Raw genomic sequence first — 72,089 nt, 5'->3', positions numbered from 1 at the left:
ATTTGTTCCCTTGTCTTACGCACTTTATTCACCTTCTTCCAAAACATCTTTTTATTGTCTTTAAATTTAATGACACTCTCTCACCCTAACTCTAACTTGCCCTCTTTTTCGCCTCTTGCAACTTTCTCTTGACCTCCTGCCTCTTTCGTTTATACATCTCCCAGCCATTTGCATTATTTCCCTGCAAAAATCGTCCAAATGCCTCTCTCTTCTCTTTCACTAACAATTCTACTTCTTCGTCCCACCGCTCACTACCCTTCTCACTACCCTTCTCACTACCTCACACGCTTCTCATGCCGCAAGCATCTTTTGCGAAAGCCATCACTTCTTCCCTAAATACATCCCATTCCTTCCCCACTCTCCTTACAGTATTTGTTCTCACCTTTTTCCATTCTGTACTCAGTCTCTCCTGGTACTTCCTCGCACAAGTCTCCTTCCCAAGCTTACTTACTCTCACCACTCTTTGCACCCCAACATTCGCTCTTCTTTACTGAAAACTTCTACAAATCTTCATCTTCGCCTCCACAAGATAATGATCAGACATCCCTCCAGTTGCACCTCCCAGCACATTACCATCCAAAATTCTCTTTCGCGCGCCTATCAATTAATACGTAATCCAATAACGCTCTCTGGCCATCTCTCCTACTTACATACGTATACATATGTATATCTCTCTTTTTAAACCAATTATTCCCAATCACCAGTCCTTTTTGAGCACATAAATCTACATGCTCTTTACCATTTCCATTTACAACACTGAACACCCCACGTACACAAATTATTCCCTCAACTGCCACATTACTCACCTTTGCATTCAAATCACCCATCACTATAACCCTGTCTCGTGCATCAAAACTACTAACACACTCACTCAGCTCCTCCCAAAACACTTGCCTCTCATGACCTTCTCATGCCCAAGTGCATATGCACCAATAATCACCCATCTCTCTCCATGCACTTTCAGTTTTACCCATATCAATCATGAGTTTACTTTTTACACTCTGTCACATACTCCCACCAATCCTGTTTCAGGAGTAGTGCTACTCCTTCCCTTGCTTTTGTCCTCTCATTAACCCCTGACTTTACTCCCAAGACATTTCCAAACCACTCTTTCCCTTTACCCATGAGCTTCGTTTCACTCAGTGCCAAAACATCCAGGTTCCTCTCCTCAAACATACTACATATCTCTCCTTTTTTCTCATCATGTTTACATCCACACACATTTAGACACCCCTGTCTGAATTTCGAGTAGGATCAGCACTCCCCGCGTGACTCCTTCTTCTGTTTCCCCTTTTAGAAAGTTAAAATACATATATATATATATATATATATATATATATATATATATATATATATATATATATATATATATATATATATATATATATATATATATATATATATATATATATATATATATATGTATATATATATATATATATATATGTATATATATATATATATATATATATATATTTTCTTTTATTTTTATTTCAAACTATTCGCCATTTCCCGCGTTTGCAAGGTAGCGTTAAGAACAGAGGACTGGGCCTCTGAGGGAATATCCTCACCTGGCCCCCTTCTCTGTTCCTTCTTTTGGAAAATTAAAAAACAAAAAAGAGGGGAGGATTTCCAGCCCCCTGCACCCTCCCCTTTTAGTCGCCTTCGACGACACGCAGGGAATACGTGGGAAGTATACTTTCTCCCCTATCCCAAGGGATAATATATACATATATATATATATATATATATATATATATATATATATATATATATATATATATATATATATATATATATATATATATATATATATATATATATATATATATTTTGCTTTGCCGCTGTCTCCCGCGTTTGCGAGGAAATGGCCCAACCCACCCCCATACACATGTATATACATACGTCCACACACGCAAATATACATACCTACACAGCTTTCCATGGTTTACCCCAGACGCTTCACATGCCTTGATTCAATCCACTGACAGCACGTCAACCCCGGTATACCACATCGCTCCAATTCACTCTATTCCTTGCCCTCCTTTCACCCTCCTGCATGTTCAGGCCCCGATCACACAAAATCTTTTTCACTCCATCTTTCCACCTCCAATTTGGTCTCCCTCTTCTCCTCGTTCCCTCCACCTCCGACACATATATCCTCTTGGTCAATCTTTCCTCACTCATTCTCTCCATGTGCCCAAACCACTTCAAAACACCCTCTTCTGCTCTCTCAACCACGCTCTTTTTATTTCCACACATCTCTCTTACCCTTACGTTACTTACTCGATCAAACCATCTCACACCACACATTGTCCTCAAACATCTCATTTCCAGCACATCCATCCTCCTGCGCACAACTCTATCCATAGCCCACGCCTCGCAACCATACAACATTGTTGGAACCACTATTCCTTCAAACATACCCATTTTTGCTTTCCGAGATAATGTTCTCGACTTCCACACATTCTTCAAGGCTCCCAGAATTTTCGCCTCCTCCACCACCCTATGATCCACTTCCGCTTCCATGGTTCCATCCGCTGCCAGATCCACTCCAAGATATCTAAAACACTTCACTTCCTCCAGTTTTTCTCCATTCAAACTCACCTCCCAATTGACTTGACCCTCACCCCTACTGTACCTAATAACCTTGCTCTTATTCACATTTACTCTTAACTTTCTTCTTTCACACACTTTACCAAACTCAGTCACCAGCTGCTGCAGTTTCTCACATGAATCAGCAACCAGCTGTATATATATATATATATATATATATATATATATATATATATATATATATATATATATATATATTTTTTTTTTTTTTTTTTAATACTTTGTCGCTGTCTCCCGCGTTTGCGAGGTAGCGCAAGGAAACAGACGAAAGAAATGGCCCAACCCCCCCATACACATGTATATACATACGTCCACACACGCAAATATACATACCTACACAGCTTTCCATGGTTTACCCCAGACGCTTCACATGCCTTGATTGAATCCACTGACAGCACGTCAGCCCCGGTATACCACATCGCTCCAATTCACTCTATTCCTTGCCCTCCTTTCACCCTCCTGCATGTTCAGGCCCCGATCACACAAAATATATATATATATATATATATATATATATATATATATATATATATATATATATATATATATATATATATATATATATATATATATATATATATATATATATATATATATATATATATATATATATATATGTATATATATATATATATATATATATATATATATATATATATATATATATATATATATATATATATATATATATATATATATATATATATATATATATATATATATATATATATATATATATATATATATATATATATATATATATATATATATTTATATATATATACGTATATATATATATATATATATATATATATATATATATATATATATATATATATATATATATATATATATATATATATATATATATATATATATATATATATATATTTATATATATATACGTATATATATATATATATATATATATATATATATATATATATATATTTTTTTTTTTTTTTTTTTTATACTTTGTCGCTGTCTCCCGCGTTTGCGAGGTAGCGCAAGGAAACAGACGAAAGATATGGCCCAACCCCCCCCCCCATACACATGTATATACATACGTCCACACACGCAAATATACATACCTACACAGCTTTCCATGGTTTACCCCAGACGCTTCACATGCCTTGATTCAATCCACTGACAGCACGTCAACCCCGGTATACCACATCGCTCCAAATCACTCTATTCCTTGCCCTCCTTTCACCCTCCTGCATGTTCAGGCCCCGATCACACAAAATCTTTTTCACTCCATCTTTCCACCTCCAATTTGGTCTCCCTCTTCTCCTCGTTCCCTCCACCTCCGACACATATATCCTCTTGGTCAATCTTTCCTCACTCATTCTCTCCATGTGCCCAAACCACTTCAAAACACCCTCTTCTGCTCTCTCAACCACGCTCTTTTTATTTCCACACATCTCTCTTACCCTTACGTTACTCACTCGATCAAACCACCTCACACCACACATTGTCCTCAAACATCTCATTTCCAGCACATCCATCCTCCTGCGCACAACTCTATCCATAGCCCACGCCTCGCAACCATACAACATTGTTGGAACCACTATTCCTTCAAACATACCCATTTTTGCTTTCCGAGATATATATATATATATATATATATATATATATATATATATATATATATATATTTATACATGGCACCTAGAGACAGTGTGAACGAATGTGGCCTTTGTTGTCTTTTACTCGCGCTACCTCGCGCACATACGGGGGGAGAGGGTTGTCAATTCATGTGTGGCGGGGTGGCGACGGGAATGAATAAGCTCAGACAGTATGAATTATGTACATGTTTATATTTGTATATGTCTGTGCATGTATATATATGTATTAGTTGAGATGAATAGGTATGTATATGTAGGTGTGTGGACGTGGTTGTATATACCTGTGTCTGTGGGTGGGTTGGGTCATTCTTTCGTCTGTTTTCTTGCACTAACTCGCTAACGCCGGAGACAGCGACTAAGTATAATAGAATAAGTATACTTATATATATATATATATATATATATATATATATATATATATATATATATATATATATATATATATATATATATATATATATATATATATATATATATATATATATGTAGTGTATATGAACGCGCACTTTCACAGAACACTTGATGCCCTCCAACTGCAAGGATTCAAAGTCAGGACCTTTTACATGGTAGACGGGAGCGCTAACGGATAGGTTATGATCGTATCTAACAGGGAAATTACTATTGTATTACTAGTACTCTAATGCCGTTCGTCTTACATCCCTGTGCAACTTGGTCTAGACCGATCAAATCCCATCTGGCTCACATTACCAGTAGCCAGTAATTTTACAGAACTTACTGTCAAATCATGAAGGTATGTAAGCACAATTTTAGTGCATATGAATGCTCAGTAATCATGGAACACATAATGCCCTGTAACAGCAAGGATTCGAACCCGTGTCTTTTGCATGTTAGATGGGAACGCTAACTACTCAGCTATGATCGGCTGTAATAGGAAAATGACTACTCGATTACTAGTAATGGAATACCCTTCATCTTACATCAGTTAGCAACGGGGTCTAGACCGGTCAAAACTCATAAGGTTCACATTACCAGTAATCAGCAATTTTACTGAACTTACTCTCAAACTCGGAGGTATACCAACACATATGTAGAGCATATGAACGCGCAGTCTCATAGACCACATAATGTCCTCCAACCGCAAGGCTTCGAACCCAGGACCTTTTGCATGTTAGACAGGAAAGCTAGCGGCTAGTCTATGATCGACCCTAATAGAGAATTTACTCTTTAATTACAAGTAATCGAATCACCCTTGTGTCACATCCATGAGTAACGGAGTCTAGACTGGTCTAATCCCCTTAGGGTTACATAACCAGTACTCAGCAATTTTACAAAACTTACTCTCGAACGTGGAGGTATATGAACACAAATATAATGCATATAAACGTGCATTATTCATATAACACATAATACTCTCCAACAGCGAGGTCTGAACCCGACTTTTAGCATAGTAGCAGGAAAAGCGAACTGCGAGGCTTTGGTAGCGTTCCCATCTTATCTTTCGATGTAACAATTGATCAAGGAAAGATGATGATAAGAGCAAATACAACCTGACGTGATAGAAAAATCAGTGTGCACGTCTAGTCACCTAACAAGCAACGAGAGGAGAGAGCGAATCTACGTTTATTTTATCAACATAACAAGCGCTTCTTTATACAGAAAAGTAATAGCTATAATTTTTACAATACTTCAATGATAATCTACATGACAAAAATGATATTAACATAATAAAAGAATGGAAGATTTACATAATTCTCTGAATCTGAGAAAACCTAATAGTACATTAAGGGATGCTACCCAAAACAGAAAAACATTTCTTTTGAAGGTATGAAAAAAAGGAAATACATAACATCCCCCACCTCAAAAAGGCTGACTCATGACTAGCGGGTATGCGGGACAATGCATCAGCTGCAACATCATCTTTCCCTCTTACATGACGAAAAACTGCTAAGCATCCATCATATTGTACAAATACATTAGAGGATTATGATACGTAAAAACAAAAATGGATTTTCCTAACCCTCTCAAATAAACATCAAATTCTTTGAACTCAAAATCAAAGCTAAAGTTTCCTTCTCATATGTTCTAAAATTTCTTTGATACGGAAGAAACATTTTAGAAAAGAAGCATTATGGATGATCAATGCCTTGCTTCTTCTGCCTTAACACTCCGCCAGCACCGGCACCACTAGCCTCCACATACAATTTAAATGGTTTTTCATGATCTGGAGTATATAAAATTGGAGTACTAATTAATATTTGTTTAATCATAGCAAAAGCATCATTTCAGTTGTCATCCCACACATATTTTACCTTATTTGACAACAGCCTCGTTAATGGTAATGCAACAGTGGTAAAATGTTTACAAAACCTTCTGTAATAACCACTCATATTAAGGAATCTCAATAACTCGTTTCTGTTTGAGGGAGCAGGATGTGCTACTATGCATTCAACTTTTGCATTAACCGGTCGTATTTCTCCTTGTCCCACAACATGACCTAAGTCCACAACATGGGCTTTCACAAAATCACTCTTACCTAAGTTTACAGTAAGACTTGCCTTGTTTAACCTTCCAAACACCTTCCTAAGCAAGGGCACGTCTTCATCCCACTCCCTAGAATACAACAGAATATCATCAATATATACAGAACAATTCTCAAGGCCAAGCAACACTTCAAGTACTGCAGTATATCTGAAAACAGCTTCCACTGTTCATCATGCCAAATGGCAACACTTTATATTGGTATATCCCAACCATGGTTACAAATGCTGAGATGGCTTTTGCCATCTGCCAATATCCTTTCAACAAATCGAACTTAAAGCCTCTCATCTCCCACTTGATCAATACATTCATCGACTCTAGGAACAGGATATGAATTTGTTTTGGTCACATTGATGATCTTCCTATAGTCTGTACAAAATCTGTAAGAACCGTCTGGTTTAGGAACTAACACGCATGGTGAGCTCCAAGGGCTGTTACCTGGTTCTTTCAAATCATGCTCGAGCATATATTCTGCCTCTCTTTTGATTATCTCCCTTTCCTTCAGACTCACTCGGCAAGGATGTGATTTAACTGGAGAAGCATTTTCTACTTTTACATCATGAATTATAACGCTCGTTCTTCTGGAGGCATTAGGAAATAATGACTTGTACTCATTTATGATTTCCACAATTTCACGTCTTTCTGCAGTGTCCAAATGTCCAAGCTTACTCTCTAACTTGCTCGATATCTTAAAGTTTTTCAACGTTTCATCTTCACATCTACTCTGCATAACATCATCTGGACCATCAAATTTTTCATCGACAACATTTACACATCCAAAACTCGCTTCTTCCCTTACTGTTCTACCTTTCCTTACACATACCACTCTTCTCTCAATATAAGACTTCATTAAATCAACGGGACATGACTGGTTCTTCTTGTGCCTATCTGGTATATAAACGACGTAATTCAAATCTCCTGCTTTCTGACAAATCAGACAGCTCTTACAAAGTTCGGCAACATATTTCTTAATACCAAGCCAATAGAAATGCGTCAGTAGCCTACTTACAGTCTTCTTTATTCATAAATCTCCAGATACACTACAATCACGGGATAAAGCAACGATATTATTCATATACACCCGAGGAACTCAATCTGCTTTTTCATCTCCCAGTGACTTGAAGTTTGGAACACTTAGAGGTCTCCAATTTCTTATTCACACCCAACCACCGTCCAACAGGCCATTTCTCTTTGCTTCATTCCAACTTTCAAGTTATCATCTTCCACTGGAAACTTTATCAACTCATCTTTATCAACTTTAGAATCTGGAAAATAGTCCACTTTTAACTCCACTTTGTCACCTAACTTGATATCACACTTCTCTTCAAACAGATCACCTAACCTTATATCATTTACATCTCTAACCTGAGCCATCGAACTAGTAACAACACAAGCAAAATGTACGTCAGTGTTCTTCACATTACAATAATCATCACATACAGAATGTAAACCTGACAGGTACGTATTATTTCTCCCGTCAGGAACTCCAATTTCCATCATCAGAACTTTGTTTTATCAGTTTTAGGAACAGCGACATCAACATTCATTTCAGGAACAAACAAATCAACAGAATTAGAGTCAACAAGGTCAAAGGGATTATCAATCATTTTTGTCTCTGGAACTCCTCTGTCTCCAGCCACATCGTTTCCTAACACATCCACTACGTAGATAAGCTCATCACTCACACCAGCTTTAACTTTACCATAAACAGATCCACTTTCAAGGACTGCAGTAGAATGGTCAGTCCTGCTCCTAACCCTCTAACACTAGCCTCCTCACCAGAGTACGACTTTGCCGTCCACTCTAGCAATTCTATGAGGGCTAGGCTTTGGTTAGCTTCGGTGTCCATAAGGATCATTATATATCTCTTAGGATCCCCTTCCAGGGATATCTCCTCCTCAGTCATAATCTTTTCAAAACTAACCACACACAGTTTTAACTTCACTGTCCCTGGTACCTCTTATTTCACTATGGATATTCCGAGGCTTCCTCCAAGTCACATTTAATGCAACTGATCTTGAGGTGTTTTTACACTGAAATTTGACAAGAGCCGTTTCTCCACCTACATAACATCTCACTGACGGCCTTTCCTGTCGACCCTCAAGAAAGGATCACAATTTTGGCGTGATCAAGTATATTGCTATGAGTCTACGGAAAAAATGAAGCACGATAAGTTCCCAAATGCACTTTCGTGTAATAATCACATCACCAGGGAAGATACAAGAAGAAATCGGTTGATATACAACGAAGCGACGTAGCTAGATGCCATTTGGTAAACAAGTGACTGTCCAAGACGACAAACAGCTTATCATAAGCTAATTATGTGGACCAGAACACGATATAGTTAATATGAACGCATGCTTTCAAACAACACATAATACCCTCCAACAGCCAGGACTCGATCCAAGGATGAGACGAAGGGTATTCGATTACTTGTAATCGAATAGCCGTTTCCTTATTATGGGTGATCATAGCTGAGCGGTTAGCTTTCTCGACTATCACGCAAAATGTCTGGGCTCGATTCCTCGCCGCTGGAGGGTATTATGTCTTCTGTGAAAGTGCGCGGTTATATGCACTATATTCGTATTCATATATACCTCCACGTTTGTACATTATGGTTCTGTAAAATGGTAGCTGCTGGTAATGTGAGCCTGATGGGATATGACCGGTCTAGACCCCGTTGCTTACGGATGTGAGACGAAAGGTATTCGATTACTTGTAATCGAATCGTCATTTCCCTATTACGGGCTATCATAGCAGAGTGCGTAGCGTTCCCAGCTATCATGCAAAGGGTCCTGGGTTCAAGTCCTGGCTCTTGAAGGGAGCAGTGCGGTTTCAGAAGTGGTAGAGGATGTGTGGATCAGGTGTTTGCTTTGAAGAATGTATGTGAGAAATACTTAGAAAAGCAAATGGATTTGTATGTAGCATTTATGGATCTGGAGAAGGCATATGATAGAGTTGATAGAGATGCTCTGTGGAAGGTATTAAGAATATATGGTGTGGGAGGCAAGTTGTTAGAAGCAGTGAAAAGTTTTTATCGAGGATGTAAGGCATGTGTACGTGTAGGAAGAGAGGAAAGTGATTGGTTCTCAGTGAATGTAGGTTTGCGGCAGGGGTGTGTGATGTCTCCATGGTTGTTTAATTTGTTTATGGATGGGGTTGTAAGGGAGGTAAATGCAAGAGTCCTGGAAAGAGGGGCAAGTATGAAGTCTGTTGGGGATGAGAGAGCTTGGGAAGTGAGTCAGTTGTTGTTCGCTGATGATACAGCGCTGGTGGCTGATTCATGTGAGAAACTGCAGAAGCTGGTGACTGAGTTTGGTAAAGTGTGTGGAAGAAGAAAGTTGAGAGTAAATGTGAATAAGAGCAAGGTTATTAGGTACAGTAGGGGTGAGGGTCAAGTCAATTGGGAGGTGAGTTTGAATGGAGAAAAACTGGAGGAAGTGAAGTGTTTTAGATATCTGGGAGTGGATCTGTCAGCGGATGGAACCATGGAAGCGGAAGTGGATCATAGGGTGGGGGAGGGGGCGAAAATTTTGGGAGCCTTGAAAAATGTGTGGAAGTCGAGAACACTATCTCGGAAAGCAAAAATGGGTATGTTTGAGGGAATAGTGGTTCCAACAATGTTGTATGGTTGCGAGGCGTGGGCTATGGATAGAGATGTGCGCAGGAGGATGGATGTGCTGGAAATGAGATGTTTGAGGACAATGTGTGGTGTGAGGTGGTTTGATCGAGTAAGTAACGTAAGGGTAAGAGAGATGTGTGGAAATAAAAAGAGCGTGGTTGAGAGAGCAGAAGAGGGTGTTTTGAAATGGTTTGGGCACATGGAGAGAATGAGTGAGGAGAGATTGACCAAGAGGATATATGTGTCGGAGGTGGAGGGAACAAGGAGAAGAGGGAGACCAAATTGGAGGTGGAAAGATGGAGTGAAAAAGATTTTGTGTGATCGGGGCCTGAACATGCAGGAGGGTGAAAGGAGGGCAAGAAATAGAGTGAATTGGAGTCATGTGGTATACAGGGGTTGACGTGCTGTCAGTGGATTGAAGCAAGGCATGTGAAGCGTCTGGGGTAAACCATGGAAAGCTGTGTAGGTATGTATATTTGCGTGTGTGGACGTGTGTATGTACATGTGTATGGGGGGGGGGGTTGGGCCATTTCTTTCGTCTGTTTCCTTGCGCTACCTCGCAAACGCGGGAGACGGCGACAAAGTATAAAAAAAAAAAAAAAAAAAAAAAAAAAAAAAATATATATATATATATATATATATATATATATATATATATCCTCAATTTACAGATCATGCAAGTTTGCACTCAAAACTTTTTTTCTTTTTTAGCGCACAACACAATAACTAACCTGACCTGGCCACACAATAAGTACAATGGCACACATATAATAGCACAATCAAACTCCCGGACAGGCCACCATATCAAAATCCCAACCGCCTACAGTGGGTCTCGAATCCTTAACACGTTAGCCCAAGTTTATGTCCTGAGATAACTGTTTCGATTGATGAACAAAGCTATGCGAACACCGCTACCTCTAAATAGAAGTAAAAAATGACATCTGTCAACACCGGAACCAACTTTATACTTATCATATTTCAATAAGTAAATAGGTCAGGATCACTAATACCTTAAAAAGCAATCAACAAGACAATAACTTTCAAGTAACAGCAAAATACAAATTATGATCCGAACACAAGATGGACGCCTGCCGTAGCGGACTGACCACTCAGTGAAACATTTATGCTCATTAAATCTGAAATTTACATCTACTCATAAATACTGCTCTATTTCCTTCTGAAAATAATGCTTATACCCTTATCCCTCGCTGTAACTACTAATCGAGAACAGATGACAATAATAAGGGCTAATACTACCAGATTATATAGAAAAACCAGTGCAGAGAGAGCGAATCTGCGTTTCGGCAATTTACCTCCAGCCCCCAAAACTATTAACATAATAAGCGCTTCTTTATACAGAAAAGTAATAACTATAATTCTTACAATACTTTGATGATAATCCACACAACAAAAATGATGTCAATAACCTAGTATAGGAACAGAAGATGGACATCATTCTCCGAATCTATAAAAAAACGTAGTACATTAAGGAATACTACCCAAAATAATAACATAAAATAAAGATAAGATGGATACAAGAGAGAATACAAGTATATTGTCGTTGCGTTATCATTGCTAGTAGTACTTGCTAGAGATTAGTGTCTGAGAGTTGATGGTTTAAGCCATGGTTTAAGTAAAACCCCTTAATCCAGACATTAATGACCCAACTAGGCCAATGGACTGCCAAGCATACTCGGCCTACTCACTTTTTCCTGTGGGTTAAGGAAAAGCCAATAACCTTCTTACATTTGATATCTAAATGGGATGACATGGGTACACATAACCTGACATGTAAGAGTGCGTAAGCACGCAGTGATTGGAATCTTAATATCTAACTGGTTGCAACACTGCTAACATAATCATTATGCATGGGTCCTCGGACGCTTACTCGTTATTAAATATCTAAGGCTACTCACAGTATCAGGTATAATGTAGTATGCATCCTAACGCAAATGCTAATAGCAAATAAACATCCTAATTCTCAATTGCACGGGGCTCCTTGTTCTCTTAGGCTGAAAGTTCAATTGTATAACACATGGTCGTAGCTGGATTTTTAGTGGTTAGACGGCAGCCGGTCTATGGGCGCGAGTGTGTCTGGACAAGCAATGGCCCGAAGTCCTCCACGTCAGGTCAGTCCGTCCGTGCTCGCGTTTCCTACAACAGCGTTGAGTCAATCACGCCAGAAGCACGTCGTCAATATTCACACATGCTACACGGGACACACAAGCTCCTTTCTACGCCTCACGTTCTGCCCTGTTGCAATCGAATTTGTCATTGCATCTTGTAGACACATTCTTGGTTCCTTACTCTAATGCCTCGCAAGCGTATAACATTGTTGGAACTACTATTCCTTCAAACATACTCATTTTTACTCTCCGAGATAACGTTCTCTCCTTCCACACATTCTTCATGGCTTTCAGAAGCTTCACCCACTCCCTAACCCTGTGACTTACTTCCGCTTCCATGGTTCCATATGCTGCTAATTCCACTCCCAGATATCTAAACACTTAACTTTCAATTTTTTTCCATTCAAACCTACACCCCAATATGCTTGTCCCTTAACCCTACCGAACACAATAACCTTTCTCTTATTCACATTCATCCACAACTTTCTCCTTTCACACCCTTTTTCCAAAGTCAGTCACCAACTTCTGCAGTTTCTCACACGAATCAGCCACCAGAGCTGTATCATCGGCGAACAACAACTGACTCACTTCCCATGCCTTCTCATCCCCAACAGACTGCATACTCGCCCCTCTCTCCAAAACTCTTGCATTTACCTCCATCCATGAACAAATTAAACAACCATGGGGACTTCACACATCCTTGTCACAAACCACCATTCACTGGAAACCAATCACTCTCTTCTCTCCTACTCGTACACATGCCTTACATCCTAGGTAAAAGCTTTTCACTGCTTCTTGCAGCCTACCTCCCACACCATATACTCTTAATACCTTCCACAGAGCATCTCTATCAACTCTATCATATGCCTTTTCCAGATCCATAAATGCTACTTGCAAATCCATCTGTTTTTCTAAGAATTTCTTACATACATTCTTCAAAGCAAACGCCTGATCCACACATCCTCTACCACATCTGAAATCGCACTGCTCTTCCCCAGTCTGATGCTCTGTATATGCTTTCACCCTCTCAATCAATACCCTCCCATATAATTTCCCGGGAACACTCAACAGACTATTGCCTCTGTAGTTTGAGCTTTCACCTTTATCCCCTTTGCCTTTGTACTATGGTACTATGGATGCATTCTGCAATTGTTTCGGTGGTATCTGAGAACCTTATTTACGGAGCTTTTAGTGAGGTTTGATAGGTTTCATGACGCCAAAAATCTCTTTTTTCGCCGGCAGACGAAAGAGTCGTATTTGAACCACCACTGATTACCGCCAGTGATCACTGTTTGTACGTTATAGGGGTAAAGGTTTACACTAGTGTTATCCATTCTTTTAACCATATGTGTAAACCACTTTTTGATACTATACATACACTCATGTATACAGTCCCTACAGCTTACGCCAGGTACCTATTGATCCACCAGCCGTAGAGATGATAATGATGTTATCTGGATATGCTATAAACCACCTGCCTGCTTTTTCCTCCACTCGGACCCATGCGGTCGCAATACCAACCACAGCGCGATGGATGCTCTTTGATTGTTTTATCAACTCGTCAAGAAGGTCACCCTGTTATCATTCATGATTTACACCTCTAACACCCGATGTAATCGTCCGGACGGAGAGAAAGATGAAGTATAGAAATATAAGCCAGGGAACAACGTTTTGGCATAACCAGATTGCACTAGACACGGAGACACTTCCACGGAAGCAGCCCTCATGACAGAGGTCCTGTACTGAGATACTCTTATAGCTATGGACTCTGTACTCTTCCTGTCGCTCCGGACTCAAGAATGACCCAGCGACCGTGGTGATCACAAATCTAATAATCCTTAGTAGTATTTACCAAAATAACATTCAGTGCACTTTTCTGGCAGCAAGAAAGTAAGAATGGGAGTTTCAACGGCTGGAGCTCCTCACTATTGCCCAGGTAAGGATATTGGCAAGCACTCCAGTCGATTGAGTCCAGGACGACACCTTTGGTTTGCTGTGACGAACTCTCCACTGGTGCGGGTGACTTGCGAGGGAATCCGTGGAAATCTTCACTGCTGGGATTACTTTTGCGGGACTCGTCACTACTGCAGACAACCTGTGACGGCCTTGTCACGGCTGTGGACTGCCATGGATGAGCTCATGACTGCTGCAGACCACCTTTGAGAGATTCGTCTCTGAGTGCAGGCAAAGTGGCCAGCCTCACTTAGCAAGTTTTCAATATTAGGGCTCATCTTTGAGTCCAAGTGCTTTAATCTAGGAGCTTCACCTCTTCAACAAGCTCTTGAGCACGACTGCATGACCCTTGAGCTCGATGGCATGACCCTTGAGCATGACAGCACGACCATTAATCTTTATGCTTTATCTTGATGGTGCAACCCTTGAGCACGATGATACGACCCTTAAACACGACAGCACAATTATTAAGCTAGATGGTAAGACACTTTATAATGATGGTAATACCCTTAAGCACCACTGCACGACCTTAGGTACGATGGCCGTAATCCTTCATCTGACCGTGAAGGTTCAGGTCAAAGCCCTGGTCATGATAAAGAGTCAAGCCGTCGATATCAAGGGTTTAAAGACCTCAAACATTTGTACCAGTAACCTTGACCTCCTCACTAAAAGACCCCCCACAGGACCTCCATGGACTGAACAAGAAGCACTGCACCTTCCTCAAAGTCCAGGAAGGAAAGTAGGAGGACACTTTTGGGGATACGGGTGAAGCACGTTCCATCACCTGAGGCTACAATACGAGTCCAGACATACAATAACGAGTGTTAGAGCAGACACAAACCTGACTCTCGTTCCACATAAGGGCATGGACGTAGTCAGATATAGAAGGCACTGGCTGCTAATATTAGAGGCCTCATTGTATATCAGGTATCATATCCTTGTAAGGACTCCAATGGGGTCTAAGGATTCCCAAGTGACCTTGCGCTGCCTTGGGTTTAACATTCTCTCGGTTCGAGAAGCAACACAAACAGCTTTCGCTGGCAATCACGACAGCACTGAGCAAGGACAGTAAGCGGAAGGATCAAGATAGTAATCGTCTCGACTACGTTGGTTATTGTGCCTAAAGCCGATGGTCTCAAACTCCTGCCAACAACAGGAGAACGAGGACGGTGCTTGGTGACACTGGTGATGTTGTGTTCCTCCTTCACTCCCGTCTATCACTCCTCCCAGCCTAACCTAAGGAGGAGGTGTTCCTTCACTCCTTTCTACCACTCCTCCAAGCCCTGTAAGGTTGAGGCATCTAACTCTTCCAATGAGTCAGGTAAGGTGGACGCTCGTGCGTCCAGCAGCAATGTAGTGTAGCGTCAACATCTCACTAGGGTCGCCTCCTAACCTCCTGAGCACAATGTTGCGACTTTTGGATATGACTGCAAAGCCTTTGGCTTGAGCAAAGATGAGGTCAAGAGTCAGAGCCATCACATCCAAGGGTCGCGCCGTCGTGCTCAGCGGTTTTAACGTCGTATTCAGCAGTGGTATTGTCTTGTTATTGGGTCCCAACCTGGCAATGAAGGGCTTAAGTCCCATAGCTGGGCCACCACACACACACAGTCTCTCCCTCGATAGGTATACAAGAGGTTCATATAACTGTGAGTCAAGAACAAAGGACGCAATTCCCCACTGGTCTTTTGAGGCAGTTAGGCTAGCCAATGGTGGGTGGTGGATCCAGCATGAAATCCCGCCCGAGATATCCGCAAAAATCCCTATAAAAAAGATAGTCCCTTTTGTGAATCACCTCCACGAAAAAAAAGATCTATATACACCGATCTATAATCTGGCGCTATCATCGATAGTATGGGGACTGAAAACTAACAAACAGACAAGCAATAGGGATTAGATACGCTTTCCATGCTTCTCTCTCTCTCTCTCTCTCTCTCTCTCTCTCTCTCTCTCTCTCTCTCTCTCTCTCTCTCTCTCTCTCTCTCTCTCTCTCTCTCTCTCTCTCTCTCTCGTGAGAACCAAATACCTTGTTACTCTGGCTCGCTGTATTATCGCAAACCGTTGAAGAATTTTCAATGATTTTTCTATATTGGCTGAGAACACATGTACAACAAAATGCCCTAATGAAGGCCATTTCATTAACGACAGAGTCTTTTTTCAATGTTCAACCTAAAGAATCATTTGTGAACAAAAACTTGCCAGTATTACGCTATTCTAACAACTACTTAATGTTTCCGTTTTGTTGAAAAAAATTTTAGTATTAATGTAATCTTATCAAAAATCCTATAACTTCCCATAAGGGTTGTGTGTACAATATCCCCTATAAAGGGTGTGATCAGTTTTGCATTGAACAGGATAGGTTCTTGATATCAAGGTTAAGGTGAAACAGCACAAGAACTAAGTTAGGTATAGTCAAGAATTTAATTTATTATCTCTCCACCTCAAAGACTTTGATAATCAAACTGACTGGAGCAGCGTAAAGGTTATCACATACAAAAACTCTGTAACTGATAGAAATATTGTTGAATTGTCTCTTATCAAATACAGCAGAAATATCAGTATGAATCAAAATGTTGATATATATATATATACATATATATATATATATATATATATATATATATATATATATATATATATATATATATATATATATATATATATATATATATATATATATATATATATTATCCCTGGGGATAGGGGAGAAAGAATACTTCCCACGTATTCCCTGCGTGTCGTAGAAGGCGACTAAAAGGGAAGGGAGCGGGGGGCTGGAAATCCTCCCCTCTCGATTTTTTTTTTTTCTTTTTTTTAATTTTCCAAAAGAAGGAACAGAGAAGAGGGCCAGGTGAGGATATTTCCTCAAAGGCCCAGTCCTCTGTTCTTAACGCTACCTCGCTGTCGCGGGAAATGGCGGATAGTATGAAAAAAAAAAAAAAAAAAAAAAAAAAATATATATATATATATATATATATATATATATATATATATATATATATATATATATATATATATATATATTAGGTTGCTGTATAAGTGAAAAAAATATGAATATGTCACCCAAAACATAAGTTCACCGAAGTTTATAACGTGAGAGAGTTTAGGTCCTTAAGGGTGACCTGTGCCTTGATCCACTCACCTGTTTCTTCATTCATTTGCCTGCTCCACTCAGTGGCGGCTGGTATATTATATTCTCACCCTGTCTATCTGTATTCAGGCCAGACGATGTAATTATACGAAAGCGCTTGAAACTTCGTAGTTTCCGTTTCTTTGTGGTTTTATCTGCCTTGGGAAGTATTTAGGGAAGCAGTGATGGCTTACGCAATAGATGCCTATGGCATGAGAAAGGTGGGAGGTGGGCAGATTAGAAAGGGTAGTGAGTGGTGAGATGAAGAAGTAAGATAGTTAGTGAAACAGAAGAGAGAGGCGTTTGGACGATTTTTGCAGGGAGGTAGTGCAAATGACTTGGACATGTATAAAAGAAGATGCAGGAGGTCAAGAGAAAGGTACAAGGGGTGAAAAAGAGGCCAAATGAGGTTGGGGTGTGAGAGTATCATTAGATTTTTGGGATAATAAAAAGATGTTTTGGAAGGAGGTAAATAAAGTGCGTAAGACGAGAACAAATGGGAAAGTGAAGGCGGCTAATGGGGAGGTAAAACAAGTAGTGGTAAAGTGAGGGGATGGAGTAAGTATTTTCGAAGTTTGTTGAATGTGTTTGATGATACATTGGCAGATATAAGGTGTTTTGGTCGAGGTGGTGTGCGAAGTGAAAGGGTCAGGGAGATTGGGAGATAGTGAGAGCTTTGTGGAAGATGAAAGCCGGCAAGGCAGCGGGTTTGGATGGTATTGCAGTGGGATTGATTTAAAAGGGAGGTGACTGTCTTGTTGGCTTGTTGGTAAAGATATTCAATATATGTATGGTACATTCTGAAGTACCTGAGGATTAGCGAAATGCATGCTTTGTGCCATTGTACAAAGGCAAAAGGGATGAAGGTGAGTGTTTAAATTACAGAGGTATAAGTTTGTTGAGTATTTTTGGGAAATTATTTGAGAGGGTATTGATTGAGTGGGCAACTGCATGTACAGAGTATAAGATTTGGGAGAGCAGTGTGGTTTCAGAAGTAGAAGAGGATGTGTGGATCAGGTGTTTTCTTTGAAGAATGTATGTGAGAAATACGTGCAAAAATTACGTACAAACAGATGGATTTGTACGTAGCATTTATGGATGAGGAGAAGGCATATGCTAGAGTTGATAGAGATATTCTGTGGAAGGTATCAAGAGCATATGGTGTGAGACGTAAGTTGCTAGAATCAGTGAATAGTTTTTATCAAGGATGTACGGCATGTGTACGAGTATGAAGAGAGGAAAATGACTGGTTGCCAGTGAATGTCGGTTTACGGCAGGGGTGCGTGATGTTCATGATTGTTTGATTTGTTTATGGATGGGGTTGTTAGGGAGGTGAATGCAAGAGTTTTGGAGAGAGAGGTAAGTATGCAGTCTGTTCTGGATGGAAGGGCTTAGGAAGTGTCAGCTGTTGTTCGCTGATGATACAGAACTGGTGGCTGGTTCAGGTGAGAAACTGCAGAAGTTGGTGTCTGAGTTTGGTAAAGTATGTGAAAGAAGAAAGCTGAGAGTAAATGTGAATAAGAGCAAGGTTATTAGGTTCAGTAGGGGTGAGGGATAAGTTAATTAGCAGGTATTTTTGAATGGAGAAAAACTGGAGGCAGTAAAGTTTTTAGATATCTGGGAGTGGATTTAGCTGCGGATGGAACCAAGGAAAGAGGAAGTGAGTCACAGGGTTGGGGAAGGAGCTAAGTATCTGAGAGCGTTGAAGAATGTATGGAAGGCGAGAACGTTATCTTGGAGAGTAAAAATGGGTATGTTTGAAGGAATAGTGGTTTCAACAATGTTATATGGCTGTGCGGAGGAGTGTGGATGTGTTGGAAATGAAATGTTTGAGGACAATATGTGGTGTGAGGTGGTTAGATCGAGTAAGTAAAGAAAGGGGTAAGAGAGATGTGTGGTAAAAGAAAGGGTGTGGTTGAGAGAGCAGAAGAGGGTGTATTGAAATGGCTTGATCATATGGGGAGAATGAATGAGAGAAGATTGACAAAGAGGATATATGTGTCAGAGGTGGAGGGGACGAAGAGAAATGGAAGACCAAATTGGTGGTGGAAAGAAGGAGTGAAAAAGATTTTGAGCAATCGGGGCCTGAACACACAGGAGGATGAAAGGCGAGCAAGAAATTGAGTGTATTTAAGCGATATGGTATATCGGGGTCGACGTGCTGTCAATAGATTGAACCGGGGCATGTGAAGCGTCTGTGGTAAACCATGGATAGTTTTGTGTGGCCTGGTGTGGAAGGAGAGCTGTGGTTTCGGTGCATTACACGTGACAGCTAGAGACTGAGTGTGAACGAATGTGTCCTTTGTTGTCTTTTCTTAGCACTACTTCGCGCGCGCATAGGGGGAGGGTTTACCATTTCGTTACTTACTTAATTTCAACCACCTCACATCACATATCGTCCTCAAACATTTCATTTCCAAAACATTCACCCTCCTCCGCACAACCCTATTTATAGCGCATGCCTCGCAACCATTTCTGCTCTCCGAGATAACGTTCTCGCCTTCAACACATTCTTCAACGCTTCCAGAACCTTTGCCCCCTACCGCACCCTGTGACTCACTTCCGCTTCCATGGTTCCATCCACTACTAAATTCACTCTCAGATATCTAAAACACTTCACTTCCTCTAGTTTTTCTCCATTCAAATATTCCTTCCAATTAACTTGTCCCTCAACCCTACTGAACCTAATTACCTTGCTCTTATTCACATTTATTCTCACCTTTCTTCTTTCATTCACTTTACCAAACTCAGTCACCAACTTCTGCAGTTTCTTACCCGAATCAACCACCAGTGCTGTATCATCAATGAACAACAACTGACTCACTTCCCAAGCCCTCTCATCCACAACAGGCTACATACTTGCCCCTCTATTCAAAGTACTTGCATCCATAAACAAATTAAACAACCATGGAGACATCACCCACCCCTGCAGCAAACCGACATTCACTGAGAACCAATCACTATCCTCTCTTCCCACTCGTGCACATGCCTTACATCCTCGATGAAAACTTTTCACTGCTTCTGGCAACTTACTTTCCACACAATATACTCTTCATACCTTCCACAAAGCAACCCTATCAACTCTATCATATGCCTTCTCCAGATCCATAAATGCTACACACAAATCCACTTGCTTTTCTAAGTGTTTCTCACAAACATTCTTCAGAACAAACACCTGATCCACACATCCTTTACCACTTCTGAAACCACACTGTTCTTCCTCAGTCTGATGCTTCGTACATGCCTTTACCCTCTCAGTCTATACCCTTCCATGTAATTTCCCTGGAATACCTAATCATCTTATACCTCTAGAATTTGAACACTCACCTTTATCCCCTTTGTCTTTGTACATTGGCACTATGCATGCATTCCGCCAATCCTCAGGCACTTCACCATGAACCATACATACACTGAATATCCTTATTAACCAGTCAACAACACACACACACACACACACACACACACACACACACACACACACACACACACACATACACACACACACATACACACACACACATACGCTTACACACACACACACACACACACACACACACACACACACACACACACACACACACACACACATATATATATATATATATATATATATATATATATATATATATATATATATATATATATATATATATATATCTTTTTTTCTTTCATACTATTCGCCATTTCCCGCATTAGCGAGGTAGCGTTAAGAACAGAGGACTGGGCCTTTGAGGGAATATCCTCACCTGGCCTCCGTATCTGTTCCTTCTTTGGGGAAAAAAAAAAAGAAAAAAAAACAAGAGGGGAGGATTTCCAGCCCCCCGCTCCCTTCCCTTTTAGTCGTCTTCTACGACACGCAGGGAATACGTAGGAAGTATTCTTTCTCCCCTATCCCTAGGGATATAAATATATATATATATATATATATATATATATATATATATATATATATATATATATATATATATATATATATATATATATATATATATATATATATATATATATATATATATATATATATATATATATATACAGAGCATCAGATTGGGGAAGAGCAGTGTGGTTTCAGAAGTGGTAGAGGATGTGTGGATCAGGTGTTTGCTTTGAAGAATGTATGTGAGAAATACTTAGAAAACCAAATGGATTTGTATGTAGCATTTATGGATCTGGAGAAGGCATATGATAGAGTTGATAGAGATGCTCTGTGGAAGGTATTAAGAATATATGGTGTGGGAGGAAAGTTGTTAGAAGCAGTGAAAAGTTTTTATCGAGGATGTAAGGCATTTGTACGTGTAGGAAGAGAGGAAAGTGATTGGTTCTCAGTGAATGTAGGTTTGCGGCAGGGGTGTGTGATGTCTCCATGGTTGTTTAATTTGTTTATGGATGGGGTTGTTAGGGAGGTGAATGCAAGAGTTTTGGAAAGAGGGGCAAGTATGAAGTCTGTTGGGGATGAGAGAGCTTGGGAAGTGAGTCAGTTGTTGTTCGCTGATGATACAGCGCTGGTGGCTGATTCATGTGAGAAACTGCAGAAGCTGGTGACTGAGTTTGGACAAAGTGTGTGAAGAAGAAAGTTAAGAGTAAATGTGAATAAGAGCAAGGTTATTAGGTACAGTAGGGTTGAGGGTCAAGTCAATTGGGAGGTGAGTTTGAATGGAGAAAAACTGGAGGAAGTGAAGTGTTTTAGATATCTGGGAGTGGATCTGGCAGCGGATGGAACCATGGAAGCGGAAGTGGATCATAGGGTGGGGGAGGGGGCGAAAATTCTGGGGCCTTTGAAGAATGTGTGGAAGTCGAGAACATTATCTCGGAAAGCAAAAATGGGTATGTTTGAAGGAATAGTGGTTCCAACAATGTTGTATGGTTGCGAGGCGTGGGCTATGGATAGAGTTGTGCGCAGGAGGATGGATGTGCTGGAAATGAGATGTTTGAGGACAATGTGTGGTGTGAGGTGGTTTGATCGAGTGAGTAACGTAAGGGTAAGAGAGATGTGTGGAAATAAAAAGAGCGTGGTTGAGAGAGCAGAAGAGGGTGTTTTGAAGTGGTTTGGGCACATGGAGAGAATGAGTGAGGAAAGATTGACCAAGAGGATATATGTGTCAGAGGTGGAGGGAACGAGGAGAAGAGGGAGACCAAATTGGAGGTGGAAAGATGGAGTGAAAAAGATTTTGTGTGATCGGGGCCTGAAGATGTAGGAGGGTGAAAGGAGGGCAAGGAATAGAGTGAATTGGAGCGATGTGGTATACCGGGGTTGACGTGCTGTCAGTGGATTGAATCAAGGCATGTGAAGCGTCTGGGGTAAAGCATGGAAAGCTGTGTAGGTATGTATATTTGCGTGTGTGGACGTATGTATATACATGTGTATGGGGGGGGGGTGGGCCATTTCTTTCGTCTGTTTCCTTGCGCTACCTCGCAAACGCGGGAGACAGCGACAAAGTATAATAATAATAGAAAAAAAAAAAAAAATATATATATATATATATATATATATATATATATATATATATATATATATATATATATATATATATATATATATATATATTATGCCTAGAGACTGGTGAGAAATAATACTTCTCGTGTATTCCCCGCGTGTCGTAGATGACTAAAGGGGGTGGGAGCGGGAGGCTGGAAGAATGTATGTGAGAAATACTTAGAAAAACAGATGAATATGTATGTAGCTTTTATGAATCTGGAGAAGGCATACGGTAGAGTTGAGAAAGATGTTTTGTTGAAAGATTTAAGAGTATATTGTGTGGGAGGCAAGTTGCTAGAAGAAGTGAAAAGGTAGGAGAGTGATAGGTTCCCAGGCAATATCGGTCTGCTACAGGAGTGTGTGATGTCCCTATGGTTGTTTAATTTGTTTATGGATGGGGTGGTAAGGAGGTAAACGCAAGTTTTGGAAAGAGGGGTGATTATGCAGTCTGTTGTGGATGAGCGGGCCTGAGAAGTGAGTCAGTTGTTGCTCGCCAGTGGTACAACGCTGGTGGCTGATTCGTGTTACAAACTGTAGAGGTTGGTGACTGAGTTTGGAAAAGTGTATGAAAGAGAAAGTTGAGAGTAAATGTGAATACGAGCAAATTGTTAGGTTCAGTAGGGTTGAGGTACAAGTTAATTGGGATGTAAGTCTGAATGGAGAAAAACTTGGGGAAGTGAAGTGTTTTAGATATATGGGAGTGAATTTAGCAGCGAATGAAACCATGGTATCGGAAGTGAATCACAGGGTGGGGGAGAGCAATGAAGAATGTGTGGAAAGGGAGGACCTTATCTAGGAGAGCAAAAATAAGTATGTTCAAGGAATAGTAGTTCCAGCATGTTGTATGGTTACAAGGCATGGACTATAGATAGCGCTGTACGGAGGAGGGTGGATGCGTTGGAAATGAAATGTTCGAGGACAATATGTGGTGTGAGGTGGTTTGATCAAGTAAGTAATGTAAGGGTAAGAGAGATGCGTGGAAATAAAACGAGTATCGTTGAGAGAGCAGAAGAGGGTGTATTGAAATGTTTTGGTCACATGGAGAGAATGAGTAGGGAAAGATTGACAAAGAGGTTATATGTGTCAGAGGTGGAGGGAACGAGGAGAAGCGAGAGACCAAATTGGACGTGGAAAGATGGAGTGAAAACGATTTTGAGCGATCGGAGCCTGAACATACAGGAGGGTGAGAGGCGTGCAAGGAATAGAGTGAATTGGAACGATGTGGTATGCCGGGGTCGACGTGGTGCCAATGGACTGGAACAGGGCATGTGAAGCGTCTGGGGTAAACCATAGAAAGATCTGTAGGGCCTCAATGTGTATAGGTAGCTGTGGTTTCGGTGCATTACACATGACAGCTAGAGACTGAGTGTGAACGAATGTGGCCTCTTTGTCTGTCGACCCTGGGTAGCCCGTGAATTTGTCAAGGTCAGTAACGCCAACCACTACACCACTGAGGAGAGGTTTCAGCAGACCCTTAAGAATCTTATGCAAATCTGATGTGGTGAGACTTAGACATTCCTGGAGAAATTTTAGGGAGACTCAGGAAAGTTTAGAAATATCATGGGAAAGCTTACGTAGACGTAGTATGTAGACGTAGTATGGTATAGGAAGATTTGACACATGCCTACCGAGACTTGTTAAGAAATCGAAGCCAATGGACTCCCTGTTAGACCAAGGAAATCGATGGACTCTATTTTAAGACAAGGAGGAGAATGGACTCCATGTTCAGACATGGATGTCTGAAGTTTTGTGGTGGATTTTAGACAGGCGCGGATGACACACAGACGTAGTAGAGATTTAGAATGGCCTAAGAAATGTTAGTTACACCTTGGGAAGTGAGGGAAAATTAAAGGCAGATGGAATTATTAAGGTGTAGAGAAATTCTGTAAAATGTGGGAAATCATATTCAGATATGTGAAAATTTAGACAAGCGTGAGTGATGTCTGTAAGGCGTAGGATGAGTTTGCTTTCCTCATTATCAGTAAACCTATTGTGTTTCTTAAACCTCTCATGGAACACTGGCAGTGTCTCCGGGCAATTTACCGTTACGTTTGCCTAGAATTGATTACTCTCATAACACCTCTTCCTTCGCACCATCTCATAACGTCCCTTCACAACACACCGTCGCCTCCAAACACTCCCTCTCACTACACCGAACCATTAGGTCGGGACCCTCACTACCATTTAACTGCCTCGAGAAACTCATGCGTAGATGAAAAAAAACACAGGCGTTAAGTCATCCAGAACAGAAATGTTGTTCTGAGACTCAAGTGTTGTTGGTGTTCGCAACACAAACCGGGGTATATATCTTACAAGACCACCTTAAGAAGGAGGCCAGGGAGGGAAACACTAGCAGTTATCACCACTACACAAAGACAAGAGCGAACAGCATCGCTTTATCTCTACATCCTGGTTAAGCCGGCTGGCTTTGTCTGGCTTAAGCTGGTTGGCTTTGTGAGAAGCGGACAGGCCAGCAAGAAAGGTAGCGTCTGCCAGCAGTCCGTAGTCAAGGAGAGCAGGACGAGCTTGGGAAGGAAGCAGGAAAGTAGGAGGCGACTACATGAAAAAGGAGCGAAAAGATCTTGCATTATCTTCGGAAACCTGAGAGTTTTACGCAAGAAAAGCGACCACACGAGAGGTAGTGTTTTCTCAGGGTGAAACAAGGCGAAGTTCCGGTCATTTTCTGGTCAATGCAAAAAACGGGTTAGGCCTCAAGGGGGGTAATATTGTAGCCTGGGAAGGGCAGTCGTCTGCAAGACCAACAGAGGAAAGATACAGACTATCCTGCAGACAGCAGAAGTTGGCGGATGGTTTGACAGTTCCAAGCTCCAGATGACTGACTTCCCTGCTAGGATCTTTGACTTTGGTTGTGGATAGGGTGATGTGGTTTCGGTGCATTACACGTGACAGCTAGAGACTGAGTGTGCACGAATGTGGCCTTTTTTTGTCTGTTTACCTGGCGCTACCTTGCTGAACGGGAAGGGGGGGTAGCGATGCTATTTCCAGTGGGGCGAGGTAGCGCCAAGAATGGATGAAGGCAAGCAAGTATGAAAGCGTACACATATATACATGTATATATCTATGTGTATGTATATGTTTGTATATGTGTATATGTTATCATGCATATGTACATGTAGGTATATGTGCGTGTATGGGCATTTATGTATATACATGTGTGTATATGAGTGAATGAGCCATTCTTCGTCTTTTTCCTGTCGCTACCTCGCTGACGCTGGGAAACGGCCAGCAAGTATGATAAATATATATATATATATATATATATATATATATATATATATATATATATATATATATATATATATATATATATATATATATATATATATACCAATTATTCCCTCAACTGCCACATTACTCACCTTTGCATTCAAATCACCCATCACTATGACCCGGTCTCGTGCATCAAAACCACTAACACACTCATTCAGCTGCTCCCAAAACACTTGCCTCTCTTGATCTTTCTTCTCATGCCCAGGTGCATATGCACCAATAATCACCCACCTCTCTCCATCAACTTTCAGTTTTACCCATATTAATCGAGAATTTACTTTCTTACACTCTATCACATACTCCCACAACTCCTGTTTCAGGAGTATTGCTACTCCTTCCCTTGCTCTTGTCCTCTCACTAACCCTTACTTTACTCCCCAGACATTCCCAAACCACTCTTCCCCTTTGCCCTTGAGCTTCGTTTCACTCAGAGCCAAAACATCCAGGTTCCTTTCCTCAAACATACTACCTATCTCTCCTTTTTTCACATCTTGGTTACATCCACACACATGTGGCAGTTGAGGGAATAATTGGTATACATGGGGTGTTCAGTGTTGTAAATGGAAATGGTGAAGAGCTTGTAGATTTATGTGCTGAAAAAGGACTGATGATTGGGAATACCTGGTTTAAAAAGCGAGATATACATAAGTATACTTATGTAAGTAGGAGAGATGGCCAGAGAGCGTTATTGGATTACGTGTTAATTGACAGGCGTGCGAAAGAGAGACTTTTGGATGTTAATGTGCTGAGAGGTGCAACTCGAGGGATGTCTGATCATTATCTTGTGGAGGCTAAGGTGAAGATTTGTATGGGTTTTCAGAAAAGAAGAGTGAATGTTGGGGTGAAGAGGGTGTTGAGAGTAAGTGAGCTTGAGAAGGAGACCTGTGTGAGGAAGTACCAGGAGAGACTGAGTACAGAATGGAAAAAGGTGAGAACAATGGAAGTAAGGGGAGTGGGGGAGGAATGGGATGTATTTAAGGAATCAGTGATGGATTGCGCAAAAGATGCTTGTGGCATGAGAAGAGTGGGAGGTGGGTTGATTAGAAAGGGTAGTGAGTGGTGGGATGAAGAAGTAAGAGTATTAGTGAAAGAGAAGAGAGAGGCATTTGGACGATTTTTGCAGGGAAAAAATGCAATTGAGTGGGAGATGTATAAAAGAAAGAGACAGGAGGCCAAGAGAAAGGTGCAAGAGGTGAAAAAAAGGGCTAATAAGAGTTGGGGTGAGAGAGTATCATTAAATTTTAGGGAGAATAAAAAGATGTTCTGGAAGGAGGTAAATAAAGTGCGTAAGACAAGGGAGCAAATGGGAACTTCGGTGAAGGGCGCAAGTGGGGAGGTGATAACGAGTAGTGGTGATGTGAGAAGGAGATGGAGTGAGTATTTTGAAGGTTTGTTGAATGTGTTTGATGATAGAGTGGCAGATATAGGGTGTTTTGGTCGAGGTGGTGTGCAAAGTGAGAGGGTTAGGGAAAATGATTTGGTAAACAGAGAAGAGGTAGTGAAAGCTTTGCGGAAGATGAAAGCCGGCAAGGCAGCAGGTTTGGATGGTATTGCAGTGGAATTTATTAAAAAAGGGGGTGACTGTATTGTTGACTGGTTGGGAAGGTTATTTAATGTATGTATGACTCATGGTGAGGTGCCTGAGGATTGGCGGAATGCGTGCATAGTGCCATTGTACAAAGGCAAAGGGGATAAGAGTGAGTGCTCAAATTACAGAGGTATAAGTTTGTTGAGTATTCCTGGTAAATTATATGGGAGGGTATTGATTGAGAGGGTGAAGGCATGTACAGAGCATCAGATTGGGGAAGAGCAGTGTGGTTTCAGAAGTGGTAGAGGATGTGTGGATCAGGTGTTTGCTTTGAAGAATGTATGTGAGAAATACCTAGAAAAGCAAATGGATTTGTATGTAGCATTTATGGATCTGGAGAAGGCATATGATAGAGTTGATAGAGATGCTCTGTGGAAGGTATTAAGAATATATGGTGTGGGAGGAAAGTTGTTAGAAGCAGTGAAAAGTTTTTATCGAGGATGTAAGGCATGTGTACGTGTAGGAAGAGAGGAAAGTGATTGGTTCTCAGTGAATGAAGGTTTGCGGCAGGGGTGTGTGATGTCTCCATGGTTGTTTAATTTGTTTATGGATGGGGTTGTTAGGGAGGTAAATGCAAGAGTTTTGGAAAGAGGGGCAAGTATGAAGTCTGTTGGGGATGAGAGAGCTTGGGAAGTGAGTCAGTTGTTGTTCGCTGATGATACAGCGCTGGTGGCTGATTCATGTGAGAAACTGCAGAAGCTGGTGACGGAGTTTGGAAAAGTGTGTGGAAGAAGAAAGTTAAGAGTAAATGTGAATAAGAGCAAGGTTATTAGGTACAGTAGGGTTGAGGGTCAAGTCAATTGGGAGGTGAGTTTGAATGGAGAAAAACTGGAGGAAGTGAAGTGTTTTAGATATCTGGGAGTGGATCTAGCAGCGGATGGAACCATGGAAGCGGAAGTGGATCATAGGGTGGGGGAGGGGGCGAAAATTCTGGGGGCCTTGAAGAATGTGTGGAAGTCGAGAACATTATCTCGGAAAGCAAAAATGGGTATGTTTGAAGGAATAGTGGTTCCAACAATGTTGTATGGTTGCGAGGCGTGGGCTATGGATAGAGTTGTGCGCAGGAGGATGGATGTGCTGGAAATGAGATGTCTGAGGACAATGTGTGGTGTGAGGTGGTTTGATCGAGTGAGTAACGTAAGGGTAAGAGAGATGTGTGGAAATAAAAAGAGCGTGGTTGAGAGAGCAGAAGAGGGTGTTTTGAAGTGGTTTGGGCACATGGAGAGGATGAGTGAGGAAAGATTGACCAAGAGGATATATGTGTCGGAGGTGGAGGGAACAAGGAGAAGAGGGAGACCAAATTGGAGGTGGAAAGATGGAGTGAAAAAGATTTTGTGTGATCGGGGCCTGAGCATGCAGAAGGGTGAAAGGAGGGCAAGGAATAGAGTGAATTGGAGCGATGTGGTATACCGGGGTTGACGTGCTGTCAGTGGATTGAAGCAGGGCATGTGAAGCGTCTGGGGTAAACCATGGAAAGCTGTGTAGGTATGTATATTTGCGTGTGTGGACGTATGTATATACATGTGTTTGGGGGGGGTTGAGCCATTTCTTTCGTCTGTTTCCTTGCGCTACCTCGCAAACGCGGGAGACAGCGACAAAGTATAATAAAAAAAATAAAATATAATATATATATATATATATATATATATATATATATATATATATATATTTTTTTTTTCTTTCAAACTATTCGCCATTTCCCGCATTAGCGAGGTAGCGTTAAGAACAGAGGACTGGGCCTTTGAGGGAATACCCTCACCTGGCCCAATTCTCTGTTCCTTCTTTTGGAAAATTGAAAAAAAAAAAAAAAAAATCCGAGAGGGGAGGATTTCCAGCCCCCCGCTCCCTCCCCTTTTAGTCGCCTTCTACGACACGCAGGGAATACGTGGGAAGTATTCTTAATCCCCTATCCCCAGGGATAATATATATATATATATATATATATATATATATATATATATATATATATATATATATATATATATATATATATATATATATATATATATATATATATATATATATATATATATATATATAAATATATATATATATATATATATATATATATATATATATATATATATATATATATATATATTTATATATATATATATATATATATATATATATGTATCATACAAACCTCCTACAGCCAGGCGCAAACCCGGGACTTCTGTGCAAGAGGCAGAAATGCTAACCGCTAGGTTATGGGCCTGGCTAATAGGAAACAACTATTCGAATACTAAGTACTCGAATACACTTCGTCTCACATTGGTGAGCAACGAGGTCTACACCGGTTATTTCCCAACAGGCGCACATAGCCAGCAGATAGCATTTTACCGAACCTAACTGTACAACGCAAAGGTATATGAATACGAATAAAGTGCATATGAACGCGCACTTAGTATTCAAATAGTTGTTTCCTATTAGCCAGGCCCATAGCCTAGCGGTTACATTCCTGCCTCTTGCATAGGGGTCCCGGGTTCGATCCTGGCTGTTGGAGGTTTGTATGTTCTCTGAAGGTGCGTGTTCATATGCACTTTATTCGTATAAATATATATTAGAAAGAATCATAATTTTCCTAGTGGACTCATAGGAATATATATATATATATATATATATATATATATATATATATATATATATATATATATATATATATATATATATATATATATATATATATATATATCTTTTTTCTCTTTCAAACTATTCGCCATTTCCCGCATTAGCGAGGTAGCGTTAAGAACAGAGGACTGGGCCTTGAGGAAATACCCTCACCTGGCCCAATTCTCTGTTCCTTCTTTTGGAAAATTAAAAAAAAACCAAAGGGGAGGATTTCCAGCCCCCCGTTCCCTCCCCTTTTAGTCGCCTTCTAAGACACGCAGGGAATACGTGGGAAGTATTCTTTCTCCCCTATCCCCAGGGATATATATATATATATATATATATAATCCCTGGGGATAGGGAATTAAGGATACTTCCCAAGTATTTCCTGCGTGTCGTAGAAGGCGACTAAAAGGGGAGGAAGCGGGGGGCTGGGAATCCCACCCCCTCTCGTTTTTTTTTTTTAATTTTCCAAAAGGAGGAACAGAGGGGGGCCAGGTGAGGATATCCCACAAAAGCCCAGTCCTCAGTTCTTAACGCTACCTCGCTAACGCGGGAAATGGCGAATAGTTTAAAAGAAAGAAATATATATATATATATATATATATATATATATATATATATATATATATATATATATATATATATATATATATATATATATATTTTTTTTTTTTTTTTGCTTTTTTGCTTTGTCGCTGTCTCCCGCGTTTGCGAGGTAGCGCAAGGAAACAGACGAAAGAAATGGCCCAACCCACCCCCATACACATGTATATACATACGTCCACACACGCAAATATACATACCTACACAGCTTTCCATGGTTTACCCCAGACGCTTCACATGCCTTGATTCAATCCACTGACAGCACGTCAACCCCGGTATACCACATCGATCCAATTCACTCTACTCCTTGCCCTCCTTTCACCCTCCTGCATGTTCAGGCCCCGATCACACAAAATCTTTTTCACTCCATCTTTCCACCTCCAATTTGGTCTCCCTCTTCTCCTCGTTCCCTCCACCTCCGACACATATATCCTCTTGGTCAATCTTTCCTCACTCATTCTCTCCATGTGCCCAAACCACTTCAAAACACCCTCTTCTGCTCTCTCAACCACGCTCTTTTTATTTCCACACATCTCTCTTACCCTTACGTTACTCACTCGATCAAACCACCTCACACCACACATTGTCCTCAAACATCTCATTTCCAGCACATCCATCCTCCTGCGCACAACTCTATCCATAGCCCACGCCTCGCAACCATACAACATTGTTGGAACCACTATTCCTTCAAACATACCCATATTTGCTTCCCGAGATAATGTTCTCGACTTCCACACATTCTTCAAGGCTCCCAGAATTTTCGCCCCCTCCCCCACCCTATGATCCACTTCCGCTTCCATGGTTCCATCCGCTGCCAGATCCACTCCCAGATATCTAAAACACTTTACTTCCTCCAGTTTTTCTCCATTCAAACTCACCTCCCAATTGACTTGACCCTCAACCCTACTGTACCTAATAACCTTGCTCTTATTCACATTTACTCTTAATTATCTTCTTCCACACACTTTACCAAACTCAGTCACCAGCTTCTGCAGTTTCTCACATGAATCAGCCACCAGCGCTGTATCATCAGCGAACAACAACTGACTCACTTCCCAAGCTCTCTCATCCCCAACAGACTTCACACTTGCCCCTCTTTCCAAAACTCTTGCATTCACCTCCCTAACAACCCCATCCATAAACAAATTAAACATCCATGGAGACATCACACACCCCTGCCGCAAACCTACATTCACTGAGAACCAATCACTTTCCTCTCTTCCTACACGTACACATGCCTTACATCCTCGATAAAAACTTTTCACTGCTTCTAACAACTTGCCTCCCACACCATATATTCTTAATACCTTCCACAGAGCATCTTTATCAACTCTGTCATATGCCTTCTCCAGATCCATAAATGCTACATACAAATCCATTTGCTTTTCTAAGTATTTCTCACGTACATTCTTCAAAACAAACACCTGATCCACACATCCTCTACCACTTCTGAAACCACACTGCTCTTCCCCAGTCTGATGCTCTGTACATGCCTTCACCCTCTCAATCAATACCCTCCCATATAATTTACAAGGAATACTCAACAAACTTATACCTCTGTAATTTGAGCACTCACTCTTATCCCCTTTGCCTTTGTACAATGGCACTATGCACGCATTCCGCCAATCCTCAGGCACCTCACCATGAGTCATACATACATTAAATAACCTTATATATATATATATATATATATATATATATATATATATATATATATATATATATATATATATATATATATATATATATATATATATATATATATATATATATATATATATATATATATATATATATATACATATATTTTCTTTCTTTTTTTTTATATACTTTGTCGCTGTCTCCCGCGTTTGCGAGGTAGCGCAAGGAAACAGACGAAAGAAATGGCTCAACCCCCCCCATACACATGTATATACATACGTCCACACACGCAAATATACATACCTACACAGCTTTCCATGGTTTACCCCAGACGCTTCACATGCCTTGATTCAATCCACTGACAGCACGTCAACCCCGGTATACCACATCGCTCCAATTCACTCTATTCCTTGCCCTCCTTTCACCCTCCTGCATGTTCAGGCCCCGATCACACAAAATCTTTTTCACTCCATCTTTCCACCTCCAATTTGGTCTCCCTCTTCTCCTTGCTCCCTCCACCTCCGACACATATATCCTCTTGGTCAATCTTTCCTCACTCATTCTCTCCATGTGCCCAAACCACTTCAAAACACCCTTTTCTGCTCTCTCAACCACGCTCTTTTTATTTCCACACATCTCTCTTACCCTTACGTTACTCACTCGATCAAACCACCTCACACCACACATTGTCCTCAAACATCTCATTTCCAGCACATCCATCCTCCTGCGCACAACTCTATCCATAGCCCACGCCTCGCAACCATACAACATTGTTGGAACCACTATTCCTTCAAACATACCCATTTTCGCTTTCCGAGATAATGTTCTCGACTTCCACACATTCTTCAAGGCTCCCAGAATTTTCGCCCCCTCCCCCACCCTATAATCCACTTCCGCTTCCATGGTTCCATCCGCTGCCAGATCCACTCCCAGATATCTAAAACAATTCACTTCCTCCAGTTTTTCTCCATTCAAACTCACCTCCCAATTGACTTGACCCTCAACCCTACTGTACCTAATAACCTTGCTCTTATTCACATTTACTCTTAACTTTCTTCTTCCACACACTTTACCAAACTCAGTCACCAGCTTCTGCAGTTTCTTACATGAATCAGCCACCAGCGCTGTATCATCAGCGAACAACAACTGACTCACTTCCTAAGCTCTCTCATCCCCAACAGACTTCATACTTGACCCTCTTTCCAAAACTCTTGCATTTACCTCCCTAACAACCCCATCCATAAACAAATTAAACAACCATGGAGACATCACACACCCCTGCCGTAAACCTACATTCACTGAGAACCAATCACTTTCCTCTCTTCCTACACGTACACATGCTTTACATCCTCGATAAAAACTTTTCACTGCTTCTAACAACTTTCCTCCCACACCATATATTCTTAATACCTTCCACAGAGCATCTCTATCAACTCTATCATATGCCTTCTCCAGATCCATAAATGCTACATACAAATCCATTTGCTTTTCTAAGTATTTCTCACATACATTCTTCAAAGCAAACACCTGATCCACACATCCTCTACCCCTTCTGAAACCACACTGCTCTTCCCCAATCTGATGCTCTGTACATGCCTTCACCCTCTCAATCAATACCCTCCCATATAATTTACCAGGAATACTCAACAAACTTATACCTCTGTAATTTGAGCATTCACTCTTATCCCCTTTGCCTTTGTACAATGGCACTATGCACGCATTCCGCCAATCCTCAGGCACCTCACCATGAGTCATACATACATTAAATAACCTTACCAACCAGTCAACAATACAGTCACCCCCTTTTTTAATAAATTCCACTGCAATACCATCCAAACCTGCTGCCTTGCCGGCTTTCATCTTCCGCAAAGCTTTCACTACCTCTTCTCTGTTTACCAAATCATTTTCCCTAACCCTCTCACTTTGCACACCACCTCGACCAAAACACCCTATATCTGCCACTCTATCATCAAACACATTCAACAAACCTTCAAAATACTCACTCCATCTCCTTCTCACATCACCACTACTTGTTATCACCTCCCCATTTGCGCCCTTCACTGAAGTTCCCATTTGCTCCCTTGTCTTACGCACTTTATTTACCTCCTTCCAGAACATCTTTTTATTCTCCCTAAAATTTAATGATACTCTCTCACCCCAACTCTCATTTGCCCTTTTTTTCACCTCTTACACCTTTCTCTCGACCTCCTGTCTCTTTCTTTTATACATCTCCCACTCAATTGCATTTTTTCCCTGCAAAAATCGTCCAAATGCCTCTCTCTTCTCTTTCACTAATACTCTTACTTCTTCATCCCACCACTCACTACCCTTTCTAATCAACCCACCTCCCACTCTTCTCATGCCACAAGCATCTTTTGCGCAATCCATCACTGATTCCCTAAATACATCCCATTCCTCCCCCACTCCCCTTGCTTCCATTGTTCTCACCTTTTTTCATTCTGTACTCAGAATATACATATACATATATATATATATATATATATATATATATATATATATATATATATATATATATATATATATATATATATATATATAATATATATATATATATATATATATATATATATATATATATATATATATATATATATATATATATATATATATATATATACCTCGGAGAGCAAAAACGGGTATGTTTGAAGGAATAGTGATTCCAACAATGTTATATTGTTGTGAGGCATGGGCCATGGATAGGGTTGCGTGGAGTAGGGTGGATATGTTGGAAATGAAAAGTTTGAGGACAAGATGTGGTGTGAGGTGGTTTGATCGAGTGAGTAATGAAAGGGTAACAGAGAATGTGTGGTAATAAAATGAAGGAGTGTTGAAATGGTTTGGAGACATGGAGAGAATGAGCGAGGAAATATTTACAAAGAGGATATATGTGTCAGAGGTGGAGGGAAGAAGTAGAAGCAGGAGACCAAATTGGAGGTGGAAGGATGGAGTGAAAAAGATTTTGAGCGATCGGGGCCTGAACGTACAGGAAGGTGAAAGGCTTGCAAGGAACAGAGTGAAAGTGGAATGACGTGGTATACCGGAGATGACGTGCTGTCAATGGATTTATCTACTTATTCATTCATCTATTTATCTATTCATCTCTTTACCTGTTTATTTATTCATATGTTAAACTTACTGTCAGCGAGATAACGCCAAGAAACAGACGAAGAAAGGATCATCCACTTATACACACATATATATACATAAACGCCCATGCACGCTCATATATATACATATACATATCAACATATAAATACACAGAGATATAAATACATACACATGTACATATTCATACTTGCTTGCCCTCATCCTTTCCTGTTGCTACCCCGCCACACAGGAAACAACATCCCCCACCCCACATTCCCTTCCATATTTTTGCAATTGGTTAGTGGCTATATAATTTTGAAATAAAGATGCAAAGCCCTTTATAACCGTAGAAAAATATTTCTTTACATGTCTATACAATGATATCTCAACAGACGGAGATCTTGGCATACTTGTATCCTTTCACATGAACCTACCGTCATAACGTGAATCCTATTTCTATCCTCATGAATCCCTTCCCCCATCGTAGATCACATCAAAAATATATATTGATCGCAAAGCATCCATTATCAATATTCTACCACAGGGAGTCCATCCAACACCCTTTCATCCTTTTCCTGGAATGAGGGACAATCCTCCCTGACGTTGATCAACCTGAAACTGGCAAACTGTTGCTTCTTGGTGGAACAATGGCTTCCAGTCCTGATGATGCCACTTAGCTGGTACTGTTGTTTGGTACTGTTGTCTGATACTGTTGGCAGTTCTTGGCGGCTGGTACTGTTACCTAGTCTTTATGTCTGGTACTGATGGCTGGTACTGTTGTCTAGCTCTGTTGCTTGGTACTGTTGTTTAGTACTGTTGTGTGGTACTGTTGGCAGGTACTGGTGGCTCTTCCTGTTGGCTGGTACTATTTTTTGGTACTGGTGGTTGATACTGATGGATGGTAATGGTGTCTGGTACTGTTGGTTGGTACTGTTGACAGGTACTGGTGGTTGGTCGTGTTGGCTGGCGCTGTTTTCTGGTGCTAGTGGTTGGTACAAGTGTCTGGTACCATTGGTTGGCACTGTTGGTAGGTACTGTTGACTTACACTATAGTCTAGCATTGTTGGCAGGTGCTGGTAGCTGGTACGGTTGTCTGGCACTATTGGTAGGTACTATTATCTGGTACTGTGATCTGGTACTGTTTACTGATACTATTGGCAGGTACTTTTGGCTTGTATTGTAGTTTAGTATTGTTGGCAGATGTTGATATCTGGTACGGGTGTCTAGTACAATTGTCTGGTACTTTTGGCAGGTAACTTTGCCTGGTGCTGTTGTCTAATACTGATGGCTGGTTCTTTTGCCTCGTACTGTTGATTGGTATTATTATGTAGTATTGCTGTCTGGCACTATTACATGTTCTGTTGTTTTATACCTGTAACTAATACTCTTAGTGCTGTTGTGTGATACTGTTGCTCGCTACAGTTGGACGGAGCTGTTTCTGCTACTTTTGACCGTTTCCTGCTATTGTCGTCTGGTACTGTTGGCTGGTAATGTTGTCTGGTTTTGTCTTCTGGTACTGTTGGCTGTTACTATCGTCTGGTAATGTTGGTTGGTATCATTAATGAGATCTGTTATGAGGTAATGGTGTCTGACTCTGTTGTGTGACACTGGTTTTTGTCACTCTTGTTTGGCACTTTTGTTTGGACTGTTGGATAGTACTGTTGTCTGCTACAGGTGGCTGATTCTGATGTCTGGTAAGGTTGAATGACACTGTTAGTGGGTCCTGTTGGCTGGTACTGATGTTTACTAGTGTTGTCTGTCACTGGTACCTGGTACTATTTCTATTATTGGTGGTAGATACTTTTGTCTAGTACTAGTTGTTTGGACTGTCGTGTGGAAATGATGACGCACTGGTTGGTACTATTGCCTGGTATTGGTGGCTGGAACTATTGCTTGGTACTGGTAGTTAGTATTGTTGCCTGGTACTGGTGGTTAGTACTGTTGCCTAGTACTGATGAATAGTGCTGTTACGCGGTACTAGTAGTTGATACTATTGTCTGGTACTATTGTCTGGTACTAGTAGATGGTACTGTTTTCTGATACTGGTGATTGGTACTGTTGTTGTTGCTGGTGGTCGATACACTTGCCTAGAACTGGTGGTTGATGCTGTTGTTGTCAGGTACTGGTTAGGCACTGTTGTCTGGCACTGGTTGGTACTTTTGTCTATTACTGTTGGCTAGACCTGGTGTCTAGGACTGGTAGCTGGTACTGTTGTCTGTTGCTGGTAGTTGGTACTGCTCCTTAGTACCATCGCATATACCTATTTGTATTCTATGGAAAGGAAGTCTTAAACTCGTTGGGCACCATCTCTTGAACATGGTCTATTATCATACAAATTCTTAAGTAAATCTATGTAAGCTGTCTATGTATCATGTCCTGAGCCATCTTATTCCATCCAGCCGCCACTTCTATATCGTAAAAGTCCTTCTGTGCATCCTTTTAAACAAATGCCTTGCTTAATCTTCTATATTATGTCCTCTGGTCCCTCTCTTCCAACATCTCTCGAAGAAGTGTTCACTGTTCCCGTCAAAGTTCTGTTTTAAAAGCTTTAGAGTTATGAGAAGATTATCTCTCAACCTTCTTTCTTCCAGTGTGGGCAAATCTAAAACCTCTGTCTGTCATTCAGCTCCGTAAATTCTGATACCAGCTTTGTTGTCCTTCTTTAGAAATTTTCTTTCACAATATTGTGCTTCTTTTCTTATGCGCTGGTTTGGTGCTGTAATTTGGTACTGTGGGTTGGTAATGTTGTCTGGCACCCGTGGCTGGTAATGTTGGCTGGTAGTAGTGGTTGGTACGGTTTGATATTGGCATTATTAGCCACCAGTGTTGAGGCCCGCAGGATAATAGAGAGCATCAGAGGTGGGCTGTTGGAGGGTTATGAGCAATAGAGGTGGGCTATGGAAGGGTTGTGAGTACTAGAGGTGGGCTGTTAGAGGGTTGTGAGCAATAGAGGCGGGCAATGGGAGGGCTGTGAGTGCTAGAGGTGAGCTGTGGGAGGATGACGAGCACTTGAAGTGGGTTCTGGCTGGGTGATGAGAACTTGATATTGGCTGTGGAAGATTAATAGGCACTAACGGTGGGCAGTGGGAAGGTGGTGGGCACTCGAGATGGGCTGTGTGAAAGTGGTAAGTAATAAAAGGTGGGCTTTGTGAGAGTGGTGGCACAAGTGGTGGGCTGAGGGAAGGTAGTGGGCATTCGAGGTGAGCTGTTGGAAGGTGATAGGTAATAAAAGTGGGCTCTGGGAGAATGGTGTGAACTAGACATGACCTGTGGGAGAATAGAACACCCTGGCACCAAGCGGGAGACGATCCACCTCTCCTCTGCCTCCCCCGAACTTAACCTCAGCTTGTAAGTAGCACACTCACACACTCCCCAATACCAGTGCCACTCTCCCACCAACACCCACACCCTCCCCCAAACAAGCGTCCATAAGGCCAGAACAAATCCCGTCAGCCAATAACAGCCCCACCAACACGTCCCACGATGGCCGGTTAAATCCAGTGGGCCTCCATAACTTGCCCGGAGCCATGGACGTATTCCAGGCAATATCATGGAATTCATGACACTCTTCCAGTGATTGGTGGCTCCCTAGACGGCTCCCCTTGGCCCCTTGAACGCTCCGTGGCCACACAATTATGGCTGGAGAATTTGGCTTCACTACCACGCCAACAGCAGCAGCTGGTGCCGCAGGGATAAAGAACAGACAGATGGTGCAGTTTCTCTCTCTCTCTCTCTCTCTCTCTCTCTCTCTCTCTCTCTCTCTCTCTCTCTCTCTCTCTCTCTCTCTCTCTCTCTCTCTCTCTCTCTCTCTCTCTCTCTGTTTTTTAGTATCTAAGTGTTAACAAACAGCTAATGAGGACGGTGGTGCGACCCTTCAGCACGACGTTATGACCCTTGATCACGACTGAGCAAGCCTTAACCACGACGGTATGACCCTTAACCACGACGGCACGACCCTTGACCACGACGGTATGACCGTTAACCACGACGGCACGACCCTTGACCACGACTTTAAGACCCTTGACCACGACGGTATGGCCCTTAACCACGATGGCAAAATCGTCTGACCACTGAGAAAGAAGAGCCCTACCCTTGATCACGGTGACAGGAACCTTGAGCACGACTGTATGACTATTAAGCACAACGACCATCATAGCCAAGGGTAGCACCACCTTGCGCTGGGGAATATCGTCATCATCATCGCATATATTTAAACATTCAACTTTTAACGTCAGTTACAACCAGTCATTGAGACTAGAACGAATGAAAAGTCAAGGAGAGAGAGAGAGAGAGAGAGAGAGAGAGAGAGAGAGAGAGAGAGAGAGAGAGAGAGAGAGAGAGAGAGAGAGAGAGAGAGAGAGAGAGAGAGAAGGCATTGCACCATCTGTCTGTTCTTTCTCTATCTCTGCGGCACCAGCTGCTGCTGTTGGCGTGGTAGTGAAGCCAAATTCTCCAGCCATGATTGTGTGGCCACGGAGCGTTCAAGGGGCCAAGGGGAGCCGTCCAGGGAGCCACCAATCACTGGAAGAGTGTCATGAATTCCATGATATTGCCTGGAATACGTCCATGGCTCCGGGCAAGTTATGGAGGCCCACTGGATTTAACCGGCCATCGTGGGACGTGTTGGTGGGGCTGTTATTGGCTGACGGGATTTGTTCTGGCCTTATGGACGCTTGTTTGGGGGAGAGTGTGGGTGTGGTAGTGTGCTATGAATGCAACTGTGTGAGTGCATTTGGTGTAGATGTGACTGTGGGAGTTTGGTGTGGATGTGACTTGGAGTGAGGTGTGGATGTGACTGTGGGAGTGCGGTGTGGATGTGACTTGGAGTGAGGTGTGGATGTGACTGTGGGAGTGCGTTGTGGATGTGACTTCTGGAGTGTTATGTAGATATGATTGAGGTAGTGCTGTGTGGATGTGGCTTTTGGAGTGTAGTATGGATGTGACTGTTGACGTGATATGTGGATGTGACAGGGAGTGTGGTGTGGATGTGACTGAGGGAGTAGTGTGGATGTGACCTGGATTGTGGTGTGGATGTGACTGTGGTAGTGTGGTGTGGATGTGACTGTGGTAGTGTGGTGTGGATGTGACTTTTGGAGTGTGGTGTGGATGTGACTTTTGGAGTGTAGTGTGGATGTGACTGCGAGAGTGTGGTGTGGATATGATTGACAGTGTTGCGTGGATGTGACTGCGGGAGTGTGGTGTGAATGTGAAAGCTATAGTCTGAAGGATTTAGATAATATATGATGATATCTAAACACGCAAAAATGTAATGCTGATCTGCACTTCGGAGATGGGGTATCCCTTTTGACAGGAGGTGACGATGGCGAAGTTCGTGCTGTGCCTTCTTTCTAGACTGTTGCCTGAGGTCCAGGTGATGTCAGGGGTGTCTGTAGGTCCAGTGTGTTGACTCTCTCTTGATAGGTGGCGTTAAAAGAGACCATGTATGGTCTCTATGCCCTCTGCTGCGCTTGTGTGGCAGATGGAGAGGACGTCCGAGCGAAGGGAGATGTGGGTGAGTTTGACCATGGAAATAATGTAGATTTTCTTTGAGTTCATGTGCATGGAATTCAAATGTCATGAATCGATGATCATTGATGAGATGATGGCCGTAAGGTCTGACGATGGTTTTAACAACAGCTTATTTCATCGTCTAGAGTGATATCAGGAAGGTCACTAGAGCCAATAACTCGGACTGTAAGAGAGCAGACAGGAGTGGAAGCGAGACAACGGTCGTGGTTTGGTTGATGGTAACGCTGAAGGCAATAGTTACCAGCCTGTAAGCTAATGAGAGTGTTCAAGACGGTGAAGTAGTCGAATAGGCTGTTTTCAGCTCAGATACCAATGGTAGATTCATCAACCTACTTCCATCGAGCAGAGGAGTCCATCAAAGCATCATGCATAATGATAAAAACAATTGAAGAATACCATCATAATTGTCTGTGGGGCACAGCAGGTGAGAGAGGGAGAGACTGAGAGACAGATATGGTCGACGCTTGCTATGAAGTCTGCAAGCCATGGAAGATTACTCGTCTGCAACCCAGTGTTGATGGTTAAGTTGGTTATTGTGCCGTGAATGACTGAGGCCGAATGCTTTGATGAAGTCAGAGAAGGTGAGGCCCAAAGGGGTGTTGCGTGTCTCTAGAAAACGACAAATAAAGTCAGTGATAATGATCTTAACTCTTTGGGCATGAAGGTAATGAACCTTGAGCACAGCAGTACGACCGTGGTGTTCAAGTGTCATACCATCGTGTTCAAAGGGAGGCACCGTCATGCTTAGGGGATTACAGTCTAGTATACCTTCACACGCATGAATATAGTCCCTCACACGCCACAGGTCGTAACGACCTGTCAGGCTAGTTAGTCACGCCTCACCTTTGACGGGAAGCCCTCCTGAGGTTTTATAATAAGCGGCTTTCTCGGACAATAATTGTGGCCCCTTTTGTAATTTACAACCTTGCCTCCCGCTACGCCTTGTAAGTAGCTCTTTCAGACTTTTACAAATATTTCTTACGTTTGTAAGTAACTTCCTGAATTTATCAAACGGTACTCTCACTTTTATTTGTAAGTAATTCTCATGAACTTTATCGGTTTTCGTAGATTTTATTTGGAGATTTCTCAAATTGTTGATTCAGTCGTATTACCATATTCTCAGATCTATTTCTCATTTATATGAATAAAAGATAATATTTGTTACTTAATCTTATATGGGAAAGATTTTCTCTCTCTCTCTCTCTCTCTCTCTCTCTCTCTCTCTCTCTCTCTCTCTCTCTCTCTCTCTCTCTCTCTCTCTCTCTCTCTCTCTCTCTCTCTCTCTCTCTCTCGTTCATAAACACAGAAGAAACCAGAAAATAGATCATACACAGTAGGAGAGAAGTACTAGATATGCCACTGGGGAAATATGCTAGTTGTTAAATGAACAATACTAATGAATGTTTTGCTCCAATGTAGACAGAACTAATATGAAAAACTAATTCATCAGCATGTTGAAAATACAGGTACCGATACTGAGGGTATAAGCGAATGAAATGAACAAAGCAAGTGATGAATTGAAAGAGAACTCACATCCGAGACCAGATGGAATTCCAGTTCGTCCTAAAAAAAACAAAAAGAAAGATAGTATAACCAATTATGCTACTGATCAGGCGGCTCCTGAACGAAAGCAAACAGCAGACATTCACAAAATGCCATACGCAACACCTACACACAAAGAAGAATGTAAACTAACACCTATGCAGTGTGGACCTGTTAGCTTGAACCTCACATTTGACCTCAGTTGTTGAAAGAGTGAGAAAAGGCCTCACGCGAGAACATTTGATCAACTACAGCTATATGAATGAGGGCTAAAATGGATTTTGTATCTGGTAAACATCACGCAATATTCAGAAAATGTCATGGCTAACACCCATACACAGAGAATGATCTGTGCTAATCCCTAAGCGGTGTAGACCAGTTACCCTGAAGGAGTGATGAAAGGACTTGCATTAGAACATTTGATCAAGAACAACTACATAAATGAAGGTCAAAATGAATTTGTGCCTGGTAGATATCATGCAATATTCACAAAATGCTATGAAAAAAGAGATCAATACACAAAGGACGAATCTAAACTACTCTCTAAGCAGTGAAGTCCAGTTAGCTTGACCTCTCACCACTTTTCTCCTCCCAACCGTCATCCACTCTCCCTCTGTCAAGGTCACAGTTACTTCACTCAAGGTCACAGCAAAGTCTGCCAAGGCTGAACTTAAGTAATTCAGCGTCACACTTAAGTCTTTCAAGGTCATATTTGATTCACTCTAGGTTACAGTTGAGTCAGTCAGAGTACAGAATATGTAAGTTGAGCAAAGTCACAGTTAGATTACATCACTTCAAGAGCACACTCAAGTCAGCCATGATGAAGAGCAGGTCCTGTGAGCTTAGTCCTTTAGCATCCTAGTCGTTGGCAGCAAACAACCTAATCACCTCACCCGTAATTGATTAAGGTCATTAAAGTTGTTCATATCTTCGTCATCCTATTACTGGACTTCGAAGATTCTTGCTACTACTTCAATTAATGTTGAAAATCTGTCTGAGTATCTGTAGGTACTCAGGTACCTTTATATTTCATTTATGGATAATAGGTTTTACTACTATGTGGTCAACAACTCTCAGGATAACATCTGTCCAGCCTATAGAAAAGAAAGATCCATGTTATCCTATCTATAGATTATAAGATCCTTGTAATACTATCTGGAGAGAATGAAAAACACGAGATCATTTAACATCTTAACATATTTATCAAAAATCCATGTATAATCTCCACTGTAAATTTGGTGAATGCAATGAATAACACAAAGCAGTTCAAAATATAAGTCCTGTTTCAAACTAATCTGAAAGTTTGAGAATTAACTGCGTGTTCTCCATTAACAAAGATTCCTTGAGTTTAACTCAAGTTTGACCTCCTTTCATGACGGGTAATACGCTAAAGCCACACTAGTACCCGCTGGCCGATGCTACAAGGGGTTCCCTGGGGGCGCCATAGAGGGCAACACGGCTTGTTAAAGCTTCACCTCAGCCTCAGCAGTACCTGCCTGAGGAGGCAATACACTCAGGTTGCTAGACGGCAATACACTTACAACGCACTTAAACTCGTGGGGGGAAAATTCCGGCAGGATATACAAGTGATTGTGGGTTTGTGCTGAGTATTTTTTACTCGACCATTTTTCTTTCTCTATCTCCTTTAGTAATGAGCGATAACCCGAACTTTCTGCAAAATCTCACATATAAGTACTCTCTCTCTCTCTCTCTCTCTCTCTCTCTCTCTCTCTCTCTCTCTCTCTCTCTCTCTCTCTCTCTCTCTCTCTCTCTCTCTCTCTCTCTCTCTCTCTCTATCTCTCTCTCTATCTCTCTCTCTCTCTCTCTCTCTCTCTCTCTCTCTCTCTCTCTCTCTCTCTCTCTCTATATATATATATATATATATATATATATATATATATATATATATATATATATATATATATATATAAGAGTGAGTGCTCAAATTACAGAGGTATAAGTTTGTTGAGTATTCCTGGTAAATTATATGGGAGGGTATTGATTGAGAGGGTGAAGGCATGTACAGAGCATCAGATTGGGGAAGAGCAGTGCGGTTTCAGAAGTGGTAGAGGATGTGTGGATCAGGTGTTTGCTTTGAAGAATGTATGTGAGAAACACTTAGAAAAGCAAATGGATTTGTATGTAGCATTTATGGATCTGGAGAAGGCATATGATAGAGTTGATAGAGATGCTCTGTGGAAGGTATTAAGAATATATGGTGTGGGAGGCAAGTTGTTAGAAGCAGTGAAAAGTTTTTATCGAGGATGTAAGGCATGTGTACGTGTAGGAAGAGAGGAAAGTGATTGGTTCTCAGTGAATGTAGGTTCGCGGCAGGGGTGTGTGATGTCTCCATGGTTGTTTAATTTGTTTATGGATGGGATTGTTAGGGAGGTGAATGCAAGAGTCCTGGAAAGAGGGGCAAGTATGAAGTCTGTTGGGGATGAGAGAGCTTGGGAAGTGAGTCAGTTGTTGTTCGCTGATGATACAGCGCTGGTGGCTGATTCATGTGAGAAACTGCAGAAGCTGGTGACTGAGTTTGGTAAAGTGTGTGGAAGAAGAAAGTTAAGAGTAAATGTGAATAAGAGCAAGGTTATTAGGTACAGTAGGGTTGAGGGTCAAGTCAATTGGGAGGTGAGTTTGAATGGAGAAAAACTGGAGGAAGTGAAGTGTTTTAGATATCTGGGAGTGGATCTGTCAGCGGATGGAACCATGGAAGCGGAAGTGGATCATAGGGTGGGGGAGGGGGCGAAAATTTTGGGGGCCTTGAAAAATGTGTGGAAGTCCAGAACATTATATCGGAAAGCAAAAATGGGTATGTTTGAAGGAATAGTGGTTCCAACAATGTTGTATGGTTGCGAGGCGTGGGCTATGGATAGAGTTGTGCGCAGGAGGATGGATGTGCTGGAAATGAGATGTTTGAGGACAATGTGTGGTGTGAGGTGGTTTGATCGAGTAAGTAACGTAAGGGTAAGAGAGATGTGTGGAAATAAAAAGAGCGTGGTTGAGAGAGCAGAAGAGGGTGTTTTGAAATGGTTTGGGCACATGAAGAGAATGAGTGAGGAAAGATTGACCAAGAGGATATATGTGTCGGAGGTGGAGGGAACGAGAAGAGGGAGACCAAATTGGAGGTGGAAAGATGGAGTGAAAAAGATTTTGTGTGATCGGGGCCTGAACATGCAGGAGGGTGAAAGGAGGGCAAGGAATAGAGTGAATTGGAGCGATGTGGTATACAGGGGTTGACGTGCTGTCAGTGGATTGAATCAAGGCATGTGAAGCGTCTGGGGTAAACCATGGAAAGCTGTGTAGGTATGTATATTTGCGTGTGTGGACGTGTGTATGTACATGTGTATGGGGGGGGGGGGGGCCATTTCGTCTGTTTCCTTGCGCTACGTCGCAAACGCGGGAGACAGCGACAAAGTATAAAAAAAAAAATATATATATATATATATATATATATATATATATATATATATATATATATATATATATATATATATATATATATTTGCTTTTCTAAGTATTTCTCACATACATTCTTCAAAGCAAACACCTGATCCACGCATCCTCTACCACTTCTGAAACCACACTGCTCTTCCCCAATCTGATGCTCTGTACATGCCTTCACCCTCTCAATCAATACCCTCCCATATGATTTACCAGGAATACTCAACAAACTTATACCTCTGTAATTTGAGCACTCACTCTTATCCCCTTTGCCTTTGTACAATGGCACTATGCACGCATTCCGCCAATCCTCAGGCACCTCACTATGAGTCATACATACATTAAATAACCTTACCAACCAGTCAACAATACAGTCACCCCCTTTTTTAATAAGTTCCACTGCAATACCATCCAAACCTGCTGCCTTGCCGGCTTTCATCTTCCGCAAAGCTTTCACTACCTCTTCTCTGTTTACCAAATCATTTTCCCTAACCCTCTCACTTTGCACACCACCTCGACCAAAACACCCTATATCTGCCACTCTATCATCAAACACATTCAACAAACCTTCAAAATACTCACTCCATCTCCTTCTCACATCACCACTACTTGTTATCACCTCCCCATTTGCGCCCTTCACAGAAGTTCCCATTTGCTCCCTTGTCTTACGCACTTTATTTACCTCCTTCCAGAACATCTTTTTATTCTCTCTAAAATTTGTATGTAGCATTTATGGATCTGGAGAAGGCATATGATAGAGTTGATAGAGATGCTCTGTGGAAGGTATTAAGAATATATGGTGTGGGAGGCAAGTTGTTAGAAGCAGTGAAAAGTTTTTATCGAGGATGTAAGGCATGTGTACGTGTGGGAAGAGAGGAAAGTGATTGGTTCTCAGTGAATGTAGGTTTGCGGCAGGGGTGTGTGATGTCTCCATGGTTGTTTAATTTGTTTATGGATGGGCTTGTTAGGGAGGTAAATGCAAGAGTTTTGGAAAGAGGGGCAAGTATGAAGTCTGTTGGGGATGAGAGAGCTTGGGAAGTGAGTCAGTTGTTGTTCGCTGATGATACAGCGCTGGTGGCTGATTCATGTGAGAAACTGCAGAAGCTGGTGACTGAGTTTGGTAAAGTGTGTGGAAGAAGAAAGTTAAGAGTTAATGTGAATAAGAGCAAGGTTATTAGGTACAGTAGGGTTGAGGGTCAAGTCAATTGGGAGGTGAGTTTGAATGGAAAAAAACTGGAGGAAGTGAAGTGTTTTAGATATCTGGGAGTGGATCTGGCAGCGGATGGAACCATGGAAGCGGAAGTGGATCATAGGGTGGGGGAGGGGGCGAAAATCCTGGGAGCCTTGAAGAATGTGTGGAAGTCGAGAACATTATCTCGGAAAGCAAAAATGGGTATGTTTGAAGGAATAGTGGTTCCAACAATGTTGTATGGTTGCGAGGCGTGGGCTATGGATAGAGTTGTGCGCAGGAGGATGGATGTGCTGGAAATGAGATGTTTGAGGACAATGTGTGGTGTGAGGTGGTTTGATCGAGTAAGTAACGTAAGGGTAAGAGAGATGTGTGGAAATAAAAAGAGCGTGGTTGAGAGAGCAGAAGAGGGTGTTTTGAAATGGTTTGGGCACATGGAGAGAATGAGTGAAGAAAGATTGACCAAGAGGATACATGTGTCGGAGGTGGAGGGAACGAGGAGAAGTGGGAGACCAAATTGGAGGTGGAAAGATGGAGTGAAAAAGATTTTGTGTGATCGGGGCCTGAACATGCAGGAGGGTGAAAGGAGGGCAAGGAATAGAGTGAATTGGATCGATGTGGTATACCGAGGTTGACGTGCTGTCAGTGGATTGAATCACGGCATGTGAAGCGTCTGGGGTAAACCATGGAAAGCTGTGTTGGTATGTATATTTGCGTGTGTGGACGTATTTATATACATGTGTATGGGGGTGGGTTGGGCCATTTCTTTCGTCTGTTTCCTTGCGCTACCTCGCAAACGCGCGAGACAGCGAAAAAAAAAAAAAATGTATATATATATATATATATATATATATATATATATATATATATATATATATATATATATATATATATACACGGATATATATACATATATATACACATGCCCATCATTCATATTTGCTGCCTTTGTTAAATCCCGTCGCCACACCGCCACAAATGAAATCAAAACCCCCTCCCCCAGCATGTGTGCGAGGTAGCGCTAGGAAAAGACAACAAAGGCCAAATTTGTTTACACTCAGTCTCTAGCTGTCATGTATAATGCACTGAAACCACGGCTCCCTTTCCACATCCGGGCCCCACACAACTTTCCATGGTTTACCTTAGACGCTTCACATGACCTACTTCGATTCATTGACAACACGTCGACCCCGGTATACCACATCGTTCCAGTTCACTCTATTCCTTGCACGCCTTTCACCCTCCTGCATGTTCAGGACGCGATCGCTCAAAATCCTTTTCACTCCATCTTTCCACCTCCTATTTGGTCTCCCACTTCTCCTTGTTCCCTCCATCTCTTACACATATATCCTCTTTGTCAATCTTTCCCCACTCATTCTTTCCATGTAACCAAACCATTTCAAAACACCCTCTTCTGCTCCCTCAGCCACACTCTTTTTATTACCACTCATGTCTCTTACCCTTTCATTACTTACTCGATCACACCACCTCACACCACATATTTTCCTCAAACATCTCATTTCCATCACATCCACCCTCCGCCACACAACTCTATCTATAGCCCGTGCCTCGCAATTATATAGCATTGTTGGAACCACTATTCCTTCAAAAAAATCCATTTTTGCTTTCCAAGATGATGTTTTCACCTTCCACACATTTTCAACGCCACAAGAACTTTCGCCCCTTTCCCCACCCTGTGACTCACTTCCGCTTCCATGGTTCCATCCACTGCCAAATTCACTCCGAGATATCTAAAACACTTCATTTCCTCCAGCTTTTCTCCATGTAAACTTACCTCCCAATTGACTTGGTACCTAATAACTTTGATCTTATTCACAGTTTCAGCTTTCTTCTTTCACATACTTTACCAAACTCAGTCACCAGCTTCTGTAGTTTCTCACCCGTTTCAGCCACCAGCGCTGTATCATCAACGAACAACAACTCATTCACTTTCCAAGCTCTCTCATCCACAACAGACTGCATACTTGCCCTTCTCTCCAAAACTCTTGCATTCACCTCCCTAACTATCCTATCCATAAACAAATTAAACAGCCAAGGAAACATCACGCACCCCTGCCGCAAACCGACATTCACTGAGAACCAATCACTTTCCTCTCTTCCTACTCGTACACATGCCTTACATCCTCTATAAAAACTTTTCACTGCTTCAAACAACTTGCCTCCCACACCATATATTCTTAATACCTTCCACAGAGCATCTCTATCAACTCTATCATATGTCTTCTCTTGATCCATAAATGTTACATACAAATCCATTTCCTTTTCTAAGTAATTCTCACGTACATTCTTCAAAGTAAACACCTAATCCACACATCCTCTACCACTTCTGAAACCATACTGCTCTTCCCCAACCTGATGCTTTGTACATGCCTTCACCCTCTCAGTCAATACCTCCCATACAATTTTACAGGAATACTCAACTTACTTATACCTCTGTAATTTGAGCACTCATCTTTATCCCCTTTGCCTTTGTACAATGGCACTATCCATGTATTCCGCCAATCCTCAGGCATCTTGAGATGAGTCACACATACATTAGATATCTTTACCAATCAGTCAACAACTCAGTCACCCACTTTTTTAATAGAGTGGTGGCTGAATCGGATAAGAATCTGCAGAAGTTGGTGACTGAGTTTGGTAGAGTGTGTGGAAGAACAAAGCTGGGAGTTGATGTCAATAAGAGAAATGTTATTAGGTTTAGTCTGGTTGAGGGACAAGTTAATTGGGATGTAAGTTTAAATAGAAAAAAAAAACTGAAGGAAGCGAAGTGTTTGAGATATCTGGGATTGGATTTAGCAACTGATGGAACCATATAAATGGAAGTGAGTCACAGGGTGGTGGAGGGGCGAAAGTTCTTGGAGAGTTTAAGAATGTGTGGAAGGCGAGAACGTTATCTCGGAAAGCAAAAATTGGTATGTTTGAATGAATACTGGTTTTCCAACAATGTTATAGGGTTGCGAGGCATGGGCTATAGATTGGGTTGTGCGTAGTAGGGTGGATGTGTTGGAAATGAAATGTTTGAGTACAATATGTGGTGTGCGGTGGTTTGATCGAGTAAGTAATGAAAGGGTAAGAGAGATGTGAGGTAATAAAAAGAATGTGTTTGAGAGAGCAGAAGAGGGTGTATTGAAATGGTTTGGTCACATGGAGAGAATGAGTGAGGAAAGATTGACAAAGATGATATATGTGACAGAGGCAGAGGGAACGAGGAGAAGTGGGAGACCAAATTGGAGGTGGAAAGATGAAGTGATAAAGGATTTAAGCGATCGGGGCCTGAACATGCCGGAGGGTGAAAGGCGTGCAAGGAATAGAGTCAATTGAAACCTTGTGTTATACCGGAGTCGACGTGCTGTCAGTGGATTAAACAAGGGCATGTGAAGTGTCTGGGGTAAACCAAGGAGAGTTTTGTTGAGCCTGGATGTGGAAAGGGAGCTTTGGTTTCGGTGCATTACACATGAGAGCTAGAGACTGATTATGAACGAATGTGGACTTTGTTTTCTTGGAGCTGTATCACGTGTGGCGGGGCAGCGATGGAGTGGATGATGGCAGCAAGTATGAATATGTACATGTGTATATATGTATATGTCTGTGTATGTATATGTATGTATTCGTTGAAATGTATAGGTATGTATAAGTGCGTGTGGGCGTTTATGAATATGCATGTGTATATGGGTGGGTTGGGCCGTTCTTTCGCATGTTTCCTTGCGCTATGAGACAGCGACTATATAAGGTAAAACAGGAGTCGTGTGGGGAGTGCTCATCCTCCTCGAAGGCTCAGACTATGGGGTCTAAATGTGTGTGGATGTAACCAAGATGACAAAAAAGGAGAGATAGGTAGTATGTTTGAGGAAAGGAACCTGGATGTTTTGGATCTGAGTGAAACGAAGCTCAAGGGTAAAGGGAAGGAGTAGTTTGGGAATGTCTTGGAAATAAAGTTTGGGGTTGATGAGAGGACAAGAGCAAAGGAAGCAGTAGCAATACTCCTGAAGCAGGAGTTGTGAAAGTATGTGATAGAGTGTATGAAAGTAAACTCTAGATTGATATGGGTAAACTTGAAAGTGGATGGAGAGAGTTGGGTGATTATTGGTGCCTATGCATCTGGTTATGAGAAGAAAGATCATGAGAGGCAAGTGCATTAGGAGCAACTGAGTGAGTGTGTTAGTAGTTTTGTTGCACGAGACCGGGTTATACTGATGGGTGATCTGAATGCAAAGGTGAGTAATGTGGCAGTTGAGGGAATGATTAGTGTACATGAGGTGTTCAGTATTGTAAATGGAAATAAGAGCTTGTAGATTTGTGTGCTGATAAAGAACTGGTGATTAGGAATACCTGGGTTAAAATGAGAGATATACATAAGTATACGTATGTAGGTAGGAGAGATAGCCAGAGGGAGTTATTTTGTTATGTGTTAATTGATAGGTGCATGAAAGGGAGACTTGGATGTTAATGTGCTGAGAGGGGCAACTGGAGGGATGTCTGATCATTATCTTGTGGAGGCGATGGTGAAGATTTGTAGAGGTTTTTAGAAAAGAGGAGAAAATGTTGGGGCGAAGAGAGTGGTGAGAGTAAGCGAGCTGGGAAAGGAAACTTGTGAGAGGAAGCACCAGGAGAAATAGAGTGCAAAATGGTAAAAGGTGAGAGTAAATGACGTAAGGGGAGTGGGGGAGGAATGGGATGTATTTAGGGATGCAGTGATAGTTTGCACAAAAGATGCTTTTGGCATGAGAAATGTGGGAGGTGGGCAGATTAGAATAGGTAGTGAGTGGTGGCATGAAGAAGTAAGATTTTTAATGAAAGAGAAGAGTGAGGCATTTAGACGATTCTTGCAGGGAAATAGTGCAAATGACAGGGAGATGCATAAAAGAAAGAGGCAGGAGGTCAAGAGAAAGGTGCAAAAGGTGAAAAATAGGGCAAATGAGAGTTAGGGTGAGAGAGAATCACTGAATTTTGAGGATAATAAAAAGATATTTTGGAAGGAGATAAATATAGTGCATAAGATAAGAGAGCCAATGGGAACATTGTTGAAGGAGGCTAATGGGGAGGTAATAGCAAGTAGTGATGAAGTGATAAGGTGATGGAGTGAGTATTTTTAAGGTTTGTTGAATGTGTTTGATGATAGAGAGGCAGATATAGGGTGTTTTTGTAAAGGTGGTTTACGAAGTTAGAGGGTCAGGGAGAATGGTTTGGTAAACAGAGAAGAGGTAGTGAACGCTTGGCGGAAGATGAAAGCCAGCAAGGGGGCGGGTTTGCAAGGCATTTCAGTGGAATTTATTAAAAATGGGGGCAGCTGTGTTGTTGATTGATTGGTAAGGATATTCAATTTATGTATGGTTCATAGTGAAGTGCCTGAGGATTAGCGGAATGCATGCATAATGCCACTGTACAAAGGCAAAGGAGATAAAGGTGATTGTTCAAATTACAAAGGTTTAAGTTTGTTGAGTATTCCTGGGAAATTATTTGGGAGGGTATTGATTGAGAGGGTGAAGGCATGTGCAAAGCATCAGATTGGGGAAAAGCAGTGTGGTTTTAAAAGTGGTAGAGGATGTGTGGATCAGGTGTTTTCTTTGAAGAATGTATGTGAGAAATACATAGAAAAATAAATGGATTTATATATAGCATTTGTGGATCTAGGAGAAAGCATGTGATAGAGTTGATAAAGATGCTCTGTGGAAGGTAATAAAGTATATGGTGTGGGAAGTAAGCTGCTCGAAGCTGTGAAAAGGTTTTATCGAGGATGTAAAGCATGTGTACGAGTAGAAAGAGAGGAAAGTGATTGGTTCCCAATGAATGTCGGTTTGCAGCAGGGCTGCGTGATGTCTCCATGGTTGTTGATTTGTTTATGGATGGGGTTGTTAGAGAGGTGAATGCAAGAGTTTTGGAGAGAGGGGCAAGTATGCAGTCTGTTGTGGAATAGCGGGCTTGGGAAGTGAGTCAGTTGTTCGCTGATGATACAGCGCTGGTGGCTGACTCGGGTGAGAAACTGCAAAGGCTGATGACTGAGTTTGGTAAAGTGTGTGAGCGAAGAAAGCTGAGGGTAAATAGGAATAAGAGAAAAGGTTGTTAGTTTCAATTCGGTTGAGGGACAAGTCAATTGGGAGAAAAGTTTAAATGGAGAAAAACTGTGGAAGTGAAGTGCTTTTGGATATTTGGGAGTGGGTATAGCACTGAATGGAACCATGGAAGCGGAAGTGTCACAGGGTAGGGGAGGTGGCGAAAGTTCTGGAAGCGTTGAAGTATGTGTGAAAGGCGAGAACGTTATCTCGGAGAGGAAAAATGGGTATGTTTGAAGGGACAGTGGTTCCAACAATATTCTATGGTTGCGAGGCGTGGGCTATAGGTGTGCGGAAGAGGGTGGATGTGTTGGAAATAAGATGCTTGAGGATGATAATTGGTGTGCGGTTGCTTGACCGAGTAAGTAATGAAAGTAATGTGGTAAAGAATGGAGTGTAGTTGAGAGAGCAGAAAAGAGTGTATTGAAATGGCTTGGTCACATGGAGATAAGGAGTGAGGAAAGATTACCAAAGAGGATATATGTATCAGAGGTGGAGGGAACAAGAAGTGGAAGACCAAACTGGAGGTAGAAGGATGGAGTGAAAAAGATTTTGAGCAATCGGGGCCTGAACATACAGGAGGGTGAAAGCCGTGCAAGGAATAAAGTGAACTGGAACGATGTGGTAGAACCGGGATCAACCTGCTGTCAGTGGACTGAATAAAGGCATGTGAAGCGTCTGGGGTAAACTACGGAGAGTTTTGTTTGGCCTGGATGAGGAAACGGAGCTGTAGTTTCGGTGCATTATGGGTGACAGCTAGAGAGTGAGTGTGAACAAATGTGGCCTTTGTTGTCTTTTCCTAGCGCTATCGCGTGGGCGCGCAGGGAGAGGGAGGCGGCATTTCATGTGCGGCGCGATGGCGATGGAAATGGATGAAAGCAGCAAGTATGAATATATATATATATATATATATATATATATATATATATATATATATATATATATATATATATATATATATATATATATATATATATATATCATACAAACCTCCAACAGTCAGGGTCGAACCCGGGACTCCTGTGCAACAGGCGGTAGTGCTACCGCTACCCTATGATCGCCCCAAATAGGTAAATGACTATTCGAATACTATGTTCTCAAATAACTTTGGTATCACGTTGGTGAGCAACGGGGTCTACACCAGTCATTTCCCATCAGGCTCACACAGCCAGCAGATAGCAATTTACCGATCCTAACTGTACAATACGGAGGTATATGAATACGAATAAAGTGCATATGAACGCGCACCTTCATAGAACATACAAACCTCCAAAAGCCAGGATCGAACACGGGACCAATATGCAACAGGCGGGAACGCTACTGTTAGGTTATGATCGCCCATAGGCTTTTGGATATTAATGTGCTAAGAGGTGCAACTAGATTGATGTCTGATCATTATCTTCTGGAGGCGAAACTCAAGATTTGTAGAGGTTTTCAGAAAAGAAGAGAGAACGGAAAAAGGTCAGAGCAAACGACTTAAGGGGAGTGGGGGAGGAATGGAATGTATTTAGGGAGGCAGTGATGGCTTGTGCAAAAGATGCGTGTGGCATGAGAAGCGTGGGAGGTGGGCAAAGTAGAAAGGGTAGTGAGTGGTAGGATAAAGAAGTAGGATTATTAGTGAAAGAGAAGAGAGAGGCATTTGGACGATTTTTGCTAGGAAATAATGCAAATGACTGGGAGATGTATAAAAGAAAGAGGCAGGAGGTCAAGAGAAAGGTACAAGAGGAGAAGAAGAGGGCAAATGAGAGTTGGGATGAGAGAGTATCTTTAAATTCTAGGGAGAATATACAGATGCTTTAGAAGGAGGTAAATAAAGTGCATAAGACAAGGGAAAAAATGGGAACATTGTTGAAGGAGGCTAATGGGGAGGTGATAACAAGTAGTGGTGATGTGAGGAGATGGAATGAGTATTTTGAAGGCTTGTTGAATGTGTTTGATGATAGAGTGGCAGATATAGGGTGTTTTCGTCGAAGTGATGTTTAGAGTGAAAATGTTAGGGAGAATGATTTGTTAAACAGAGAAGAGGAAGTAAAAGCTTTGCGGGAGATGGAAGCCGGCAAGGCAGCGGGTTTGGATGGCTATTGCAGTGGAATTTATTAAAAAGGGGGTGACTATATTGTTGACTGGTTGGTGAGGTTATTCAACGTATATATGACTCATGATGAGGTGCCTAAGGACGGGCGTAATGCTTCCATAGTGCTATTGTACTAAGGCAAAGGGATAAGAGTGAGCGCTCAAATTACAGAGGTATAAGTTTGTTGAGTATTCCTGGTAAATTATATGGGAGGGTATTGACTGAGAGGGTGAAGGCATGTACAGAACATCAGATTGGGGAAGAGGAGTATAGTTCCAGAAGTGGTAGAGGATTTTTGGACCAGGTGTTTGCTTTGAAACACGTATGTGAGAAATACTTAGAAAAGCAAATGGATTTGTATGTAGCATTCATGGACCTGGAGAAGGCATATGATAGAGTTGATAGAGATGCCCTGTGGAAGGTATTAAGAATATATGGTGTGAGAGGTAAGTTGTTAGAAGCAGTGAAAAGTTTTTTATCGAGGATGTAAGTCAGTTGTTGTTCTCGACTTCCACACATTCTTCAACGATCCCAGAACTTTCGCCCCCTCCCCAATCCCCCCTATGATTCACTTCCGCTTTCATGGTTCCATCTACTGCCAAATCCACTCCCAGATATCTAAAACACTTCACTTCCTCCAATTTTTCTCCATTCAAACTCACCTCCCAATTGACTTGTCCCTGAACCCAACTGTACCTAATAACATTGCTCTCATTCACATTAACTCTCAGCTTTCTTCTTTCACACACTACCAAATTCAGTCACCAGCCTCTGCAGTTTCTCACCCGAATCAGCCACCAGCGCTGTATCATCAGCGAACAACAACTCACTCACTTCCAAGCTCTCTCATCCACAACAGACTGCTACTTGCCAATCTTTCCAAAACTCTTGCATTCACCTCCCTAACAACCCCATCCATAAACAAGTTAAACAACCATGGAGACATCACACACCCCTGCCGCAAATCTATATTCACTGAGAACCAATCACTTTCCTCTCTTCCTACACGAACATATGCTTTACATCCTCGACAAAAACTTTTCACTGCCTCTAACAACTTTCCTCCCACACCATATATTCTTAATACCTTCAACAGAGCATCTCTATCAACTCTATCATATACTTTCTCCAGATCCATAAATGCTACATACAAATCCATTTGCTTTTCTAAGTATTTCTCACATATTTCTTCAAAGCAAACACCTGATCCACACATCCTCTACCACTTCTGAAACCACACTGCTCTTCCCCAACCTGATGCTCTGTACTTGCCTTCACGCTCTCAATCAATACCCTCTCATATAATTTCCGAGGAATACTCAACAAACTTATACCTCTGTAATTTGAGCACTCACTTTTATCCCCTTTGCCTTTGTCCAATGGCACTATGCAAGCATTCCGCCAATCTTCAGGCACCTCACCATGAATCATACATACATTAAATAACCTTACAAACCAGTCAACAATACAGTCACCCCCTTTTTCCATAAATTCCACTGCAATACCATCCAAACCTGCTGCCGTGCCGGCTTTCATTTTCCGCAAAGCTTTTACTACCTCTTCTCTGTTTACCAGATCATTCTCCCTAACATTTTCACTTTGCACATCATTTCGACCAAAACACCCTATATCTGCCACTCTATCATCAAACACATTCAACAAACCTTCAAAATACTCACTCCATCTCCTTCTCACATCACCACTACTTGTTATCACCTCCCCATTAGCCCCCTTCACTGAAGTTCCCACTTGCTCCCTTGTCTTACGCATTTTATTTACCTCCTTCCAAAATATCTTTTTATTCTCCCTAAAATCTAATGATACTCTCTCACCCCAACTCTCATTTGCCCTATTTTTCACCTCTTGCACATTTCTCTTGACCTCCTGCTTCTTTCTGATATACATCTCCAAGTCATTTGCATTATTTCCTCGCAAAAAATCGTCCAAATGCCTCTCTCTTCTCTTTCACTAATAATCTTACTTCTTCATCCCACCACTCACTACCTTTTCTAATCTCCCCACCTCCCATGCTTCTCATGTCACAAGCATCTTTTGCGCAATTCATCACTGCTTCCCTAAATACATCCCATTCCTCCCCCACTCCCCTTACGTCTTTTGTTCTCACTATTTTCCAATCTGTACTCAGTCTCTCCTGGTCCTTCCTCACACAATTCTCCTTCCCAAGCTCACTTACTCTCACCACTCTCTTCACCCCAACATTCTTTTCTGAAAACCTCTACAAATCTTCACCTTTGCCTCCACAAGATAATGATCAGACATCCCTCCAGTTGCACCTCTCAGCACATTAACATCCAAAAGTCTCTCTTTCGCGCGCCTCTCAATTAACACGTAATCCAATAATGCTCTCTGGCCATCTCTCCTACTTACATACGTATACTTATGTATATCTCGCTTTTTAAACCAGGTATTCCCAATCACCAGTCCTTTTTCAGCACATAATTGTACAAGGTCTTCACCATTTCCATTTACAACACTGAACACCCCATGTACACCAATTATTCCCTTAACTGCTACATTACTCACCTTTGCATTCAAATCACCCATCACTATAACCCGGCCTCGTGCATCAAAATTGCTAACACGCTCATTCAGCTGCTCCCAAAACACTTACCTCTGATGATCTTTCTTCTCATGCCCAGGTGCATAATATGCACCAAAAATCACCCATCTCTCTCCATCCACTTTCAATTTTACCCATATCAACCTAGAGTTTACTTTCTTACACTCTATCGCATGATTACCAAATGGCGTCCTAGCTTTTTCTTTTCGATATATATCAACTGACTGTTATATTTCTCTCTTGTGTCTCCCCTGATGATGTGATTATTACACGAAAGTGCACTTGGGAACTTATCGTGTTTCATTTTCCCCGTGGACTCATAGGAATATCTTTATCACGCGCTAAATTGTGATCCTTTCCAATATATATATACGTATAGCCTTAGTGCAGTCCAAGCAAGATGATAACCACCTTCAAGTCGCTACAAAGCTGGCATTGGTATTGATCACACTTTCTGCTGTTAGGAAAAGACGCATAGCCAACTGCATTGATGGCAACGCGTTGTCAACATGAAGCTGAACACTTTCTGGGCTCAATTTTGACGGACCTACGAAAATCTCCACTGCTTAGGGTTTTATAATTGATACTGACGGCTGCCATCAGACCATCTCCATCTTTACAGGCGACGAGATTACCTTCCGTCTTAAAGAATGGAGAGAAATCTTTCTGGCGAACACGAAACAAACACTGTCACATTTTCATCCAAGGAAATTCCACTACTTCAGTATCGAACCCAACAATGCTATTTTTCTCTTCGACAGTTCCAGATCTCTGACGAGGTCCCTTAATTCACTTTTCGTTGTCAGTGTGATTCACCAGACGTCAACTTAGGTGCAAAATCAGGATTCTTGCATGTTGATGGATTACACTATTCAAAAATTTCGTCATGTTTTTCGTTCCCCAATTCCAGAAAAAGTGAGTCTAGGTTTCCCGAACGGTACATCCTTCAGGTAAAGTACAGGCGCATAACAGATGATATATCCAGGTAGCTTAAGGTCCGCTTTTCCTTCCTGAGAATACCTCGGCGGTCCGTAAGCAACATGCAGAAGTAGCAACAGTTCATGACGTGATCTGTCGGTCTCCTCCACACAATGGGTACGGGCCTTTTGCGATTTGACAGCTTCCAAGTTTGTTGCACAAGCACATCTGTGGGCCCCAACTCGTGTTGTGGTCCCCAACCTTAAAGCCAAAGTCACCTGTCCAGAAACATAAAACGATTTATCTGTACTTACGGAGGTATCATGCTGACGTTAAGCAAAGAAATCACTCAAGAGTCAGTCACATGTGGCCCTTGATGCAACTCGAGCAGTACATTTCAGCAGAAAGACAGAAAACCAAGACGCGACACTGCAAGAAGCAGCAAGTGTTGTGCTGCGTTGTATTTGTAAATCAGCTTGCACTCTCTATCTCGAATGCTGACTTAGGGATACGAAACAACTGCATGACAAAAGCACGACACAAAGAGAAACGTGGAATACGACGAAAAGGCCTTTAAGGAGCGAGTACGACACGCGTACGCTTGGCGACTCCCCAAAATGAGATAATAAGCAGCAAGTAGTGTGACACAATACCTGGATGCTGACTGCACTGTCCGCTTTCTACACTCAAAGGTTGCTCCCGCCAAAACCAGTGCATATCGTACATATTGGGACTCATCCCGTACTTTCGAAACTAAGGCCAGTTACCAGTGCTAGGCGTAGCTCAGCTTCACAAAACTGATAAGGTTTATATACATTCATTTCCGAATATTTTGGCTGTTGATCAGTGTTATTCAATACACACTTGTGAACACACGTTTTATCACGAATGAGATAAAATATCTTTTCCTGCAAAAGAATTACAAGGGATTCAAAGGAATTTAAACTGCAACAGACCACTTGTTCCTAAATACGTTGTTTGTAATAGTGGAAGACAACAATAGCTCAAGGATTAGCGTGATAAGACTAGAAAGACGCACAGATTTCTCAAAGAGAAAACCTTGTAAACTTTCCATTATAAAGTCAGTCGAGGATTTAAAACGAAATATTTATCGAGTCTAAGCCTAAACGTATCAATGGAACAGCTTTCAGCTACTCTAGTTAGTAAATCACTCCACAAGTTAACAATCCTGTTAAAGAAATGCTCTTTACCGCGAGTTTGTGTCTAGAATTACGAGTAAGATCAAATAACTCTATCTTTTTTTAGATCATTAGATCGAGATTATAGAAGCTTTTGATGAGTCTGAATATCTGAAACAGATCGCCTCATAACCTCTTCTTTTCTGAGCTAAATTGGTAACAGTCGTTTTGTCTGTTCTCATAGGATTTGTATATCAGTCCGGGAATCAGTATGGTAGCTTCTCTCTACACTCTTTTCATTCTGTCAATATTATCCTCAAGTACAGTGATCAACACTGCACACAGTATTCCAGACTGGGACGCACAGTGAATTGTAATGTGTGAGAATGATTTCCCTTGACTTAGATTATAAAACCACAACTGTAATTTCAAGATTTTTTCCCAAATTTCTGCTTTTGTGCACTGTTGACTTGACTTTAGATCACCAGGAAATATTTCAGGTCTAATTTTTTTTTCTTCTTCTTTACCATTTGTAACTCATCAGAATTCATAATGTAGCTTACATTTCTATTTTTACTCCCGATATGTAAAACTTTACACGTGTCAATATCAAAAAGCATTTGACACCAGTGAATCTAATCCTTCAGTTTACTCATTTAAGTTTGATGCTACAAACGTTCAATTTCTGTTGTAGATTTATTCTTCAATTTAGAATCGTTCGCGAAATTCGATATCAATATCACTAATGATTACTGGAAAGGGAATTGGTCCCAAGACTGAATCCTTTGGCAAACCACTTGTTAGTCTAGCCATTCTGAGACTTAACCATCAATCACTACTCTTTGTTTAGGGCCAGTCAGCCAATTTTGGCCATCGAAATATAACTCCATCTATATCATGTGATTTAGACTTTATTAGTAATCTCTGATGTAAAACTATATTACTATATTGATCGCCTATTGAAAATCTAAGTAGATGACATCAGCTGCATTACTTTCATCAAACAAGTTGATTTTATCATAAAAGAAATCAAGCAGATTTATCAGACAAACTATTTCATTAGAAACCGTGTTAATAATTACATGGAATGATGATTTCCATAGCTTTATCAACTACAGGCACTAAACTTAAGTGGACGATAATTTCCTGGCAGTGATTTAGTGATTTGATACCTTTTTTGAGTATCGGTGTTACATTAGCAAATTTCCATACCGTTGGAACATTTCCCATCGCAAGTGACTTTTTGAAAAGACCATTCAAGGGCTTTACCGCCTCATTTTTTGGCTCTTTTATTGTTCACGGATAAAACTCATTTCGGCTGGCCGTTTTACCTACTTTTATTCCATTTAGCGCTGATAGAACATTTCAATTTCTTAGGTCAATATGTTGCAACGCGTTATCTCCTTTCAGCAATGGAACTGTATTTAGGATAATGATTTGTATTGTCAAAAATAAATCATTCAAAATCATTACCATGGTTTCGGTGTCCTGAACCAAGTCGAATTTTCTGTAATTGATAAACCAATTGATTGAGTGATGACTCGAACTTCTAACATAACTATAGAATTTTTAGGGTTTCTTGTGCTATTTTCAGCAATATACGCTTCAAATTGACGTTACTTTGACAGTTTCTCGAATTACATATACGCAATTCACCCCATAATGCTGGTTATCTGTCTCTCTGAGCTTCTAATGTGCCACTGTCTTAGACTATAAGCCACTTTTGCCTCGTTTTGGAAATGACCGTCTATACGAAATGGCCTAATGTCTCCCCTACTACTTTGAAAGTTTTACTGGAGCTTTTCCAGGCTATGTCATTATTGTTTCCATTTTCAATACCATCCCAGACTTAAACAAAGCAGAATTTAAAAGTCTAAAATCTGCTCCCTCTCTTTCTTCTCTTTTGTTTTTTTTCGATTTTCATGTTGATCAGTATTACAGGCAATGCAGAAAGTCACCTCAGAAGTAATATGCCGGTAACCATGTATAACAAACCTCAGTATGATCAACTAGATCCTCGTTTGTAGCTGGAACCAAATTCTAAATGTTCGCGTCGCGAGTAGTTTTCTCAGCTAATTATATGAAGGCACTATCATGCAAATCTAGGTAGAGCCCCTGCCCAGTGGTGTTGGAAAGGAGTGTCGCCACCTTAGAAACCGACATGTGAAAATTTCCACTATAATCGATTCTTGTTCATTACTGATTTCAGCTAATTGATCACGAAGACTTTCGTCTACGTCTGAATGTCTATGGAGGACTTATTAAGTAATCGCACAGTTAGTTTCTTAACGAAGCGTACCTCAGGCTATGGGATGACTTGCCTGTTAGAGTAGTTGAAAGCAGTACCATAGATACGTTTAAGACTTGATAATCTTTCTCTTCATGGCTAAGACAAACATTATATGCGCCTCTTACATAAAAACTTTAACAGGTCATTCTTCTTGAATAAACATTTTAGTGCTGGAGGCTTCATTCATGGAGACAAATCTACATCAAAGCCAGACATCAGTTGAAATAAAAAGGTGTTCAAGAAATACAGAAGGAGGAGACGAGGAAAAGTATTTACGAATTTTGATGAAGCGAAAAATAGTCTTTGAAAATGTGCCATATCATAGCTATTGGTAGAGGCACGGAGAGGGTAGAGAGCTCCAAAGCTTCGATATTTAGGGAAAGAAACAGTCATCAAAACAGCCCATCCTTGAATTGCCAACGACAACACAGTAATCATGTTCCTAAAAATCATTCAGGAAAGATAACCAGACATTAGTAACAGAGGAATGGATATCATCAGTGGATCTCGCCTGACGGAAGCCATACTGGTGATCGGAGAGAAGACTAAGTCTTAAGACGTCTTAGGATGTAGATGAGGAGGGATTCAAAGAATCTGGAAATAGTAGATTTCAAAGCAACAGAATGATAGTTAGAGGGGTGAGAACTGTTACCCTGCTTTGGAATGGCCGTAACAATGCATGTTTCCAGTTCTGATTCTTAAACAGTTACAGCGGAACAGACGAGCAAACGCATGTGCGAGTTCGGAGGCACACTGTGTGTCTTTTACCCATACCAAATCAATCTGTGAGTTTCTAATTTTTCCTCTATAATGAACAGTCTCGGAGAGATCTAATGGCCTGTTGCAGTAAAAGGAAAATGACTAGCGATGAAACGCTCATTTGAAGCAAAAAATCAATTAGAAATATTAATAAAACTAGAAAATCAATGTACAAAGCATTCATTTTAAGCAACATATAAACTAGAAACTTTAAACATTAAAAAAAACGTGAACAAACTTTTATTTTAAGCAATATATTATGTAGATATGTTAAACTGAAAATTGAAATAGGATTGAATAAAACATTTCATTTCAAACGGCATGCCAACTAGAAATGGTCCAGCATGTCATATAAAGAACAACATTTCGGTTATGAAAAACAACATCAGATGATTCCCAAGTTCCCCTGTTGTAAGTATAGAGGTTGCGAGTTACAGTCACTTACTGTGAATCATAGTTATCGCCTGAGGGCATCACAAGAGGACAGACGGAAGAAGGAATGGAGAAACAGGACGTTGGTAGAGAAGACCTTTTAAAAGAGCACCATTGTCGGAGGCTGATGTGTGGCCCCGTCTGTTGTCGCTGGCAAAAGGGCTTTTCAAGCTGCAACAATACCAGAAAATTGGGAGGTCGCAACATATGGCTCAACATTGACTGTTTTATGGGCGGACGATAGATTAGATTAAGCTATCGTCCGATTGGACGACGTAGCTTTAAATGACTGGAGGGGACCCAGAGAGGTGAACAAACCTCGGTGGAATATTTGTATATTTTTTTTCTTTACCTGGTGAAGGTCTATAAGGTTCAAGGCCTATATCTATATCTATAGCCTTGAACCTTATCCTAATAGGTCAGATCCTTGAAGACCAACATACCTGATGGTTTGGTCTTCGAGCTTACCCTTAAGGATCAGATCATAGGCAAGACCATCATGCCCAAGGGTCGTACTATTGTGTTCAAGGGTCTTACCGTCTTGCCTAAAGGTTGTATCGTTGTCTTCAGGGGCTGAACATGTACCAACAATAGGCTTAATAAAAGATGAAATGATCTAATGTTAGAATACATTACTAAGTGATTTACTTTAGTGTTAACATGCTGATAGTTGATTTTGTCCAGCACCAAATTGTTGATAAATGGTTTAGTGCGGTATGTTTATGTTTATGGTAGCAGATGATCTTGTATAGAATTAAGTGCCTTTGTTAGGAATCTTTCCTCCGTCTGACCTCCTTCGATATCTACCTTCCGTGGCCCTCATCCTCTGTACTCTAGTCTTCAAAGAGTTATGACACAACATTAGCAAATATCTTATTCATCAAACAGTTCCTTTTACGGGTCAAGTTAGACAAGGTCCAGAGGTTTCATAATAATGTATACATTCCTCCCTTAGTGTTGGGGAAGCAAGGATACCTGTACCATTACATTCCCATCTCCCCAAGTATCTGTCTTACTTACCAACCTACCTACCTACCTGATTCATTACCTACCTACCTCCTAATTCATGACCTACTTTCCCATGTACTTACCTTACTTAATTACCTAATTACCTGACTCCTTATCTATCTACCTTCGTGATTTTTCACCTACTTTCCCATGTATATACTTAAATGTCTTCATGGCCAATCAACATAAGATCTTACCTACATATTAAACTAAGGGAAAACTACTCACCTATCCACATATCCAAGTACTTAACAACTTATTTACCTTAACCTAGCTATCTTGATATCTGATTACTTAAGGACCTCCCACTTACCCATACACATACCTAAGTTCTAACCAAACTGTTTACCTTAACTTAGCTGCCTACGTACCTAATTACCACTGAACCACAGATTATCTATCCATATATCTAAGTACCTCTGGCTATGGAAAAAGGAAATGTATAATTTATTTACACAAACGTCAACAGTAGTTCTCATCAATTTAACCACTGTATCAATAAGCTTCAATGTCTAAGCTACATTTTTTCCAATTTCACTATTTTCTTGTCAAAGCACCATGTATGAAAACTATCACTCCAGTAACACAACTATAAACATTTACTTCCCCTTTAAAAAAGTTCTGGGGAAATCTGTCTCGATACACTGCGGGACACTCTACCACCTGGTGAGGTTTGTGTTGCAATGGTTCTTGATTCACAAACGTAGTAGCATCACTGGTGGGCCAAGGTAGTTCCGTTGGCGAAGAGGAGCTCATGAAACATGTCGGAAAGCATGCTACTGCAGGCAGGAGTGAAGGCTGATGCAAACTGGTATCGCTCTGAATGATGTGATGGGGACGAGATGATCCTCTGACTCACGTCCTCTTCTTCAGAACTGGGTCACCTAAACACAGCTCGAAGTTGATCGCGCCTTCGAAGTCCTGGGAGACGATCTGACATTGAGCGACCATCAGTGGACAACAGTTTGGTGTTCCACATACCATCCTCAGAGCAAGAACGTAGTGTTTGATGAAGACAAACGCCAGCGTAATGACCATCTGTTATGTCCTGCGGTGTCCAAACAATCTTGTTTATCACATCCAGAAGAGATCTTCGCTCAGAAATAGTGAAGCATCTGAGTGAACCATTATGTGAAGCAGCGGAGGGCTCATACCAGGTACACGGCACTAACATGACCACGAGTTCCTGCTCAGAAGCAGTGAAGCATTCTTTTTCCATAGCCAGAGGTTGAACCATTATGTGACATTCATTTTTTCATTTCATTTCAAGCTAGAAGTTTCAGTTTTCTAAATTGTTTCTTACATTTTTCATATATATATATATGTATGTGTGTGTGTGTGTGTGTGTGTGTGTGTGTGTGTGTGTATGTGCGTGTGTGTGTGTGTGTGTGTGTATGTGTATATATATATATATATATATATATATATATATATATATATATATATATATATATATATATATATATATATATATATATATATATATGTATATATATTATCCCTGGGGATAGGGGTGAAAGAATACTTCCCACGTATTCCTCGCGTGTCGTAGAAAGCGACTAGAGGGGACGGGAGCGGGGGGCCAGAAGTCCTCCCCTCCTTGTATTTTTTTAACTTTCTGAAATGGGAAACAGAAGAAGGAGTCACGCGGGGAGTGCCCATCCTCCTCGAAGGCTCAGATTGGGATGCCTAAATGTGTGTGGATGTAACCAAGATGTGAAAAAAGGAGAGATAGGTAGTATGTTTGAGGAAAGGAACCTGGATGTTTTGGCTCTGAGTGAAACGAAGCTCAAGGGTAAAGGGGAAGAGTGGTTTGGGAATGTCTGGGGAGTAAAGTCAGGGGTTAGTGAGAGGACAAGAGCAAGGGAAGGAGTAGCAGTACTCCTGAAACAGGAGTTGTGGGAGTATGTGATAGAATGTAAGAAAGTACATTCTCGATTAATATGGGTAAAACTGAAAGTTGATGGAGAGAGATGGGTGATTATTGGTGCATATGCACCTGGGCATGAGAAGAAAGATCATGAGAGACAAGTGTTTTGGGAGCAGCTGAATGAGTGTGTTAGTGGTTTTGATGCACGAGACCGGGTTATAGTGATGGGTGATTTGAATGCAAAGGTGAGTAATGTGGCAGTTGAGGGAATAATTGGTATATATGGGGTGTTCAGTGTTGTAAATGGAAATGGTGAAGAGCTTGTAGATTTATGTGCTGAAAAAGGACTGATTACTGGGAATACCTGGTTTAAAAAGCTAGATATACATAAGTATACTTATGTAAGTAGGAGAGATGGCCAGAGAGCGTTATTGGATTACGTGTTAATTGACAGGCGCGCGAAAGAGAGACTTTTGGATGTTAATGTGCTGAGAGGTGCAACTGGAGGGATGTCTGATCATTATCTTGTGGAGGCTAAGTTGAAGATTTGTATGGGTTTTCAGAAAAGAAGAGTGAATGTTGGGGTGAAGAGGGTGGTGAGAGTAAGTGAGCTTGGGAAGGAGACTTGTGTGAGGAAGTACCAGGAGAGACTGAGTACAGAATGGAAAAAGGTGAGAACAATGGGAGTAAGGGGAGTGGGGGAGGAATGGGATGTATTTAGGGAATCAGTGATGGATTGCGCAAAAGATGCTTGTGGCATGAGAAGAGTGGGAGGTGGGTTGATTAGAAAGGGTAGTGAGTGGTGGGATGAAGAAGTAAGATTATTAGTGAAAGAGAAGACAGAGGCATTTAGACGATTTTTGCAGGGAAAAAATGCAATTGAGTGGGAGATGTATAAAAGAAAGAGACAGGAGGTCAAGAGAAAGGTGCAAGAGGTGAAAAAAAGGGCAAATGAGAGATGGGGTGAGAGAGTATCATTAAATTTTAGGGAGAATAAAAAGATGTTCTGGAAGGAGGTAAATAAAGTGCGTAAGACAAGGGAGCAAATGGGAACTTCAGTGAAGGGCGCAAATGGGGAGGTGATAACAAGTAGTGGTGATGTGAGGAGACTGAGTGAGTATTTTGAAGGTTTGTTGAATGTGTTTGATGATAGAGTGGCAGATATAGGGTCTTTTGGTCGAGGTGGTGTGCAAAGTGAGAGCGTTAGGGAAAATGATTTGGTAAACAGAGAAGAGGTAGTAAAAGCTTTGCGGAAGATGAAAGCCGGCAAGGCAGCAGGTTTGGATGGTATTGCAGTGGAATTTATTAAAAAAGGGGGTGACTGTATTGTTGACTGGTTGGTAAGGTTATTTAATGTATGTATGACTCATGGTGAGGTGCCTGAGGATTGGCAGAATGCGTGCATAGTGCCATTGTACAAAGGCAAAGGGGATAAGAGTGAGTGCTCAAATTACAGAGGTATAAGTTTGTTGAGTATTCCTGGCAAATTATATGGGAGGATATTGATTGAGAGGGTGAAGGCATGTACAGAGCATCAGATTGGGGAAGAGCAGTGTGGTTTCAGAAGTGGTAGAGGATGTGTGGATCAGGTGTTTGCTTTGAAGAATGTATGTGAGAAATACTTAGAAAAGCAAATGGATTTGTATGTAGCATTTATGGATCTGGAGAAGGCATATGATAGAGTTGATAGAGATGCTCTGTGGAAGGTATTAAGAATATATGGTGTGGGAGGAAAGTTGTTAGAAGCAGTGAAAAGTTTTTATCGAGGATGTAAGGCATGTGTACGTGTAGGAAGAGAGGAAAGTGAGTGGTTCTCAGTGAATGTAGGTTTGCGGCAGGGGCGTGTGATGTCTCCATGGTTGTTAATTTGTTTATGGATGGGGTTGTTAGGGAGGTAAATGCAAGAGTTTTGGAAAGAGGGGCAAGTATGAAGTCTGTTGGGGATGAGAGAGCTTGGGAAGTGAGTCAGTTGTTGTTCGCTGATGATACAGCGCTGGTGGCTGATTCATGTGAGAAACTGCAGAAGCTGGTGACTGAGTTTGGTAAAGTGTGTGAAAGAAGAAAGTTAAGAGTAAATGTGAATAAAAGCAAGGTTATTAGGTACAGTAGGGTTGAGGGTCAAGTCAATTGGGAGGTGAGTTTGAATGGAGAAAAACTGGAGGAAGTGAAGTGTTTTAGATATCTGGGAGTGGATCTGTCAGCGGATGGAACCATGGAAGCGGAAGTGGATCATAGGGTGGGGGAGGGGGCGAAAATTCTGGGAGCCTTGAAGAATGTGTGGAAGTCAAGAACATTATCTCGGAAAGCAAAAATGGGTATGTTTGAAGGAATAGTGGTTCCAACAATGTTGTATGGTTGCGAGGCGTGGGCTATGGATAGAGTTGTGCGCAGGAGGATGGATGTGCTGGAAATGAGATGTTTGAGGACAATGTGTGGTGCGAGGTGGTTTGATCGAGTAAGTAACGTAAGGGTAAGAGAGATGTGTGGAAATAAAAAGAGCGTGGTTGAGAGAGCAGAAGAGGGTGTTTTGAAATGGTTTGGGCACATGGAGAGAATGAGTGAGGAAAGATTGACCAAGAGGATATATGTGTCGGAGGTGGAGGGAACGAGGAGAAGAGGGAGACCAAATTGGAGGTGGAAAGATGGAGTGAAAAAGATTTTGTGTGATCGGGGCCTGAACATGCAGGAGGGTGAAAGGAGGGCAAGGAATAGAGTGAATTGGAGCGATGTGGTATACCGGGGTCGACGTGCTGTCAGTGGATTGAATCAAGGCATGTGAAGCGTCTGGGATAAACCATGGAAAGCTGTGTAGGTATGTATATTTGCGTGTGTGGACGTATGTATATACATGTGTATGGGGGTGGGTTGGGCCATTTCTTTCGTCTGTTTCCTTGCGCTACCTCGCAAACGCGGGAGACAGCGACAAAGCAAAAAAAAAAAAAAATATCTAAGTAATAACGAACCTATTTACCCTAACCCAATTACCTACATGTCTAATTACTTAAGGATTGCCTACTCACAAGCCCACATACCACATTACTAACCAACCTATTTACCTTAACCTTGCAACCTGCCTGCCTTTGTACTTACGTACCTACAAGCCCCAGCAACAACCCAACACCACCATCCTCAAGCCTAATGGGCAGCATCCCTCTGCCAAATGGAGAAAAATTATGTTGAATTTCCTGCTTTTGCCATGATGTGTGTGTTCGTGATGGAGTCTGTGTTGGCAATGATAGAGGAGCGGGAATCGTGGCGACACGATGCAGGTGGGGGCTGGTGGGTGGTGCAGGTGGAAGTGTGTACCTGGGTGTTGGAGTTCAGGATAAGTGGAAAGTGTTTCCGGAGATTACTGTGGATTTTGGTGACCGCTGGAGGTGTTGCTGGTGATTGCCATGGGAATTGACCCATTAACGTGGGGGTGTGCTGACACATCTCCCAATATCATGGGAGTGTACTGATACATCTCCTTGTAGCGCAGGGGTGTACTGATACATCTTGTAGCGCAGGAGTGTACTGATACATCTCCTTGTACGCAGGAGTGTACTGATACATCTCCTTGTAGCGCAGGGGTGTACTGATACATCTTGTACGCAGGAGTGTACTGCTACACCTCCCAATAACATAAGAGTGTGCTGGGACACCGTCCAGTAAAGTGGGAGTGTACTGCTACACGTGATTGTCCAAGACAGACAACGAGTGTATCATAGATTTATCATGTGGACAAGAAGAGAAATTGTTTACATATCTTATCAACAGTAAAGCTATTCCGATTTCTATAGACCTTCATTGATATTAAGGTTATATATATATATATATATATATATATATATATATATATATATATATATATATATATATATATATATATATATATATATATATATATATATATATATATAAATATATATATATGGCAGTTGAAAGTATATTTGGTGTGCATTGGGTATTCAGTGTTACAAATGGAAATGGTGAAGAGCTTGTGGCTTGGTGTGCTGAAAAAAGACTGTTGATTGGGAATACCTGTTTTAAAAAGGGAAATATGCTTAAGTATACGTATGTGTGTGGAGAGATGGGCAAAGAGCATCAATGGATTACGTGTTAATTGATAGGCGGTTAAAGAGGGATTTTTGGATGTTAATGTGCTGAGAGGGTCAGCTAGAGGGATATCTGATCACTATCTTGTGGAGGTGAAGATGAAGATTTGTAGAGGTTTTCAAAAAAGAAGAGAGAATCTTAGCCAGAAGAGAGTGGTGAGACTAGGTGAGCTTGGAAAGGAGAAATGTGTGAGAAAGCATCAGGAGAGATTGTGTGGAAAACGATAAAATATGAGAGCAAATGATGTGAGGGGAGTGGGGAAGAATCGGAATGTTTTATGAAAGCAGTGATGGCATATGCATGAGATGCATGTGGCAGATATAGGATGTTTTGGACGAGGTGGTGTGCGAAGTGAGAGGGTTAGGGACAATGATTTGGCAAACGGAGAAGAGGTAGTGAAAGCTTTCCGGAAGATGAAAGCCGGCAATGCGGCGGGATTGGATGATATTGCAGTGGAATTTATTAAAAAAGGGGATGACTGTATTGTTGACTAGTTGGTAAGGATATTCAATGTATGTGTGGCTCATGGTGAGGTGCCTGAGGATTGGCGGAATGCATGTGTAGTACCATTGTACAAAGGCAAAAAGGATAAAGGTGAGTGCTCAAATTAAAGAAGATAAGTTTGGTGAGTATTCGTGGTAAATTATATGGGAGGGTATTGATTGAGAGGGTGAAGGCATGTACTGAGCATCAGACTTGGGGGGAGCAGTGTGGTTTCATAAGTGGTAGAGGATGTATGGATCAGGTGTTTCCATTGAAGAATGAATGAGAGAATAATTTAGAAAAACAAATGGACGTAGCAAATGTAGCATTTATGGATCTGGAGAAGGCATATGATAGAGTTGATAGAGATGCTCTGTGGAAGGTATCAAGAATATATGGTGTGGGAGGCAAGTTACTAGAAACAGTGAAAAGTTTTTATCGAGGATGAAAGGCATGTGTACGAGTAAAAAGAGAGGAAAGTGATTGGCTTTCAGTTAATGTCGGTTTGCGGCAGGGGTGCGTAATGTCTCCATTGTCGTTTAATTTGTTTATGGATGGGGTTGTTAGGGAAGTAAATGTAAGAGTTTTGAAGAGAGAGGTAAGTATGCAGTCTGTTGTGGATGAAAGAGCTTGGTAGGTGTCAGTTGCTGTTCGCTGATTATACAGCAAAAGCTGATGACTCAGTTTGGTAAAGTGTTTGAAAGAAGAAAGATGAGAGTAAATATGAATAAGAGGAAGGTTATTTGATACACTAGGGTTGAGGGTCAAGTCA

Source organism: Panulirus ornatus, chromosome 65 (genome assembly GCF_036320965.1).
Source record: "Panulirus ornatus isolate Po-2019 chromosome 65, ASM3632096v1, whole genome shotgun sequence".
Classification (NCBI taxonomy): domain Eukaryota; kingdom Metazoa; phylum Arthropoda; class Malacostraca; order Decapoda; family Palinuridae; genus Panulirus; species Panulirus ornatus.
Note: the sequence above shows the minus strand (reverse complement) of the source record.